The 72,089-nt window shown below is 46.0% G+C and overlaps 1 long non-coding RNA gene across 1 annotated transcript; it reads right to left on the bottom strand.

Annotated features, from left to right (window-relative positions):
• Positions 1–23,981: 23,981 nt before the first annotated feature.
• Positions 23,982–25,692, bottom strand: LOC147975559 (uncharacterized). Its single transcript, XR_015602053.1, has 3 exons — positions 24,983–25,692; positions 24,658–24,787; positions 23,982–24,565 (listed from the first exon to the last, which is right to left on the bottom strand). It is a non-coding gene; the product is annotated as an uncharacterized LOC147975559 (long non-coding RNA).
• Positions 25,693–72,089: the final 46,397 nt, after the last annotated feature.

Below are 72,089 nucleotides of genomic sequence, written 5' to 3'. Positions count from 1 at the left end.
CGATTTTCTTCCCTTTACTAGTCTTATCTTGATTCGGCAGCATCGTGGGATGAAGCGGCCCGGACCAACCTTACACGTACGCTTACGTGAGACCAGTTCCACCGACTGACATGCACTAGTTGCATAAGGTGGCTGGCGGGTGTCTGTCTCTCCCACTTTAGTCGGATCGGATTCGATGAACAGGGTCCTGATGAAGGGTAAATAGAAATTGGCAATTCACGTTGTGGTTTTGGCGTAGGTAAGAAACGTTCTTGCTAGAAACCTATAGCAGCCACGTAAAAACTTGCAACAACAATTAGAGGACGTCTAACTTGTTTTTGCAGCAAGTGTTTTGTGATGTGATATGGCCAAAGGTTGTGATGAATGATGAATGATATAGGTGATGTATGAGATTGATCATGTTCTTGTAATAGGAATCACGACTTGCATGTCAATGAGTATGACAACCGGCAGGAGCCATAGGAGTTGTCTTTATTTATTTATGACCTACGTGTCAACATAAACGTCATGTAATTACTTTACTTTATTGCTAAAGCATTAGCCATAGTAGTAGAAGTAATAGATGACGAGACAACTTCAAGAAGACACGATGATGGAGATCATGATGATGGAGATCATGGTGTCATGCCGGTGACAACGATGATCATGGAGCCCCAAAGATGGAGATCAAAGGAGCAAATGATATTGGCCATATCATGTCATTATTTGATTGCATGTGATGTTTATCATGTTTTACATCTTATTTGCTTAGAACGACGGTAGCTTAAATAAGATGATCCCTCGTAATAATTTCAAGAAAGTGTTCCCCCTAACTATGCACCGTTGCGAAGGTTCGTTGTTTCAAAGCACCACGTGATGATCGGGTGTGATAGATTCTAACGTTCGAATACAATGGGTGTAAGACAGATTTACACACGCAATACACTTAGGTTGACTTGACGAGCCTAGCACGTACAGACATGGCCTCGGAACACAGAAGACCGAAAGGTCGAGCATGAGTCGTATAGAAGATACGATCAACATGAAGATGTTCACCGATGTTGACTAGTCCATCTCACGTGATGACCGGACACGGCCTAGTTAACTCGGATCATGTTATACTTAGATGACTGGACGGATGTCTATCTGAGTGGGAGTTCATTTAATAATTTGATTAGATGAACTTAATTATCATGAACTTAGTCTAAAATCTTTACAATATGTCTTGTAGATCAAATGGCCCACGTTGTCCTCAACTTCAACGCGTTCCTAGAGAAAACCAAGCTGAAAGACGATGGCAGCAACTATACGGACTGGGTCCGGAACCTGAGGTCATCCTCATAACTGCCAACAAATATTATGTCCTAGAAGCACCGCTAGGTGACGCACCCGTCCCACAGAACCAAGACGTTATGAACGCTTGGCAGACACATGCTGATGATTACTCCCTCGTTCAATGCGGCATGCTTTACAGCTTAGAACCGGGGCTCCAAAAGCGTTTTGAGAGACACGGAGCATATGAAATGTTCGAAGAACTGAAAATGGTTTTTCAAGCTCATGCCCGGGTCGAGAGATATGAAGTCTCCGACAAGTTCTTCAGCTATAAGATGGAGGAAAATAGTCCTGTCAGCGAGCACATACTCAAAATGTCTGGGTTGCATAACCGCTTGACTCAGCTGGGAGTTAATCTCCCGGATGACGCGGTCATTGACAGAATCCTTCAGTCGCTTCCACCGAGCTACACGAGCTTTGTGATGAACTTCAATATGCAAGGGATGGAAAAGACCATTCCTGAAGTATTTGCAATGCTGAAATCAGCAGAGGTAGAAGTCAAAAAGGAACATCAAGTGTTGATCGTGAATAAAACCACTAAGTTCAAGAAAGGCAAGGGTAAGAAGAACTTCAAGAAGGACGGCAAGGGAGTTGCCGCGCCCGGTAAGAAAGCTGCCGGGAAGAAGCCAAAGAATGGACCCAAGCCTGAGACTGAGTGTTTTTATTGCAAGGAAAGTGGTCACTGGAAGCGGAACTTCCCCAAATACTTAGCGGACAAGAAGGCCGGCATCACAAAAGGTATATGTGATATACATGTAATTGATGTGTACCTTACTAGTACTTGTAGTAGCTCATGGGTATTTGATACCGGTGCAGTTGCTCACATTTGTAACTCAAAGCAGGAGCTGCGGAATAAGCGGAGATTGGCGAAGGACGAGGTGACGATGCGCATCGGGAATGGTTCCAAGGTTGATGTGATCTCCGTCGGCACGCTACCTCTACATTTACCTACGGGAGTAGTTTTAAACCTCAATACTTGTTATTTAGTGCCAGCTTTGAGCATGAACATTGTATCAGGATCTCGTTTAATTCGAGATGGCTACTCATTTAAATCCGAGAATAATGGTTGTTCTATTTATATGAGAGATATGTTTTATGGTCATGCTCCGATGGTGAATGGTTTATTCTTAATGAATCTCGAGCGTAATGCTACACATATTCATAGTGTGAATACCAAAAGATGTAAGGTTAATAATGATAGTCCCACATACTTGTGGCACTGCCGCCTTGGTCACATAGGTGTCAAACGCATGAAGAAGCTCCATGCAGATGGACTTTTAGAGTCTCTTGATTACGAATCATTTGACATGTGCGAACCATGCCTCATGGGTAAAATGACCAAGACTCCGTTCTCAGGAACAATGGAGCGAGCAACCAACTTATTGGAAATCATACATACTGATGTGTGCGGTCCAATGAGTGTTGAGGCTCGCGGTGGCTATCGTTATGTTCTCACCCTCACTGATGACTTGAGTAGATATGGGTATGTCTACTTAATGAAACACAAGTCTGAGACCTTTGAAAAGTTCAAGGAATTTCAGAGTGAGGTTGAGAATCAACGTGATAGGAAAATCAAGTTCTTGCGATTAGATCGTGGGGGAGAATACTTGACTCACGAATTTGGCACACACTTAAGAAAATGTGGAATAGTTTCACAACTCGCGCCTCCTGGAACACCTCAGCGTAATGGTGTGTCCGAACATCATAATCACACTCTATTAGATATGGTGCGATCTACGATGTCTCTTACCGATTTACCGCTATCTTTTTGGGGCTATGCTTTAGAGACTGCCGCATTCACTTTAAATAGGGCTCCGTCGAAATCCGTTGAGACGACACCGTATGAATTATGGTTTGGGAAGAAACCTAAGCTGTCGTTTCTAAAAGTTTGGGGATGCGATGTTTATGTCAAGAAACTTCAACCTGAAAAGCTCGAACCCAAGTCAGAAAAATGCGTCTTCATAGGATACCCTAAGGAAACCATTGGGTATACCTTCTACCTCAGATCCGAAGGCAAGATCTTTGTTGCCAAGAATGGATCCTTTCTAGAGAAGGAGTTTCTCTCGAAAGAAGTAAGTGGGAGGAAAGTAGAGCTTGATGAAGTTCTGCCTCTTGAAGCAGAGAGTAGCGCAGCTCAGGAAAATGTTCCTGTGGTGCCTGCACCGATTAGAGAGGAAGTTAATGATGATCAAGATACTTCGGATCAAGCTCCTACTGAACTTCGTAGGTCCACAAGGACACGTTCCGCACCAGAGTGGTACGGCAACCCTGTCTTGGAAATCATGTTGTTAGACAACGGTGAACCTTCGAACTATGAAGAAGCGATGGCGGGCCCAGATTCCGACAAATGGCTAGAAGCCATGAAATCAGAGATACAATCCATGTATGAAAACAAAGTATGGACTTTGACTGACTTGCCCGAAGATCGGCGAGCCATAGAAAATAAATGGATCTTTAAGAAGAAGACAGACGCGGATGGTAATGTGACCATCTATAAGGCTCGACTTGTCGCTAAGGGTTATCGACAAGTTCAAGGGGTTGACTACGATGAGACTTTCTCATCCGTAGCGAAGCTGAAGTCCGTCCGAATCATGTTAGCAATTGCCGCATTCTATGATTATGAGATATGGCAAATGGACGTCAAAACGGCATTCCTTAACGGCTTTCTTAAGGAAGAATTGTATATGATGCAGCCGGAAGGTTTTGTCGATCCTAAGAATGCTAGCAAGGTGTGCAAGCTCCAACGCTCAATCTATGGGCTGGTGCAAGCATCTCGGAGTTGGAACATTCGCTTTGATGAGATGATGAAAGCGTTTGGGTTTATGCAGACTTATGGAGAAGCCTGCGTTTACAAGAAAGTGAGTGGGAGCTCTGTAGCATTTCTCATATTATATGTGGATGACATACTGTTGATGGGAAATGATATAGAATTCTTGGAAAGCATAAAGGCCTATTTGAATAAGTGTTTTTCAATGAAGGACCTTGGAGAAGCTGCTTATATATTAGGCATCAAGATCTATAGAGATAGATCGAGATGCCTCATCGGTCTTTCACAAAGCACGTACCTTGACAAAATATTAAAGAAGTTCAATATGGATCAGTCCAAGAAGGGGTTCTTGCCTGTATTGCAAGGTGTGTGATTGAGCACGGCTCAATGCCCGACCATGGCAGAAGATATAGAAGAGATGAGTGTGATCCCCTATGCCTCGGCCATAGGGTCTATTATGTATGACATGCTGTGTACCAGACCTGATGTAAACCTTGCCTTAAGTTTGGTAGGTAGGTACCAAAGTAATCCCGGCAAGGAACACTGGACAGCGGTAAAAAAAATCCTGAAGTACCTGAAAAGGACCAAGGATATGTTTCTCGTTTATGGAGGTGGCGAAGAGCTCGTCGTAAAGGGTTACGTCGACGCTAGCTTCGACACAGATCTGGATGACTCTAAGTCACAAACCGGATACGTGTATATTTTGAATGGTGGGGCAGTAAGCTGGTGCAGTTGCAAGCAAAGCGTCGTGGCGGGATCTACATGTGAAGAGAATACATGGCAGCCTCGGAGGCAGCACAAGAAGCAATCTGGGTGAAGGAGTTCATCACCGACCTAGGAGTCATACCCAATGCGTCGGGGCCGATGACTCTCTTCTATGACAACACTGGAGCTATTACCCTTGCCAAGGAGCCCAGGTTTCATAGGAAGACCAGGCATATCAAGCGTCGCTTCAACTCCATTCGTGAAAGTGTTCAAAATGGAGACATAGAAATTTGTAAAGTACATACGAACCTGAATGTAGCAGATCCATTGACTAAACCTCTTCCTAGAGCAAAACATGATCAACACCAGAATTCCATGGGTGTTCGATTCATCACAATGTAACTAGATGATTGACTCTAGTGCAAGTGGGAGACTGTTGGAAATATGCCCTAGAGGCAATAATAAAATTATTGTTATATTTCCTTGTTCATGATAATTGTCTATTATTCATGCTATAATTGTATTATCCGGAAATCGTAATACATGTGTGAATACATAGACCACAACACGTCCCTAGTGAGCCTCTAGTTGACTAGCTCGTTGATCAAAGGATAGTCATGGTTTCCTGACTATGAACATTAGATGTCATTGATAATGGGATCACATCATTAGGAGAATGATGTGATGGACAAGACCCAATCCTAAGCTTAGCTCAAAGATCGTGTAGTTCGTTTGCTGTAGCTTTTCTGAATGTCAAGTATCATTTCCTTAGACCATGAGATTGTGCAACTCCCGGATACCGTAGGAGTGCCTTGGGTGTGCCAAACGTCACAACGTAATTGGGTGACTATAAAGGTACATTACAGGTATCTCCAAAAGTGTCTGTTGGGTTGGCACGAATCGAGACTCGGATTTGTCACTCCATATGACGGAGAGGTATCTCTGGGCCCACTCGGTAATGCATCATCATAATGAGCTCAATGTGACCAAGGGTTTGGTCACGGGATCATGCATTACGGTACGAGTAAAGTGACTTGCCGGTAACGAGATTGAACAAGGTATTGGGATACCGACGATCGAGTCTCGGGCAAGTAACGTACCGATTGACAAAGGGAATTGAATACGGGATTGATTAAGTCCTCGACATCGTGGTTCATCCGATGAGATCATCGAGGAGCATGTGGGAGCCAACATGGGTATCCAGATCCCGCTGTTGGTTATTGACCAGAGAGGCGTCTCGGTCATGTCTACGTGTCTCCCGAACCCGTAGGGTCTACACACTTAAGGTTCGGTGACGCTAGGGTTGTAGAGATATTAGTATGCAGTAACATTAAAGTTGTTCGGAGTCCCAGATGAGATCCCGGACGTCGCGAGGAGTTCCGGAATGGTCCAGAGGTAAAGATTTATATATAGGAAGTCCAGTTTCGGCCAGCGGGAAGGTTTCGGGGGTTACCGGTATTGTACCGGGACTACTGGAAGGGTCCCGGGGGTCCACCGGATGGGGCCACCTATCCCGGAGAGCCCCATGGGCTGAAGTGGCGTGGGAACCAGCCCCTGATGGGCTGGTGCGCCCCACCCAAGGGCCCAAGGCGCCTAGGGTTGGAAATCCTAGGGGGCCGTTGCCCCCCGAGGGGGCATGCGCCCCCCTGGTTTGAAACCCTAAGGGGGCCGTTGCCACCAGGCCCCCCCCTTTTAGATGGGATCTCCAAGGGGTCATGCGCCCCCCTAGCCCCTATATATAGTGGAAGGGAGGGAGGGCAGCCGCACCTTGCTCTTGCCGCCTCCCTCTCCCTCCGTAACACCTCTCCTCCCCGCTTGTGCTTGGCGAAGCCCTGCCGGGATCCTGCTGCATCCACCACCATGTAGTCGTGCTGCTGGATCTTCATCAACCTCTCCTTCCCCCTTACTGGATCAAGAAGGAGGAGACGTCTTCCCAACCGTACGTGTGTTGAACGCGGAGGTGTTGTACGTTCGGCACTTGGTCATCGGTGATTTGGATCACGGCGAGTACGACTCCATCATCCCCGTTCACTTGAACGCTTCCGCTTGCGATCTACAAGGGTATGTAGATGCACTCCTCTCTCCCTCGTTGCTAGATGACTCCACAGATTGATCTTGGTGATGCGTAGAAAATTTTAAAATTCTGCTACGTTCCCCAACACAAAAGTGTTTGGAAAAGTAGATAAGACGGACACATATCAAGCAACAAGCAATGAGCGAACGCATCGACAACCTCGCCACCGACTTGCGACTCTCCGAGCAATGTACAAGGGACTACTTCGACCACAAGCTCGATGATCACAAGCAAGAGAATGACGCAAGAATGGACGAGATTCGCGCTTTTTTGCTCAACCGCTCTTCTTCCACTTCGTCCTCATCAAGACGGACCCGCTCAAGTCGACACTCTGACTTCACCCTCTCCGTCTCAAGTACACCGACATCGAACACGCTTCGCCGTGCCGCGTGCAACGATCGTCAAGCAAGCCTCAATCCTCTATGTGACACCAACTCTCAAGAGCACCGACAACGTCAAAGCCATGAGGCTTTTGTGCTAGCATGAGAACGGCAACGACAACACCAACGTGAAGAGGAAGAGCGCGCGCGTCTACACCAAGATGCACAAGATGCCGAGGCACAACGCCAAGAACAACAACTCCATGAAGCTCAAGAACTTGAGGCGCAACATGCCCTTCAAGATTCAAATCATGCCGTCACCACACGTAATCGCCATCGGCGTGAACAAGAGGAAGCACTTCGCGAAGAAGCTCACGAACGAAGATTTCAAGCTCTCATGCATCGTCAAGTTCGTCCTCGAGCTCGACAAGCTCCTCCACAAGCTCGCCAAGAACATCAAGTTCATCAAGAGCATGAAGACAATGGAAATCCTCCATGACAAGAGCAACATGACGTTGACAACCCTCCTCACCAAGAGCAACACGAGCTTGACAATCATCAACAACACGGGCATCATCGTCCCCGACCCCAACACAATGAAGAGCAACGCTACGAAAAAATCAAGTTCACCATGCCCAAGTTCAATGGATGCAATGATCCCGAAGATTATCTTTCATGGGCATTGAAGGTGGACAAAATCTTCCATTTGCACAACTATGAAGAAGAGAAGAAGATCGTGATGGCATCCCTTGAGTTCCAAGACCATGTCCTCATTTGGTGGGAATAAGTTATCAAGCGCCGAGAGGCAAAAGGTGAACCACCGATCACTACTTGGGCGCAAATGAAGGATGTCATGAGAGCATGCTTTGTGCCTACCTACTACAACTGCGACCTCTTCAAGAAACTCTAACTACTCAAGCAAGGAACCAAGAGCGTTGAAGAGTACTACAAGGAGATGGATATTGCCATGGTAAGAGTCAATGTCATGGAAGATGATGAGCAAACTATGGCACGTTTCTTGAATGGACTAAATCACCCTATCAAGAAGATCGCTGAATTCCAACCATACTTGAACCTCATCGAGCTCGTGCATCAAGCTACAAAATTGGAACGTCAAGTGCAAGACGATTTGAAGTATGCCAAGTTCTCATCCAAGTCATACGGCTTCTCCAACACCCAAGCTTTAATGACTCCAACACTGTCTACCAATCCTTCTACAAGCAACGTCGACAAGTCGAGTCACAAGAAAGCTTCATCAACTCCAAGTCATCCTCCTACTACAAGAAACTTCAAGACGAGAGCTTCATCATCATCCACTCAACCGATGAGACTGTCAAGACGAGTTCCTTCAAATGCTTCACATGCGGAGGCCGAGGCCACAAGTCCTATGAGTGCACCAATAAGCGGACCATGATCCTCAACGACGACAGCACTTACGACTCAATGAGTGAAGGAGAAATGGACGCTATTGAGCAAGTCGCCATGCACCGACAAGTGAACGATGACGAGGAACAAGTCTTTTGCGATGAAGATTCAAGTCCCGCTCTTGTTGTCTCCAAGGTCTTGACTCTCCAACATCACCAAGATGAAGACCAAAGATGCCACATATTCCACACCAAGGCCGACATCAATGGAAGATCCGTCAAGGTCATCATCGATGGAGGGAGTTGTCATAATCTCGCAAGTGAAGAACTTTGCTCCAAGCTCCAATTGCCCAAGACGAAGCACCCACATCCATACAAAGTGCAATGGCGTAGCGACTCCGACACTATCCAAGTCAAGCATCGAGTACAAGGCTCCTTCAAAATTGGCGCATATGAAGACACTTTGGAGTGCGACGTCATTCCAATGACCGTTTGCCACCTTCTCCTTGGACGCCCATGGCAATTTGATAGAGGAGTCGTCCACAACAGCCGAACGAACCACTACATCTTCAAGATGAAGGGAAAGAAGTACATATTTCGTCCCATGTCTCCAATCCAAGTGATCACCGACAAGCAAGCCACCCATCATGGAGAGAATAGTGAGAGAGCGAGCCAGCAAAAAGAGAGTTAGCGCCACAAGACCAAATCGAGCGCCTCCACGATGAGCGAAGAGAAGAACTTAGTACTATTTTCCACCAAAAGTGAGATAAGAGGAGTGTGTGAGAACCCATCTAGTCTCTTACACTATGTCCTTTTGTGCAAGGACAATGAACCACAAGCTAACACCTCTCACACTCTACCTCTAGTGTTGTCTTCTCTTTTGCAGGAATTTCATGATGTTTTCCCCGACGAGCTACCTCCGGGACTACCTCCACTATGAGGCATCGAGCACCGCATCGACCTTATCCCTGGAGCACCTCTTCCGAACAAAGATCCCTACCGCGTCAACCCCGAAGAAACCAAAGAAATACAAGGCAAGTAAAGCATCTCATAGACCATGGACATGTGCGTGAAAGTTTGAGCCCTTATGACGTCCCAGTCATTCTTGTGCCAAAACAAGACGATAGCTTTCACATGTGCTCCGATTGTAGACATATCAATGCTATCACCATTCTTTATAGGTATCCCATTCCACGCCTTTACGATATGCTTGATGAACTTAGTGGTGCCAATACCTTTTAAAAAATTGATCTTAAGAGAGGTTACTATCAAATCTGCATACAAGAAGGTGATGAATGGAAAACCGCTTTCAAAACCAATTTGGCTTGTATGAGTGGTTAGTCATGGTTGTGGGTCTATCGGAAGCACCAGGTACTTTTATGCGTCTTATGAATCATGTCTTTCGCCCTTACATTGGTGTGTTTGTTGTGGTCTACTTTGATGATATCCTTGTTTTTAGGAAGTCTCTCAAAGAGCATGTCACCCATGTTCGAACCATTTTACAAACTCTTCGAAAAGAGCGTCTCTATGCTAATATGGAGAAATGCCTTTTTGGCATTGATAAGCTTGTTTTCTTGGGTTTTGTTGTATCTTCTATGGGTGTTCATGTAGACGAGTCCAAGATCAATGCTATTAAGACTTGGCCCAAACCAACCAACTTGCAACAAGTGCGTAGTTTTCTTGGCCTTGCGGATTTCTATCGTCGCTTTGTGAAAGATTTGAGCACCATTGCCTCGCCTTTGCATGCTTTGAGCAAAAAGAATGCGCCTTTTGTTTGGGGACCATCCCACGATACCGCTTTCAATGAGCTTAATAATTGTCTTACTCATGCTCCCGTGCTTGCTTTACCCAACTTTGACAAACCCTTTGAGATTCATTGCGATGCTAGTGGTAATGGCATAGGAGGTGTGTTAATGCAAGAGAAGCGCCCCATAGCTTACTTTAGTGAGAAACTTTCCAGAGCGCAACTCAATTACCCCATCTGTGACAAAGAGCTATATGCTTTAGTCCGTGTTTTACATGAATGGGAACACCATCTTTTCCCTCATGAATTTATCATTCATACCGATCATGAAACGCTCAAGTACCTTAAGGGCCAAACCAAGTTGAACAAGCGTCATGCTAAATGGAGTGAATTTATTGAGTCTTTTCCTTATGTCATCAAGTACATTAAGGGTCAGGAAAACATTGTGGCGGATGCCCTTTCCCTCATATGCATGCTTGTTACTCAACTTGAGTTGAATGTCATTGGCTTTGAGCACATAAAAGACTTGTATGAGCATGATCCTACTTTTGCTACTCCTTATGACAAATGTTTGACGCACACATCTTGGGAACGCTATTACATCAAAGATGGATATCTTATGAGATCTAACAAGCTCTGCATCCCCGAGTCTTCTCTTTGTTTGTTGATTTTGTAGGAATCTCATGGAGGAGGCTTAATGGGACATTTTGGACGCGGGAAGACTTTCGCCACGCTCTCCAAGAACTACTATTGGCCCAAGATGTATTGCGACGTCAACTGCTTCGCCAACCGATGCTCTACATGTCGCAAAGCTAAGTCTAAAGCTCAATCCCATGGCCTTTACATGCCTCTCCCAATTCCATATCAACCATGGGAAGACATAGCATGGATTTTGTACTTGGATTGCCTAGGACTAGAAATGGAAAGGATTCGGTATTTGTCATTGTGAACCGTTTCTCTAAGATGGCACGTTTCATTCCTTGCAACAAGATAGACGATGCTTCACATGTTGCTAATCTCTTTTGTAGGGAAATATTGCGTCTACATGGTGTGCCAAAGACGATCGTCTCGGATCGCGATGTCAAGTTCCTTAGCTACTTTTGGAACATCTTATGCACCAAGCTCGGAATCAGGATACTCTTCTCCACGGCGTACCATCCACAAACCGATTGGCAAACGGAGGTGACCAACCGCACACTCTTCGCTCTACTTCGCGTACTCATCAAGAAGAACATCAAGGAGTGGGAGGAGTGCCTACCTATCACCGAGTTTGCCTACAACCGAGCAAAACACTGAACAACCGGCAAGTCCCCCTTCGAGGTCGTCTACGGATTCAACCCATTATTACCATTGGACATCCTCCCTCTACCGCTATAAGAGTGCATCAATATGGACGCAAGTGCATGTGTGAACCATCTCAAGAAGGTGCATGAAGATACAAGGAAAACCATCAAGCACCAAGTACAACAACTTGCGACCAAGCGGAACATCAACAAGCACCCCGTGGTATGCAACATTGGAGATCTTGTGTGGCTACACCTTCGCAAGGACCACTTCCCCAACGAACGCAAGTCCAAACTTCGACCACGAGCGGATGGACCCTTCATGGTCCTTGAACGCTACAACAACAATGCCTACAAGATCGACCTCCTGCGCGACAAGTACTCCGTGAGCGACATCTTCAGCGTCAAGGATCTCTCGCCCTACCATGGTGATGCGGATTTCGATCCGAGGTCGGATCTTCCCCAAGGGAGGGGAGATGATGCAGAGCATCGTACGGTCATCCCCATGGACCTACCATCGCCTCAACAAGAGCCAAGAGGACCAATGAGACGAGCTAGAGCTAGAGCTCTCGAGAACGAGGTGACTTCCTTCCTTAGTGATATTACATATGATCCTCTCGAGACATGGCTACTACCTAAATCCGAGACGTTGTGCATGATTAGGTACCAAGAGGACCCTCCTGAAGATGCACGTGATGACAGACAAGTCCCCATGTCCATGGATGAAGAGACTCAACAGAAGGATACAAGAACACCTCCCAGGCCCCGGATATCCGGCCGTGACCCCGGACATCCGGCCCGTGGAGCACCGTCCACTACAGCTGCTCAACCTCCAAGCGCCTACAGGCCCGGACATCTGGCCCCGCCAGCCCGGACATCCGGCCCATCCCGAGCTCCCGGATATCCGGTCTCCTGCCCGGAAATTCGGACCCCTCCGAACCCGAGAGCAACAAGCCAGCCGCTCTAGCCCGGACATCTGGCCCGACGCCCGAACATCCAGCCTCCCCTGTCTGCGCACAGTGAAGGGCCTAGGCCCATGTACCCCTTCAACCCCCCTAGACTATATATGCTCCTCCTCGTTCCTCTTTCTAGGGTTAGCATTGGTTTAGCCCATTTTAGAGATAGAGCATTGCTCATCCACATCGGATCTACTCCACGAGAGAGACCGCGGCCCCTCTTCGGAGAAGATCCCTTTGGATTCAAGATCTCCTTGCGGAGAAGATCTTCAAGACCTCCTCACGGAGAAGATCAGCTACCTTTGTATCGTCCTTAGTTGTCCCTGGATCGTGTGTTCTCTTATGTACTCGAGGGTCTAGAACATGTGTGACTATTTCTTGTTGGTTTAGTGTTTCTCTCATGTTTCCCTCGTGTTTTCCCTCATTTCCCTCCTCGTGTTCTTCATGTTCTTTGCGGGATCCTCTCCTTTCATGAAAGGTCGACCGATTAGGGTTCTACCCGACATCAGACCCCGCTGCCACGGGAGGGTACTCATGCAAGTTCTTTTCCATAAGCACGTATGACTATATTCAGAATGCATGCCTACATTATATTGATGAACTGGAGCTAGTTCTGTGTCACCCTATGTTATAACCATTGCGTGATGAATGCCATCCAACATAATTATCCATCATTGATCCATTGCCTAAAAGATTTTCACATATTGATCTTTGCTCCGTTACTTTTCCATTGCCACTGTTACAATTGCTACAAAACTGATACTATTACTTTTGCCACTGTTACCATTACTTCCATACTACTTTGCTACTAAATACTTTGCGGCTGATATTAAGTCTTTCAGGTGTGGTTGAATTGACAACTCAGCTTCTAATACTTGAGAATATTCTTTGGCTCCCGATATGTCGAATCAATAAATTTGGGTTGAATACTCTACCCTCGAAAACTATTGCGATCCCCTATACTTGTGGGTTATCAAGACCTTTTTCTAGCATCCTTGCACGGGAGCATAGCTTTATTCTTTGAGTCACTTGGTATTTATATCCGTTGATCACTGTGTGGAATCTGAAAGATCAAAGAACTAGGATTTATCCCTCAACTACGATGGGAGGTAAGGAACTGCCATCTAGCTCTGCACTTGATTCTCCTTCTGTTTTGAGTAAACTTGCGACACCTACACCTGCTATTAATTCCAATATGTCGCATGTTATTGATGATGCCACTTCTACTATGCATGATGCTGATGATGATACTACTTCTGTACTTGATGATATTGTGCCACTAGGTGAATTTCTTGATGAACAACTTGCTAGGGTTAGAGAGAATGAAATTACTGAAATTGATGATATTATTGAAAATGATGATTATGATTCTCCTCCTAGATATGAATTGCCTGTTGTTCCTGAGGGTTATGTTATGGATGAAGAAACTGCTAGAGACTTCTTTGCTTCCAATGATAGAGAAGATCTTAAGAAATTGTTAGCTAAGCTGAAAGAAAAATCCTTGAACGCTAGAATGAAATATGATCCCGCTTTTCCTACATCACCTATATTTGTTACTGATAAGGATTATGAATTCTCTGTCGATCCTGATTTGATTACTTTGGTTGAATCTGATCGTTTCTATGGTTATGAATCTGAAACTGTTGTGGCACATCTTACTAAATTGAATGATATAACCACCCTATTTGCTCATGAGGAAAAAATTCGCTATTACTATATTCTCAAATTGTTTCCTTTCTCATTAAAGGGTGATGCTAAGTTATGGTTTAATTCTCTTGCTCCCGGTTGTGTACGTAGTCCCCGGGATATGATTTACTATTTATATGCAAAATATTTCCCTGCTCATAAGAAACAAGCTGCTTTAAAGGAAATATTTAATTTTGTGCAAATTGAAGAAGAGAGTCTCCCACAAGCTTGGAGGAGGCTTCTCCAATTACTTAATGCTTTGCCTGGTCATCCTCTCATGAAAAATGTAATACTTGATATCTTTTATAATGGAGTAACCGATGCTTCCAGAGACCACCTGGATAGTTGTGTTGGTTGTGTTTTCAGGAAAAGAACTGTTGAGCAAGCTGAATAGCTATTGAATAATATATTGAGTAATGAAAATGATTGGACAGTTCCTGAACCAATTCCGAAGAAAAGGGGTATTCTATTTCTCAGTCCTGAAGATATGCAAGAGCCAAAGAAATCTTTGAAAGAAAAAGGTATTAAAGCTGAAGATGTTAAAAATTTACCGCCTATTGAAGAAGTACATGGTCTTGATAACCCAACACAGGTAGTAGAGGTAAACTCTCTCAGTAGATTTGAAGAGGGTGATATTCCTTATAATAAGTTTGCTAGTCAATGCTTGGATGAGTTTGATGATTTTATTGCTAAACAAGATGTAACACCCCGTATGTAACCTGCCATATTTGTATTCCAACTGTTGCCATTTCTGGCACTAAGTTATGTTATTTCCTCGTTGTCGGGTTTTTGTCTTCGTATTGTTTTGTCTTTGTCATGCATCTCATATCATGTCATCATGTGCATTGCATTTGTATACGTGTTCGTCTCATGCATCCGAGCTTTTTCCCCGTTGTCCGTTTTGCATTCCAGCGCTCCTATGTCCTCCGGTGTCCCTTTCTACCTCTTTTCGTGTGCGGGTATTAAACGTTCTTGGGTTGGACCGAGACATGCCAAGCGGCCTTGGTTTACTACCGGTAGACCATCTGTCAAGTTTCGTGCCATTTGGACTTCGTTTGATACTCCAACAGTTAACCGAGGGACCGAGAAGGCCTTGTGTGTGTTGCAGCCCAACACCCCTCCAAAGTGGCCCAAAACCCACCTAAACCTCCTCCATCATCTAGGCTGTTCGATCACGATCGCGCGGCCGAAAACCGTGCTCAATTTGGAGCCTCCTAGCTCCTCCTACCTATAAAAAGGGCCACTCCCCGAAAATTCCGAATCAAATCCACCCCTAACCTAGCCCCCTTCCTCTCCGCGCGGCCGGACACGTCCGGTCCGGCCGGACACGCCGCCGCCGCCAATCTTACGCTGCCAAGTGGCACGCCAGCCTCCTCCCGCGCCGCTGCCCACCGAGCCCGCGGAGAGCCCGCGGAGCCCATCATGCCGCCCGCCTCCCTGCCCGCGCGCCGCCCGAGTGCCCTGCTGCCTTCGCCGCCCGTCCCCGCCGCTGGTGAGCTCCGCCGTGGCGAGCCCCCTCACTGCCCGAGCCGGCCCCGTCACCGCCCCCTAGCTCCGCCGTCGTCGTCCCCAACTCCGGCGCTGACTCCGGCCGCCGTCCCCCGCATCGGCCACCGCCTCCTCCCTTGCGCCGGCGAGCAGCTTCCGCAACTCCGGCCGGCGAACCTTGGGAAGCCTGTGCTACAGTGCCCCGGCCGATCTAGATCTGGATCCAACGGTATCGGTTGACCTAATTTTGCCCTAATCTCAGATATTTTTGCATAATTTCGACATGCCATAACTCTGCATCCGTAGCTCCGTTTTGGGCATGTAGCATATCGAAATGTTCGCCTCGACGAGTACTTAATTTCATCTCATTGCATCATCTTCATTTGAGCTCATCTTGATGCCCTAAATGCTGTTGGAAGAGTGCTAGTTTCAGATTCATATCAGTAAGTGCACTTTTGTCATTTTTGCCATGATTGATGTGTGCCTCCTATGAACTTGAGTCCTACATGAGTTTTGAAGTATGCCATGCCTTCTTTAAAGGGGTGTATGCCATGTATTTTTGTGATCTTTGTGGTGACTAGCACAAGCATGCAAAGTAGCCCTCTCAATGTTGCTGATTTCAGGGACTTAGGAATATTCTAAGTCTTTGTCCTGTCATTATTTTTATGCCATGTGTTCTTGTTGCTACAGTGTGATCCATGCCTCTTTTGAGCATGATCAGTAAGGATGTTTTGTAGATGTTGTGGTGCTCTATCCATCCTTGTCTTTGGTTGCATTTATGGAGCACCCTAGCTTGAGTCAATTGAGCTCTACTTTTGCTATAAAATGGTCCTGGCAGAATGTTTACGTGTTAAGCATTTTTGCCGAGCTTGTTGTTGTTGATCCATGCATGCTATGTTGTTGTTCTTGCCATGTCTACCTTCTACGCCATGTCTACTTGCTGGGTGTATGCTTAGTTTATCATGCAATGCCTTGTGGTGAGTGCATCGAGCTTGTAAACATGCCTACTTAATATCTGTTTTGCCATGTTCCAGTTTTCTGCTAAGTCTGAATCTGTTAACAATAACTAGATGACCCATCGCGCCGATGGCGCAAAGGCCGGCATCAAGCCAAGTATTATAAGAGTGGTGATAGGAAAACTCAGACACAGATTGAAATAATGAGTACTTTGCGCCGATGGCGCAAAGGGCGAGAGAAACCTAGCATTGAAAACCATGCACGTAAGAATATTTAGACACTGATTGGAAGATAAGTAAATAGATACTAAGGTATAATGTTGATACACAACGTTACAATTTATGGTATCTTATTTACATTGTTTTTAGTAAGCAAGCTACATAAGTAGAGATGCATCATATAGATAGGTCTGGTCATCTCTCTTTACGATGAGTGATATACGCAGTGATGAACATCAGGTAGAATCATCGTTGCAAGTGTCATCGGTATCGAAAATGACTTCATTGTCTAAGCAACTCTTCATGGTGGGTGTGTTCGGTGGGCTGCCAATGCCAAAAGCAAAAATGCCTTCCATATCATCATCCAGTCCCCAATAATACCCTTTTTTATAGAATGTCGTTTGATTGTGATTGTATCATTGAGGAGCTCTACAACATATCTTATTTGCGATAGAGTATGGTTAAAATCGATGTCTTCGGGTGTTGATCCTGTTATGAAGTTGGTATCTCCTATATGGTAAAGTTCTTTCACTGTCATGCGATCCCCACCCGGAATACTGCACCAACTGCTGCTTAGATAGTCCATTATTACTTATTTTCTTTAAGCTCCTGTTTTAGAGATTTATTTTTTTGTTGAACTAGCTGGAACTTATCATAGTTGAAGTCTTGCACCACTTTGTTGTAAGAGACTTCCATAAACCTAATAGCTTCATTTTCCAGCCGATCTTCAGCTTCTTCGAGATTTTCGTAGACATAGATGGATATTGATTTCCTTCAAAGTTCATTGCTTAGTTGGTGCTTAGATGGACATAACTGAATGGTTGCGTCGACACCAACATTCCTTTACTTTCTGTGTTGAGTACACTACGATTTGGAAGGCCAATCTGTTGCATCATAGCATCCAAAAGCATTTTTGTTGGTATCCTAACTTGTTCCAACACTTTTGACCCGTTGCACAGCTAATCCAAAAAGCAAGAGCGAACCAAGAATTCAAACCATGCAAATAAGAGTGGTTTAGAGATTGATAATAAAATCCTTAAAGCATAAAGAGATAGATACTTAGGTATAATTTTTATAGAGAACGTTATATATTACTCCCTCTGTTCCTAAATATAAGATGCTTTGACAGTTCAAATGACCACATCGACTAAGTAGCTCTTCATGGTAGGTGTGTCCAGTGGGCTGTCATTGGTGAACACACGAATCCATATGACCGAACTTGTTGTCTAAGCTCTCAAAATATCTTCGGATTGTAAAGTGTATCGTCAAGGTGCTCTACAATATATCTTACTTACGTTGTCTTCAGTTGATTCCAAAATGAAACTGGTATAGATTGTACTGAAACGCATTAAAAAGTGTTGAATATATTAGCATCAAAGTAAGTTAGTATGTAGCAAGCATAAAAGTCTTCTCACTGATTATCTTTAACCATCATGTAACACAATCACCTAAATCACTAAACTCCCTGGGGTTAAAACTCCTGGGAATGACTATTTCTGACATCAGTTTTGACACTTTCCTCACATGTTTTTTTAAAAGCACTCGTCCCTCCCAAGTGCGATGGCCCGTTTTTTTGAATAGTTCGAATTCCTTACCACATGTGTCATGCGGTTCAATGGCCCATTTTGTTGGAGTGTGAAGTTTCTATGCTTGGGCACCATGGTGCCCTTAAAAGAATGCAAAAACCATATTTAAAAGTAAAAAAATTGAAAATAATTATGTGGAAACTTCCATGTATTCACTATGGATCCATGGAATTTTGTTTCTAAAAGAAATGTAATTTGAAAGATATACAAAAAAACAAAATTCCATCCCATTTGAAAATTCATATTTGTCGTTTTTTACACTACGTGGGAAAGCAAAATGTTATAATTTTTTGCACATATATAGTATATATGTGTGTGTGCGTGTTTACAAAAGGTTTCAAATTTTTTTGAGCTGTAAAAAATGATTTTTTTAACAGGCACCATGGTGCCCGTGCACATCTGGCAATATTCGGTTTGTTGGAAGTGCGGAGGAGTGGCGCTCGAGCGCGTTTAGTGGTTGTGGTTAAATGGACAGTTGTAAATTCAGGTGCAATGATTGCTCTGCATGTTCATTTGTCTAACAGATTTAAGATTAATTAAGAAAGGATGATTTTAAATCCCAAGTTTCAAATTGTTTATGTTCATGTTAGCGATGCAAAACAAGGCCTATCCTAGTAGATTTGGGACGATAACATTTCATAATTTGCAAAATAAGAAATTTTCATGTTTGTTGTCCAAATGATGATTACATTTAAATATTTGCAAATTAGGATTTGTTCATGTTCACCATGCAAAAAAGTGCGACTACATTTTACAATTTGAAAATTGGGATTTGTTCATGTTGGCCATGCAAAAAATGCTCTAGCACATCGTAAGTTTTCTAGTAGGTTGGGATTAATTAGACCTAATACAAAAATCAAATACGGGATGCATAGGAGAGGCTGACGTGGGATGGACACTTTTGAGTGAGAGCAAGCGAGCTCGGGTACTCTTCGGAGTTTCCGATCTTGTTGGCCGTTTCTTTAAGCGGTGTAGTGCAAAGTGGCATGGGGATAGGAGGACGGCGCGCAGCACGTGTCGCTCCTCTGCTCTGTCGTCTCTTCGTTGCTTCTCCCCCTCCGATCTTGAAATCCCAGCGCATGGTGGCTGGCACCTCTCCCCTCTTTCTCTTTCCCGCCCCATGTTTTCCAGCCTCCGCTGATGCGCACCGTTGTTAGGGAGCAAGAGGGGCCCCACCTCCTGTGTTGTGGCGCTGCCCAACGGCAGGCCTGGACACTCGAGCCGACCGCCTGTTGCCAGCGTCGGCTTGAGAGGACGCCACCTCCTCTCCTCTCCTCTCCAATCGGGATCTCGGACCTCACCAGCAGAGCCCTCATTTTCAGGGAAGGCAGCCATCGCAAGCGATTGAGGATGCCTCCCGACAAGCATGCTCGTGGTTTCCCACATCCCAGCAGTGCGTGGGAGCCGGTGTCTTTGGGCAGAGGTGCCGGCGACCTCACGGTCTTGTCGGCGACTCCACCGTCACAAGTATATCTGCAGGTATGGTAGCTTCTGCACCCCCTGTCTTCTTTCATAGTGATTTTTTTGTTGCAAAAAACAGACAAAACATGCTTGAGATTTCAGTAAAACGGATTTTGTTTTACTATGTTTGCTCTAAAAAATTGTTCTGACCATTTCAGTGGGGATCTTCATTGCTTCTTCAGGCTGGGGAGGCTGCTCTACGCCGGGTCCTTTTCTGCTTCCTCTGTTGTGTCTTTTGGGGTAGCACGGTATGGCATTTCTTTTCTTCTATGAGGATTTATCTTGCTTCTTATCCAGTTTGTGTGGTGATGATGTGGCATTGGATTGTCGGTGGTGATGTTTCTGTCAGTAGGCTGTGGTGGTGTCTTTCGATTCCATCAAAAGGTTTTAGTGGTGATATTGTTTTTGTTGTTAGTTATTTTGGTGAGTATGGTCTGGTTATGAGTTGCAGGCCTTCGTCTCGGTCAGAGGAAGGGCGCGTTCTTGATCTGGTCGAACCTGGTGTGCACGGCAAGGCAGCTCTGTATGGAGGGAGAGGCAATTTGGGGACGACTTGTTGATGAGTAGAATTTACTAAGAAATTAGATGAAATACATATATATTTGATGCAATGCTCTGTTCGGTATCTAAATGCTCAAGTTGGAAAGTTGTGTCAGCTTGACAATTGTCAAATCCCTGCTGGAAAAGTACCACATTGATTTGAAGCTAATTGGCCACCTTGTGGTTGGTAGCGAGACAGTGATAGACAAAAGAAAATCCATCAAAACGTGGCTGATGCAATTTTGTTAGGTAAATCATGGAATAGCATCCCACATATATTCACCCTCTAAACCTTGATCTTGATGAATTCACGTTTTCCAGTTCTTTTAGTTGTTTGTTAGTTCAGTCTCAGTCGCACTCACTCAGTCACTACCGTTGACACTTGTCACAAATACAGGAATGTACTAATACTGACATTGAGGAAGTTTGACTCTAGTAATGCATGTTATGGTGGAACAACCTCCCTCTTTGTGTAACTTCGATGGAAAGTCGATGTTGGGATGAACGTTACGGCCTTGTAGTTTGCACAGATAGCACGGTTAGTCACCCAATATGGCCATCCAACTGTTGCACTAAGTGGATCCAGTTTCTCTTCTTTTTGTCTCCGTGCAACACTCATTTGCTGTCCCATATTATGTTCAGGTTTATGCAGAGGGGTCAACTCGGCCTATGGGTGGACCTGCTACAGTTTCTATGCTTATTGGTCCAAATGCATCTATTTCTTTCGAAAGCAAATATAGAGCTTCTCACATGACTCATGTTTATGATCTCTACAAGCCTCATCTTGCAAGTGAATATCCGATTAGGGTTCTATCACTTGTTTTTGTTTGTTTGTTTTAGGCATCTAAATAAACAATTTTCTCAACCAGATACCATTTTTGCCTATTTCATAGTATTATATCATCTGTACACATTATAGCTAGGTTGTTAATGGGAAACTTTCTCAAACATGCGATTGAAGACCATATAGTTCCTAATAAAAAAGAAGCCTCATATAGTTTGTCTATATATAATTCCTAATAAAAAAACCCTCATATGCAGGTTGGGGACAGAGGTGTGTGGTTGCTGAGTTAACTGGGTTGTTTTGAACTTTTGATAAGAAAAATCCACAGTCGCCATGCTACTATGTCCTTTTTAAGTGGCCTGAATTCGCTCGTGCTTGGTGCAGCGAGATGCATGGCGCTGTGGGAGTTGTGGCAGACATGGACAGATGAATTCACATGATCTTGAGATTGCATGGAACCCTATGTTGTTGACACATAAGGTGTATGATCTCGACCTCACTGAACCCTGTCTTGGTAAATTTATCAGTTCCTTACATCTGTCTGTGTAACTTCGAACCCAGTTTAGACATACCCAGTTTCATAGGGCACACGAGTAAGGAAAAGCAATTGATGCTGTTAAGAAGCATTGGGGAAAGTATGTATATTGCCTGGAATCTCACATGTCTCTTATTTCAATTGCTTGTATGATAAAATTACTGCGTGGAGATTTTGCTTTTGCAGTTTGCCTAGTTTAATGCTCTATTCATTTACTTTGTAGCTCATAACACTTCTGTTGAAACTACTTGTGAGCGGATGTTTACGCCATTAATGTCGACCATTATATTGGAGGATTTAAAGTAGGAAATATACTATCATGTTTAAATAAATTCTCATCTTGTTTGTTTCAAGAACCTAAGTGTTGTTACAGAATAACATATTAGCTAATCTCAATTTCTTAGGGTGACACCTGTTGCACTAATTGACATTGTTGATAGCATAACAAAAGAAGCTTGAACTAATATTAAGTTTTGCAAATGAGAAGAGGAGCATGAGGGAATATTATGTGACATGTGAGTATCTTCTCTCTATGTAACTACATCATTGGTAATTTGTATTCTTTCACTATTTGTCATACAGTTCCACCAAATGTCACAAGTACCTAATACAAACCAAGGGCTTCCTTTAATAGCTATAAGTTTTACATCACCGAGAAACAAATTCTACAATAATGTTGGTAAGCATCATATTCACATGCCACAGCCAAAAAGAGCAAGCACATAGTATTCTAAGAATGGCCCATAAAACTAAGCGATGTAGCAGAGGAAGGTGGCAAACCTTAATCACAACACGACATCCGCTAGCTACTGATGGATTGAACAATACCTGGAAGAAGAACATAGCAATACACACATCAAAAGGAGGCCAATACATGGACTGGATCAAATGCATATCCTACCGGAAAAGAAACAATAGTTGGAGGTTCGCCATCATGCAAGGAGGTTGATAACAACTTCTTGTCAGATTTTATTGGCCACCGCAGAAATAAATAGAAATCGTAACATCCCCACGATTGATAACAGGAAATAATAACTTACCTTCAAATCTCAGAGAGAGTGGCACACACAGAGAGTGAGAGAGAGAGGGAGACTTAGACACCATTCATCGCAGCAAAAATGAATACCCTTTGAAATTATATCCCAAAATCTCGGCGCAGCCAATATAAATATACAACTGTCAGATATTAGAAAATGGTAATATAGGTGTGCTAATGCCTAAAGTGCCAGAACAAATCATGCTCATATTAACATGAGCACATCACAACACAGACATGCATAAACACATCGCAAATTTCTGAAGAAAAGGGTCGGGGTGTCACAAGACCACTTGATTTTCATTGGAAAGACTTCTGGTCATGTGTCACCTAAAAGTATATACATGCAAGAACGTTTTCTCTCTTGATCTTAGAAACATCTACCTGCCTAGAAAGATGCTAGAAGCATGATCCAAGCGAGAGGAAAAGTATTTTTTTCTAAGAAGCTACAGAGAGAGAGAAGTAAGCCAGTGATCCTCGCCTAGCTAGTGCACACACACACACACACACACACATCAAGCCAACACACCATAAACGCAGCAGCAGCACGCAAGCCACAAATAGGCGTGTGGCGCAGCGCACGGGGAAGATAGAGACACAACCAATAGAGTGAGGAGCAGATAGCCACGCTTGCCGTCGAGCCATTCACACTAAAAGGGATAAAAGAGTAGGACGCTTCTATTCTCAAACCTTCCCATCATAGGGAGTAATTATCAAATAGAGAAACAAAAGGAAAGGAAAAGCAAGAAGTTCCCTTCCTCCATCCATTTTTTATTTTCTTTCACTTATATACATCAGACTAACACACAAGCACTTCAACTATTATAAACATAATTCCCAATTCAAGAACATGGTTGAATATTAGAGCACCACATACTACTCTTCGTAAAGTAAAACCGGGCATGCCAAGTCATGGCTGACAGACGAAGCTCAGGAAGGATTCGATTGTGCTATTAGTCAGTAGGTACATTATAGAGCTTGTTCATGCTAAGAACATCTGTTATTAGATTCTTATAACCACACTTCATTTTTCTATTTTCTAAATTAAAATAAGCGATCTCACTACAGTAGAAAATAAACACATATATAGCTGACATAATTACCTCGCGAAGCTATTAGCAAGGTAGTTGCAAAATATTGTGCTATCCTAATCATATTGCCAAATTACAATTGACCGATTCTAGTCTAGGTTTTAAATTTCAAAAGGGGGAACAACTCACCATGCTCTTTGATTTCTTCTTGGACCCATGTTTCCTATCACCAGTCCCCTCCCTACCGCACGAATCCTCATTGATCTATGCAAATCTTTAAACGAAAGCATCCAAATAGCCAATATGTATCTTCAAAATAGAAAAATCAAATTCATAAAAGCTATCTAATTGATGGAAGGAGCTTTATTTTATAATGGATTCACTCTATCAGGCAAACTATGATGTTTTGGCATCCACGGTCGAAACATCAATATAAGATTCAAATATTTAGACATGACAGTGAGTCATGAGGTCATAAAAAGAAGAGTTTTTCTCAATCATTTATGTGGGACAAAGTACATAGTAGATATGCTTAATAATAAGTTAACAAAGATGACACCCAATGACTCAAACACTAAAGCTTTGGCTTCACCATAACAAATTAATCTTTGCCATGTACAGTCTAGCCCTCAATACCTAGCATCTCATTTTACAATGGAACTCTCTTTTCCCTTGGCAAGCAGCAGTAATGTAGTAGTAGCACTTCTTTCTCGTGTACTCTGTTGGACAGAACAAATATTAGATGCTGAAAAATCATGTTACACATGAAGCCAAATAAGCATTTTTGCATAAACCAAAAGGATAAACTCACCCTGGGGTAGACTGCAATCATCTGATAATCACATCAATCTTGTATAATCTATTCAAACAGATTTGTCGGTCAAAATATGACAATTAGCGTGCACCATGTAGCTTTATTAAGGGTATTGTTCAATGCCGGGCTGCAAAGTATAAACACGCGTTACTGCATTTAAATCTATGCTGCTAAAAAATAAGTGGTAAGAATTATGAAAATATATAACACACTTTGCCATGGATTGCAAAAACTAAAAAAGAAAAGGATGCCCAGTATGGACTCTTCTATATGTGCACCTTATATTTCCTACATGAAGAAGAATAAGAGATGAACCACTAACCTGTCAAGCAGTCAAGCGAACCTGATGGTACTGATCTCTTGCCATCGAGGCCAATGCGCTTGACTTGGCGCTGCGTGCTACTGCCTTCACGCCGCAAGACTTTCTTACTCTTGGTGTCCTCTCCCTCGAATGCAATGAATAGCAGGTACATACACCATAGAGAATATGTAAGTAACTGAACATATGACATATCCTTCATCAATTCTTAAATAAAAACTAAATTTCAGGTTTTCTCACTGTCTCATAGCCTTCTCTTCAATCCTTGCGTCTCACAATGAGTTTTCCTCTCCCTCCAATGCAATGAACAACAAGTGCATACACCATAGAGAGAATGTTAGCAACTGAACATATGACACGTCCTTCATCAATTCTTAAAAAAACTGAAAATGAAGCTCTTCTCATTGGCTCATAGCCTTCTCTTCAATCCGTGCTTCTCACAAAGTGTTTTCAGATTCACAAATAACCAAGGAGGCAACCAACAACATATAGTAGCACATAGCAGCAACACAAGTAGAGTTAGGCGAAGCAGCAGCCAAGCCTGGCAGCAGCAGAACCCACAGCAAACACATCTACCACCATAAATTCAAAAGAGAGAGGGGGAGGAGGAAAGAGCTCACCTGCCTGTAGAGACAAGAATGGCTTGAGGAGTAGGGTTGTGGATGACAGGTGGCTGGGCGGGCTCATCTTTAAGCAGTTTCCATTGCTGGCCACAAAAGCTTCATCTGGAGACTGAAATCATAAAAGTTGTGTGCATAAAGATGAAGATAAAATCACTCTAAGCAAGATGAGAACGAAAAATTGAAAAGCTCATTGTACCTATTAAACTAAGGAAAGGAATGGCCTTTATTGAACTAACATACTGTACCTAAGAGACTGAGAATCAGGGACAACCATTATTAAACTAAAAAATTGATCAAATTGGGCATTTAGAATTCCTCCTAGATATGGTGAGCAGCAGAGGTCCGATATGTTTCGAGCCCAGTAAAATATGCATGCTTTCACATGTTTCAGACATATTTAATATCTTCTATGTGTATGCATACATAGAAACAAGAATGTCTAAATATACAGGCGTGCATGGAAAGACAAGGACCAGATTCTTTCCTGAATGTCTAAATGAACACACAAGAATGTTGCGCTGGTCAAATCGCCCACCTCGTGTCGTTGCTGCCCGCACTATCGGCATTGATGTACATGTACTCCACGACTGTGTTGTTGCCTCTGGTAATCAGCACATGAGCTATTGGCATCAAATTAGGAATCATTGTATATGGTTTTTCAAACTATAAGCCTATAAAAAAGCAAATACATCAAGACCTAACATAACAGCCAACAGTTGCAACCATAGCCTAAGTTAGAGAAAGAACAACCTAGCCAGACCATACCTGCAAGCCAATGGCGGCCATGATGAACAAGGGCTGACCACCCCTTCTCCCCTGCAGCTCCACCCCAGTGCGATGGGAGCGCTATCCCGCTGCTTCTTGCCCCGGTCACCGGCCACGCTACTCCTTCACCCCACCACCGGCCTCCCCTGCTCCTCAACCTCCACCGTCAAGACCTAGCTGCGACGCTACTCCTCAATTTTGCCGCGCCGCCCCTCTTCTCCTGCGGGATGTGACCCTTCTCTTTGAGGAGAAGTCGGCACGCGGGAGGATCCAGTGGTAGGAGAGGAGGAGAGGCAGCGCTGGGCAGAGGAGGAGGAGAAGGGGCGCGGCGACGGCGGTGGTTGTGAGGAGGAGAGGAGAAACGAGGCATGGGGTCTGGGGGATCGAGGATGTGAGGGGATTGCAGCTAGGTTTTCGCCCGATTCCACAACGCGTAGAACGGACGGGGCCCTGAGGTTTCTTCTCAATGTAACTTCAAAACGGCCCCGCGAGGAAAGGAGCCCCACACGTCATCCGCTGCAGCATGAAAGATCAATGTTCAAAGAAACTAACCGTGGGATTTTTGACAGCAATGTAAAATCGGGCCAGCGAGGCAGATCGTGCGGCCAGAATGCATGCACGCCGCGAATGCCCCTAGAATGGCGGGTACTCTAGCGGGCTTTATATGTTCAATTGCTATGTTCACATGGTTGCCATTGTATTTTCTGATCCCTTTTGGCTCATGGTTAGTAAGAGACTTTTGTTGTATGCTTTGAGTAGCTTCCTACCATGCCTTTCTTTGCCATGATATCTTCCTGTAGCATGTTGTTACCTTGCTCTAAACATTGCTTCCTGATGTTAAATTCCTGACTTGATGTTATTTTCACTAAGTCTGTAACCTGATATCTTTTGCACTTTTCCATGCTTGTTTGAACCAACTATTGAGTGAATTCGCCATAGCTCAGTGTTCATCTTTTGTTAAGAATCTTGAGTGGATCCCTTCCATGTATTTTGTTGCTATGTTAGTGCAGTAGCATGTTGTTCTTGATGCATTTAGATGGCCTCGTGCTGTTAATCATAGACCGGTGCCATATTTGTTTTGCTTGTTATTTCCAAACCGTGCATCCGATTCCGGTGATCTTTATATCGATTACGACTGAAATCAACTCCTCTTTCCAGTGGCACTCTTGGTTTTCCAATTTGAGGCCAGGTTCAATCTTTCCTTTCCAAAACATGCATATGCATCGCATACCACATCCCGCATATCATGCCATGTTTTGCATCATGTTGTTTGTGCATTGCACATGGTTGATTGTGTTTCCCTTTGCTTGTGTTCTTGCTTGGGTAGAGCCGGGAGACGAGTACGTGATCGAGGAGCTCATTCAGTACGCTTATGAGGATCAAGCTAACGTTAACTCAGAGAACTTTGCAGGCAAGATGACCATACCCTCGAAATCACTTCTATCTTCGCTTGCTAGATGCTTGCTCTTTTGCTATGCCTATGCTATGATACCTACCACTTTCTTATCATGCCTCTCATATTGCCATGTCAGACCTCTAACCCACCTCGTCCTAGCAAACTGTTGTTTGGCTATGTTACCGCTTTGCTCAGCCCCTCTTATAGCGTTGCTAGTTGCAGGTGAAGATTGGAGTTTGTTCCTTGTTGGAACATGTTTATTGTTGGGATATCATTATTATATCTTGTCTATCTTAATGCATCTATACACATGGTAAAGGGTGGAAGGCTCGGCCTTATGCCTGGTGTTTTGTTCCACTCTTGCCACCCTAGTTTCCGTCATACCGGTGTTATGTTCCTTGATTTTGCATTTCTTACATGGTTGGGTTATAATGGGAACCCCTTAACAGTTCGCCTTGAGTAAAACTCCTCCAGCAATGCCCAACCTTGGTTTTACCATTTGCCACCTAGACTTTTTCTCTTGGGTTTCCTGGACTCAAGGGTCATCTTTATTTTAACCCCCCCTGGGCCAATGCTTCTCTAAGTGTTGGTCCAAACTGAGCGATGTCCAGGGCTACCAGGGGCAATTCTGGGCTGGCCTACCCGACGTCTGGCTCATCTGAGTGTGCCATAAGAACGAGATATGTGCAGCTCCTATCGAGATTTGTCGGCACATTCGGGCGGCTTTGCCGGTTTAGTTTTACCATTGTCGAGATGTCTTGTAACCGGGATTCCGAGTCTGATCGGATTGTTGGGAGAAGGAATATCCTTCGTTGACCGTGAGAGCTTGTGATGGGATAAGTTGGGACACCCTGCAGGGATTTGAACTTTTGAAAGCCGTGCCCGCGGTTATGGGCAGATGGGAATTTGTTAATGTCCGGTTGTAGAAAACCTTAAACTTAACTTAATTAAAATGAATCAACAGAGTGTGTGGCCGTGATGGTCTCTTTTCGGCGGAGTCCGGGAAGAGAACACGGTCTCGAGTTATGCTTGATCGTAGGTTGTTCTAGGATCACTTCTTGATCATAGTTGTTCGACCGTGCCTTTTCCTTCTCTTCCCGCTCTCTTTTGCGTTATGTTAGCCACCATATATGCTAGTCGCTTGCTGCAGCTCTACCTCATCCTTTTACCCTTCCTATAAGCTTAAATAGTCTTGATCGCGAGGGTGTGAGATTGCTGAGTCCCCGTGACTCACAGATTACTTCCAAAACCAGATGCAGGGACAGATGATACCGCTCCAAGAGATTTGACTGAGCTCAAGTGGGAGTTCGATGAGGACTCAGGACGATACTACGTTTCCTTTCCAGACGATCAGTAGTGGTGCCCAGTTGGGGCGATCGGGGACTTTGTCGCATTTGGGGTTGTTCTTTATTTTGGTTCTGTAGTCGGACCTTGATTGTATCTATATGAATGTAATGATATTTATGCTATTGTGTGACATGGCGAGTGTAAGCCAACTATGTATCTTTTTCCCTTATTATTACATGGGTTGTTGTGAAGATTACCTCACTTGTGACATTGCTTACAATGCGGTCATGCCTCTAAGTCGTGCTTCGACATGTGGGAGATATAGCCGCATCGTGGGTGTTACACAAGAAAACTTCAATGCTTATGTTAGTAGACAATTGAAATGTAATGCTTACATGCTTGACCACTTGGGTGATTATATGAGTAGAACTTTTAATGATCTTAAGCTTAGTAGTAAACATCCTTCCATGGTTACAACTAATACTGACGATGATTTTCTCAATGGTTTGAATAGTAAGAATGATGATAATGCTGTTAGGGTTATGACATGAGGTGTTAAGATGACCCAGGAACCTTTGTATCCCGAGGTCCATCATAAGAGAATTGAGCAGGATTCTCAAAGAACTAATACTGACGCACCTAGTCCTCATACTAAAAAGAAATAGAAAACTGATAGGACTTTGCATGCTAGTGAACCTGCTATAGAAACACTTGAGAATCCCAATGATATTTCTATTTTTGATGCTGAGACACAGTCTGGTAATGAACATGAACCTAGTGCTAATTAATGTTAATGATGATGTTCATGTTGATGCTCAACCTAGTAATGATAATGATGTAGAGATTGAACCTGTTGTTGATCTTGATAACACATAATCAAAGAATCAATGTTATGATAAGACAGACTTTGTTGCTAGGAAACATGGTAAAGAAAGAGAACCATGGGTTCAAAAACCCATGTCCTTTCATCCAAAGCCATCCAAGAAAAAGGATGATGAGGATTTCGAGCGCTTTGCTGAAATAATTAGACCTATCTTTTTGCGTATGCGTTGGACTAATATGCTTAAAATGCCTCCTTATGCTAAGTACATGAAAGAAATTGTTACTAATAAAGGAAAGATACCAGAAGCTGAGATTTCCATCATGCTTGCTAATTTTACTTTTAAGGGTGGAATACCAAAGAAACTTGCAGATCCCGGAGTACCAACTATACCATGCTCCATTAAAAGAAACTATGTTAAAACTGATTTATGTGATCTTGGAGCCAGTGTTAGTGTTATACCTTTTTCTTTGTATCGTAGACTTGAATTGAATAAGTTGACACCTGCTGAAATCTCTTTGCAAATGGCTGATAAATCAACTGCTATACCCATCGGTATTTGTTAGGATGTGCCTCTTGTGGTTCCAAAGTTACTATCTTAATAAACTTTGTTATTCTTGATATTCCCAAGAATGACAGTATGACGATCATCCTTGGTAGAACCTTTTTGAATAGTGCAGGGGCTGTTATTGATTGCAACAAAGGCAATGCCAGCTTTCATGTTAATGGCAATGAGCATACGGTACATTTTCCAAAGAAATAACCTCAAGTTCAAGTATCAATGCTATTGGAACAATTTCAACTATTACTATCAGAGGTTTTGAATTCCCTCTTCCTACTATCAAAAAGAAATATGATATTCTTATTATTGGGAAAATTCATGTCCCCATTAAGGTAGTTTCATGTCATTCAGACGAAGCTTGTTAATAAGACTTGATCAACCTTGTTAATGGATTCCTTTTTATGAGCATGAGATGGATGAATTTATAAGGCACAACTCTCTATACCCATCTTTTACCTTCTGTTATTTAGATTAAAGAAAGCAAAAATAGTATTTTCTGTCTATTTTCTGAATTATCCATGCAATAAAAAATGTCCCGGAAATAAAAGTTCTACAAATGCCCTGAAATTTCAGTATGATTTTTATATATTATTTTAGAATTTCTTGTGAAAAGAATACACCAGGGGGCCTCACCAGCTGGCCATAAGGGTGGAGGGCTCGCCCCCTGACCTTGTGGGCCCCACGTGGCCCCCCTCCACTTATTCCAACACCCATCCACTCCTCCACGCCACTGCCTCCTCCTCCGCCTTCAAAAGGGGAGGACGCCGCCCCCTCTCCTCCTTGCGAGAACGCCACCGCCGCCCTCTGCCTCATCGACCGCCGCATCCGTCGCTGCCGTCGCTGCTCGTCTCGCCGCACCGACCCGCGCTGCACATCGCCACCGCCGCCGCTGCACCGCCGCCACAGCCGGCTTCACGCCGCCCTGCGCAGCCGCCAACGCCGGAGCCCCGAGCCGTCACCGGACTCGACGACGCCCGAGCCCGATCCGACCCGCTGGTCAAACTCAGTAAACCGCCTTTTTTGGTTTAGTTCGGTTTTTTTAAAACCCTAGATCGGTTTTTTTAGAAAACCTAGATCTGCTTTTTAGGTTTAGTCATTTAGTGAACATCCGCTGTTTAGTTTCAGAAAAACGAACATTCATTATTTAGTCTTTTTTCTGTTAGTTTTAGTCAGGGACCTATCTGCAATTATTTATTTTGTAGTTTAGCCCCTAGACTTCGGTGTAGCACTACTTTTTGCTCGTTGGTCCAAATCCAACGAAACTAGTGCCCACTTCTTCGGTATGATCCCCTCTATCCAGATAATCAACTTAAACATGTTTTCGAAAGTTTAATATTTGGTTTCAAAAAGATCTAAATTTGAATTTCGTTTGATCAAAACTTGAGTTTTATAACTCCGATTTAGTTGGTTCTTTTCGCAAATCGTAACTCTTGACCTAAACTTTCTGATAAGACCAAATCCACCCAATTTTGGTACTGTTCGAATTTGTTTTCTATTGCAGGAGTTAATTGCTTGTTTTCGAAGTTTTCCGAGATCTTTTCTTCGATTCTTTTGCATGAGTGCTTATGTATGCAATTGCTTCCTCATGATAGATTGACCGGAGTGTGACGAGTAGAACTATTAGGAGTTATGAGTGCAAATCATCTTCATCAACAGTACAATGCAAGTTCACACTTTGATCATATCCCTTTATTACCCAGTTTTTATGCATTAGTCTCAACCCTCAAACATTACATGAGTAGGACTATGAACATGTGGTTATGGGAAGTAGTTGTTGAGGTAGGAACCTATTATGTTTTTATCAACCCCGGGAATATACGTTATGCTCATACTACTTCGCTATGCTCGTAGACGTGGATTGGTATGTGAGATTCATGAAAGTTGCCACAGTGATATTAACTAAGGGAAATTTAAGGTGGCTACCTTAATACACATCTGGGTGGATTGGTTGTGGGAACCTGGGGATATACCAGTGTTGTCCTAGGAGATCCCGAGAAACCCGTGTGATCATCCTATAGTTCGCCACCCAAGCTCAAAGGTATCATAAGATTATTCATGCTAGAAACTTCCGTGTGCAGCCACAAGGAATTATGGGCTCTGGCATAGTTTAGTAAGTTGTGGGAATCCTTTCCATGATGGGCTAGCAGATGTAGGGGGAATTGTAGGCTTACCGGCCTATCTATCGGTTAAGGGGGGCTCTTCGGAAAGACTATGTCTTGGTCATCCATTTCTCAAACATCATGCAGTGTGAGAAATACAACGGAGGAGATCGAGTCTTGTGGGGAAAAGTTTGCAAACCTCTACAGAGTGTACAAACTAATCATGGTTAGCCGTGTCCCCGGTTATGGACATTTTGAGTATCTGTTACTTGAATAATTGATTTGATCTCATCACTTTGCTTAACGAATTTGTTGGGTTATTAATGTTAATTTGGGATTGAGTTTGGGGTACCTTCTCAATAATGACATAAACTTTGTAGTTAAGTAAAATCTATTCCTTTGTTATAGGAAAAAAATAGCTTTATGCAAATTATAACCGTAGAGCCTCCACCAGCCAAATATGCGTATAGAGATAGACATTTCTCCTTATTATTCTATGGTGTGAAATTGCCAGTACATTCAATTTACTGACCTGCATGGCTCCAACATCTTGCAGGAAATCTTATGACAAGTAAGTGATACGTTAGGGTTACGATGTCTACACTCAACTTTTCCTTTGGTGTTATTGGGACTCCACAACTTTATTGTTTCTTCCGCTATCTGGATTGAGGTAATAGTATTTACGTTCCTTTATACATGTGATTTACCTCTGTTATAAATCCTTGAGTACTGTGCGTGTCAGCATACCGATCCAGGGATGACACTTAAGCACAGAGACTTCGATCCATTGCGATCGGGTCGCTACATTCTTCCTCCAGAAAAATCTCTCCATAGCTCAAACTCGTGTTCTTGCTCATCTTGCTGCCATTTTCGATCTCCTTGCTCAAAGCTCCATTCACAAAACAGTTTCAGGGGATTGTTCTTCGGTATGTGACTCCTCCAATGGTCCAATTAGTTTTTATTTTAGTGCTTTATTTATTGTAAATTTTTGTTGCCTTGGTGACCCTGTTCTTGAGCTTGCATGTCAAATTTATATGGTCCAAATTAGTTCTGATGCATGATATAGCCCCTGGGAACTTGTAGGAGTAGTTTCTATCAATCTTGTTGAGTTTGGTTCACTTCTATTTGGAGTCACTAAAAATTGTAGAAATTTTTTAGAGGAATAAAAAGTTGAGGAGATTGTTTATAGGTTTCTCGAGTCGGGGTTCAAAAGAAAAAGGGAATGAAGGGAAGGAGAAGCCCAAGTATAATCTTCCTTGTGTCGCGGAAATTTGGCCGTGTGAATGGCCATGTGATGCATTCTTACAAGCAGCCAAGATTTATGATGATTTCTATTATTTAGCTGAGAATGCAGGTATCACCGAGTTCCTCCACTACCAGTGTAATCAGTATCTCCTGCTCACTAATACTTTCGTGCAAAATTTTCACTTTCATGCTAGGAGATCACCACCCACGGTAGACTTTCACTTATATGATGAGTACAAAGAAATAACGCTTTATGACTTTTACGAGGTTTGTAAATTACCATATGACGGTAGCGTCGAGGAGCCACGTCCTAGTGATGTGGAAGGCCTTATTAATGAAATTACCATATGAGAAAATAGAGGACTGTCGGGAGCGAGAGTAGCTAGTATACATTTCCCTGTTTTACGCTATTACTCATTATTTGCCGGGAGATGCTTAATTGGTAGTGGAGAGAGTGGATGCCTTAGTGCCCCTGACCTGGCTATTTTGCACCATGCTTTACATATAGATATAACTTACAGTTTGGGCGCTATGGTCGCTAAACGGTTGAGTTTAAACCGTACAAAGGGTCCTATTTTCGGAGGTATCTTTGCCTCCCGCCTTCCTAAACATTTTGAGATACCCATTAGGTGACGATGACATGTACCTAGGTAGGGTCATAGGCCTGACCTAGATGCCTTACCCAAGGACACTGCCCTAGAGTCAAAGACATTCAAAGTACAACAGAAGAAACTGACTGGGTTCACCAAGGAGTGCAATCCACTCGACCTCCAACCTCACTCGGAAACCCCAATTCCATTTGACCAAGATGAAGTCACTCAAACATACAAGAAACCATTCAGAATACAGAAGGCATAAAGTCACTCAGGATGGCAACTGTCGTTTCAAGTGACCAACTACGTCGTGTCGTCGGCGCGCGAGGCATCGACGGTGGCCTCAACGGCGAGGTGCTCCTCCAAGATCCGAGGGTCGGCACGAATGGCATCCATCGCGACCTCATCCGGCTGCGATTTGCTTCTCCACTGCCAAATGCTTATTGAGATCCTGGCTATACTGCATGCGCCTTGGCTTAGGGCAGTGCTTATTTGGTGGAGGCGTTGGTGATTTGGGTTGAAGGTGTCGCACAGGCGGTCGGGGCATGTGGGATGTGGAAGGAGGAGGAGGATGGGGGTCGGGTCTAGATTACCGACCTGGATAGATGAGGCCGAGCAGCGTGAATGCGGGTCACCGGCGAGGAGGCGGCGGTGCAAGCAAGGAATGAAGGTTTCAACTTGGAAAGGAAGGCGGAAACATGGGAAATGTGGCTTTTGGTAAGGAGGAGGGGGCGGGGATGTAGATATTTCCACGGAAGCCGAAAACTTGGAATCGGTTCAGCGAAAAAACTGGCGCGCAAAGTGTCATCAGACACGGTCCCATACTCAGAACTGTGTACGATATGTCAACATCAGAAACAATTCAGATAGCTTAACCCATGTGTGATGAGTTTGAACGTCAAAAATTTTGGTTCAAATTTTCCTGGTTACAGTGGTCATCCACGTCATTGCACAATTTGGGTACACAAAGGAGACTACAGCACACCCACACCTCTACTTTAACCATAGAACAACATGAGTGTTGTGTTAAGTTTAGGAATTTTTCGGGGTTCGTTTGGACATTTTTATACATTAACTGGGTTTTCTAGGCATTTTATGTGCATAATTTAAATTTGAACTACATGCACATGCTCCAACGCATATAAATTGGTTGAAAAATCAAATCTGTGTCCTTGGTTGCATGTTTAGGTCCCATGCAAGAAATGAGAATGAATGTCAAACACCCTGCCACCGTCACTCGGCCACAAACATTGCCAAGGCCAAGGAGAGGTGAGGGTGAACAAAGCGGCCGCTGATAAAGCGGCCGAGGACCTGAAGTTCGAGGAGGTCGTCCGCTGCCAATAGGAGGAGCGGCTGACCGAAGTGGACTAGGCGCTCAAGGACGCCGCCAATAAGTGTGAGTCCCTAGAGGAGAAGAATAAATCCTAGGCGACCGACCTTGCCAAGGCCCATAAAGAGGCCGAGGAGGCACGGGCCTAATCGCGAGCGGCGCGCGAAGAGATCAAGCATGCCAGACAAATAGCGGCTGGTAAGCCTTTTTATTTTACAGAGTAAATTGGGCAATCAGAAGTAGATGTCTTGCTCACTCGACTGTGGATTGCTCCAGATGCCTTTGCGGATCTTCCAAAGAGTGTCGCCGACGTTGCGCAGTTCTTCCAGGTCCAGGAGGGGCACACAATGGAGAAGCTATTCTGGTCATAGTTCGCGGTGCAGGAGCGCCCAACGCTATTGAATGACCAGATGGCGAAGTGGTCCGAGCTGCATAGGATGTCCGGATTGGGCATGGGGAAGTCATAGTCCGGCTGTGGCCAGCCGAACCCGTCCCCAGCAGTTTTTTTGGCCTGGTGCAGCAACTTGTGGACGCGCTGCCTCGTATTGATGCGACCAAGCGGTCTTCGTGTATAGAAGGTGCGCGGCTGGCCTTTGCCCGTGTCAAGATGCACTGGGCGAAAATGAAGGCCGCCATCATGGCGGTTGAGGGTCTGCTTGGAGGCAAGCATCATCGCACACCAGAGCGCTATTTTGAAGACGTCTAGGAGGGTGCCCTCTTGATAGAGGGACAATGCTCGAAGGACATCATATTCGAGGGAATGTATCTAGACTGCCCAGGTTGTATGAGCCAAAGCTTTGTAATATACTTATGCTATTTATTTTAATGTGTTTTTCCTCCTGTGCGGCCGTTTTTATCCCTGATAGTTTGCTAGTCGTCAGCTTCAGCCCTGACATAGATACTACGGGGGTGTCCGGGCTAGCACATAACCACACTTGACCCAACGTCTTGGTCTGTGAAGGAGGTGTTGGTGCGGCGAACTAGGCAATCAGACTATGCGGCTTTACTACTCTCACTTAGCCATAGGAGTTTGACAATGGGGCTGTGACATAGCCCCTGGTGCGCGTGCGGCTATCCAAACTTCGATGCCTTAAGAACGTGACTAGAAAGGGCCAGTCATTCGTGTAATACGGAAGAAATCACTAGAGATTTAGTAGGTCGCCCAATTGCTGACCAGCTCTCACCGCATCATGAGAGTCAGTTTTTGGCTTTCTCTACTGAGGTGTTTGACCGAACGAACCAGAAACGCAATTGCAGTAGTTCTCCCTTTGCTACCTTAGCCGAACAAGCGGAACGTAAGGTGGTAATCACAGGAGTCGGGCAACCCAACTATTGACCAAAGACATGATTCGGAGCCGATGCATATAGTGCCATATTCGGGACGCTGAAGCATACTATAAAAGTCTTCAGACTTATTTTGTTTGAAAAATATACGTGGGCGGATAAATCCCCTGGCGATTTGAATCATGCCGAGGTATATACAACAATATTATGTGAATAGGGAATACATATTAGGAAATAAGCCAATACTGAACAGATTTGGGCGAAACTGTTTCCATTATAGTCTGATTGATATGTCAAAACATATTTTTACAGAGGATGCGATAAGCATCTAGGCTATTTTACATGCCAGGCGCAAGGGAAAGCAGTATACAGTTCCTGGAAAGGGAAAGATGATCTTGACGATCCTTTGGATACACTGCCGCATGTCTGCGCTACTTGTCGCCTTGGTGTGTGATCCTTTGAGAGGATAAACAATTGAGCATACATAAGGGGTTTGGAAGAAGGGCTCTTGGTACCGTCGAAAAGTGATGTGGGTTGTAAAGAACCTGAAAAATGAAAATAAGAAGAAGAAACGGAAGAATATGAGGGTCCGGATAGGGTCGAACTGTATTGTGGACCATATTTTTAGTAGTCCTCCGCCCTAGCCCATGGTATCTTTAGTGCGTAGTTATGTACGCACGGTACATATGCCGCTATCAGGTTGGGGTTTTGACGGAGGCTAAATTGCTAGTCTCGCTCTGGACGAGCGAGACTTCCATTCTGCAGGGTAGACCGTACTCATTTGACAGTGTTTGGGGGCTTGACTGCTAATATAGTATTTGTCTTAATGAGGCCACCCTGTACTTCGGCTGTGAGGGCCACGGTATGCTCCTCCGTACGGAGGGAGCGCTCCATGTTTCCATTGATTGTTATAAAGCCACGTGGTCCAGACATTTTGAGGTTTAGATAAGCGTAGTGCGGGACTGCATTGAAACGGGCAAAAGCTGTTCATTCGAGCATTGCATGACAGCCACTGCGGAAGGGGACAATGTCGAAGATCAAGTCTTCACTTCAGAAGTTATCTAAGGAGCCAAAGACGACTTCCAGCGTTATGGATCCTGTGAAACAGGCCTCTACGTCGGGTGTTACTCCTTTAAATGTGGTTTTAGTGGGCTTGATTCTTGATGGATCAATACCCATTTTACGAACAGTGTCCTGATAGAGCAGGTTGAGACTGCTGCCGCCGTCCATAAGGACTCGCGTGAGGTGGAATCCGTCGATATTTGGATCAAGGACCAATGCGGCCGAACCTCCATGATGGATACTGGTCGGATGGTCTCTGCCATCGGGCAGGCTGACCATGGGTTAAATTTTGGGGCGACTGGCTCTATGGCATAGACGTCCCTTAGTGCGCGCTTGCCCTCCCTCTTAGGGATATGAGTAACGTAGATCATATTCACCATTTTGACCTCGGGGGGGGGGGGATTTCTTCTGTCCCCCTGTGTTCGGCGGGCGAGGCTCTTCATCGCCATCCTTGCTAGGCGGCACTTTTCGCTTATGTTCGGTGTTCAGATTACCGGCCTACTTAAAGAGCCAACAAATTCTGTTGGTATGATTTGCAGGCTTGTCAGGGGTGCCATGAATCTAGCAAGGCCTATAGAGTATTCTGTCCAAACTAGATGGACAAACTTTGTTTCCTTTGAATGGATTCTTCCGCTGACCGGGTTTAGAGCCACTGAATCCGGCGTTGACCGATGTATCTTCGGTATCTTTGTTGTTGCATCGATGCTTTTGTTTGTTGCGTCGTGGCTTGCCGTTGCTGTCTTTGGCTTCGGAGGTGCCAAGGTCGCTGGTGCTGTTGCTTCTACGAGCAAGCTAGCTATCTTCTCCCATGCAAAAGCGGGTCATGAGTGCGGTAAGGGCTTCCATGGACTTCGGTTTTTCTTGGTTGAGGTGTCGGGCGAGCCACTCGTCCCAGACGTTGTGTTTAAAGGTCGTGAGGGCTTCAGCATCCGGGCAGTCCACAATTTGGTTGTTTTTAATTAAGAGCCTAGTCCATAGCTTCTAGGCTCATTCTCAGGGTTGCTGGACTATGTGACTGAGGTCATCATCGGCGTCTGGAGGCCGAACATAGGTATCTTGGAAGTTATCTCTAAAGGCATCTTCCAAGTCTTCCCAGCTACCAATAGAGTTTTCTGGGAGGCTGTTTAACTAGTGTCGAGCTGGTCCCTTTAAGTTTAGCGGGAGGTACTCGATGGCGTCGAGATCATCACCCCGGGCCATGTGGATATGGGGACGAAAATCTTCGATCCATACCGCGGGATCTGTCGTTCCATCGTATGATTCAATGTTCACGGGATTAAATCCTTCTGGGAACTGGTGCTCCATTACCTCGTCGGTGAAGCATAGGGGGTGTGCCATGCCTTTGTATCAGGCGACGTCACGATGCAGTTCAGATGAAGTTTGTATGCGGTTTTCGGCCCGAGAGAGGTTGTGCATGCCGCGCCTAGCCTAATGGCCGTCTTCGCGTGTTGAAGCTCGCACGCTCGATCCATAGATAGATCTGCCTTAGCCTGCTCTATTGTCCAGGTCCTGCCATAGGTCGTAGGAGGTGTATATTGGAGCTGCTGCCTCTTTGCCTTTACAACGAGGTGGTGCAGGTTGGTGTTCGGTGTAGGTGGCCGCTTTATCTCATCCACATGGCGGCCAGTCTGGTTCATTAGCACGGTTGTATCTTGACGGTATGGGCTCGACGGCCTCGTCGTTGAATTGTGGAAGTAGCCGACGCTTCAGATAACTCTTAGTTGGGCGTTGAAGGCCGTACTCTTCGGCAGCCAGGACTTGGGTCCATCTGTTGTTGAGTGTATCCTGCTCGGCTTGGAGTTGTTGCTGCTTCTTTTTTAGGCTTCTCGCAGTGGCGATTAGCTGGTGCTCAAAGAGCTCTTGCTCGAGTGGTTCCTCTAGTATGATGAAGTCTTCGTCACCGAGGCTCACATCATCCTCGGAGATTGGTAGATAGTTACTATCCTCCGAGTCCTCATTCCCGACTAGATCGCTAGGGTTAACTTGCCCATCCTCCTAATCATCCTATTCGGACGTTGGCTCGATTGGGGCTTCGGGATCATCGGTGTTCTCCGGGGTGTTATTATCTTTGGTGCCGGTATTGCTATCTTTTTCGCGACGCAATTTTGAGCGACGCCACTGACGACGACGCTTTAGAGGTGCTTCAGCAGGCTTGTCCTCAACCGGATCCTTCCTGTCGTCGTTGTCATCCTCTTTGGGTGTGTTCACCATATACATGTCATATGTGGAGGTGGCCGTCCAACGTCCGATAAACAGAGGGTCTTGGCCTTGTTCGTCTCCGCCATCGTCGTCCATGTCGTTGATGTCTTCGGAGGCGTAATCCAGCATGTCGGTTAAGTCTTCGATAGTTTCTATGAAGTGGGTGGTGGGTGGGACGTAAAATTCCACGCTCTCAGCCCCTAGTCCAGGCAGGGTGTAGTTCGGAAGCGATTCCACTGTAATAGCGAGGGATCGCATTAAGTCCAGGTCCTCGTTCAAGAGTGAGGTTCGGACGTGGAAGCGAGAGTCCGCGGGGCTGGCCGGGGTGAAAAGCCTCTTGGCCCTGCCTACTTGGCGCGGACTTCGAGAGTTCGGACCTGGAGTCTGGGTCGAGTCCGGCCTTCCAGTGATAGGGGGAAACCGGAATGATTCCGAGTTTGCCGTGGACACGATCGCCTCCGGATCCTCGATAATGCGGTTTGCAACGGAGAGTCCGGTGGGCTCCACAATCCCATCTTCGGACCTGATGGTTTGCTCCGGATCTAAGGCCAGAGCGATGGTCGGGGCCGCGAACCCTTTGAAGATCAAGTCTCCTCGGATATCAGTGACATAGTTTAGGTTCTCGAAAGTGATCTGATGACTAGGGGCGTAGCTGTCGATCTGTTCAAGGTGGCCTATCGAGTTGGCACGGAGTGCGAAGCCGCCGAATATGAAAATTTGGCTGGGGAGGAAAGTCTCCCTCGAAACAGCATCATTGTAGATGATCGATTGAGCCATCGAACCTTCTGTCGACGGCAGAGTGGAACTCTCAATGAAAGCACCAATATCGGTGTCAAAACTGGCCGATCTCGGGTAGGCGGTCCCGAACTGTGCGTCTGAGGATCGAAGGTAACATGAGACAAGGCACACGATGCTTACCCAGGTTCGGGCCCTCTTAATGGAGGTAATACCCTACTTCCTGCTTGATTGACGTTGATGAGTATAGGGGTTACAAGAGTTGATCTACCTCGAGATCGTAATGGCTAAACCCTAGATGTCTAGCCTATATATTTATGATTCCCTCTACGGACTAAACCCTCCGGTTTATATAGACACCGGAGGGGCCTAGGGTCGTACAGAGTCGGTTGCTACCTCTTGAGCTTGCGTTGGTTTTCCCTTGAAGAGGAAAGGGCGATGCAGCACAGTAGCGTAAGTATTTCCCTCAGTTTTGAGAACTAAGGTATCAATCCATTAGGAGACTATACACAAGTCCCGCATACCTGCACAAACAAACAAGAACCTCGCAACAAACGCGATAAAGGGGTTGTCAATCCCTTCACGGTCACTTACGAAAGTGAGATCTGATAAAAATAATAAGGTAAATATTTTTTGGTATTTTTGTTGTATAGATTGGAAACTAAAGATTGCAAAATAGAAATAGTAAGTTGATAGGAAAATAATATGATGGAAGATAGACCCGGGGGGCATAGGCTTCACTAGTGGCTTGTCTCAAGATAGCAAATTCTACGGTGGGTGAACAAATTATTGTCGAGCAATTGATTGAAAACCGCATAGTTATGAGAATATCTAGGCATGATCATGTATATAGGCATCATGTCCGCGACAAGTAGACAGAAATGATTCTGCATCTACTACTATTACTCCACACATCGACCGCTATCCAGCATGCATCTAGAGTATTAAGTTCATAAGAACAGAGTAACGCATTAGGCAAGATGACATAATGTAGAGGGATAAACTCAAGCAATATGATATAAACCCCATCTTTTTCTCCTCGATGGCAACAATACAATACGTGCCTTGCTGCCCCTGCTGTCACTAGGAAAGGACACCGCAAGATTGAACCCAAAGCTAAGCACTTCTCCCATTGCAAAAAAGATCAATCTAGTAGGACAAACCAAACAGATAATTCTAAGAGACTTGCAAAGATATTTAAATCATGCATAAAAGATTTCAGAGAAGAATCAAATATTGTTCATTGATAATCTTGATCATAAACCCACAATTCATCGGATCTCGGCAAACACACCGCAAAAAGAATTACATTGAATAGATCTCCAAGAGAATCAGGGATAACTTTGTATTGAGATCCAAAGAGAGAGAAGAAGCCATCTAGCTAATAACTATGGACCCGAAGGTCTGTGGTAAACTACTCACGCATCATCGGAGAGGCTATGGTCTTGCTGTAGAAGCCCTCCGTGATCGATTCCCCCTCCGGCGGAGCGCCAGAAAAGGCCCCAAGATGGGATCTCACGGGTACAGAAGGTTGCGGCGATGGAAATAGGGTTCGTGGTGCTCCTGGATGTTTTCGGGGTATATGGGTATATATAGGAGGACGAAGTACGTTGGTGGAGCTACGAGGGGCCCACGAGGGTGGGGGCGCGCCCTCCTGCCTCGTGGCCTCCTCGCTTCTTTCTTGATGTCCACTCCAAGTCTCCTGGATCACATTTGTTCCAAAAATAACTCTCCTAAAGGTTTCATTCTGTTTGATATTCCTTTTCTGTGAAACACTAAAATAGGCAAAAAACAGCAATTTGCACTGGGCATTTGGTTAGTAGGTTAGTCCCAAAAATAATATAAAAAGGTATATTAAAGCCCATTAATCATCCAAAACAGATAATATAATAACATGGAACATCAAAAATTATAGATACGTTGGAGACGTATCAAGCATCCCAAAGCTTAATTCCTGCTCATCCTCGAGTAGGCAAATGATAAAAACAGAATTTTTGATGTGGAATGCTACCTAACATAATTCTTAATGTAATTTTCTTTATTGTGGCATGAATGTTCAGATCCGAAAGATTCAAGACAAAAGTTAAATATTGACATAAAAATAATAATAATTCAAGCATACTAGCAAAGCAATCATGTCTTCTAAAAATAACATGGCCAAAGAAAGTTATCCCTACAAAATCATATAGTTTGGCTATGCTCCATCTTCACCACACAAAATATTTAAATCATGCACAACCCCGATGAAAAGCCAAGCAATTGTTTCATACTTTTGATGTTCTCAAACTTTTTCAATCTTCACGCAATACATGAGTGTGAGCCATGGACATAGCACTATAGGTGGAGTAGAATGGTGGTTGTGGAGAAGATAGAAAGGAGAAGATAGTCTCACATCAACTAGGCGTATCAACAGGCTATGGAGATGCCCATCAACAGATATCAATGTGAGTGAGTAGGAATTGCCATGCAACGGATGCACTAGAGCTATAAGTGTATGAAAGCTCAACAAGAGAACTAAGTGGGTGTGCATCCAACTCGCTTGCTCACGAAGACCTGGGGCATTTTGAGGAAGCCCTCAGGGAGTCTTGGACTAAGGGGTCCTCGGGCGTCCGACCTGTTATCTATGGGTCGGACTGATGGGCTGTGAAGATATGAAGACCGAAGACTGTACCCGTGTCCAGATGGGACTCTCCTTAGCATGGAAGGCAAGCTTGGCGAACAACTATGAAGATTCCATCTTATGTAACCGACTCTATGTAACCCTAGATCCCCCCGGTGTCTATATAAACCGGAGGGTGTAGTCCGGAAAGGATATACTCAATACCGTAGTCATACAGGCTAGACTTCTAGGGTTTAGCCATTACGATCTCGTGGTAGATCAACTCTTGTAATACTCATATTCATCAAGATCAATCAAGAAGGAAGTAGGGTATTACCTCCATAGAGAGGGCCCGAACTTGGGTAAACATCGTGTCCCTGTCTCCTGTTACCATCAACCTTAGACGCACAGTTCGTGACCGCCTACCTGAGATCCGCCGGTTTTGACACCGACATTGGTGATTTCATTGAGAGTTCCTCTGTGCTGTCGCTGAAAGGTTGATGACCCCTTCAATCGTCAATAATGACGCTGTTTGTGGAGAAACTTTCCTCCCCGGACAGATCTTCATGTTCGGCAGCTTCCCACTGCGGGCCAACTCATTTGGCCATCTAGAGAAGATCAAAAGCTATGCCCCTGGCCATCAGGTCAGACTCGGGAGCTTGAACTACATCGGGACATCCGTGGAGACTTGATCTTCGTCGGGTTCCATACCGCGGCGGCCGCTCCCGATGATCATAACCTAAATCTGTCATCGGGCTGCATCCAGGAGATCGCTCCTGTAACCTCTCTAGCCCTAGAGCCGGAGCAGGCCGCGCCATCCAAAGACGGGAGGATTAACCCCGCCTCGGAGGCCGCAGATTCCATGGCATTGGAGCCGCACATGGACCTGGTCTCACACGATGCCTATTCCACCAGAACGCCGGACTCGTCTCCGGCCGTAGGTTCCGAACCGCGCGAGCCCGTGGACGCCGAGCTTGATCATTTATCAATCTTCAAATTCAGTGCCACAGACATCTTCCAGCACTCGCCTTTGGGCGATGTGCTAAACTCATTAAAAAACTTGTCCTTGGCGGAGGACTCACAGCCGAACTATATCCGGCTCGAACTAGGGGCTGATGATGGAGAATTTTACTTCCCACCCGCCACCCACTTTATAGCCACGATCGAGGATTTGACCGAAGAACTTGATTATGACTTCGAGGCCATTGATGGTATGAACGACGATGCCAGAGAAGAAGAGGCCCAGAACCCGCCGTTCACCGGACGCTGGACGGCCACTTCCTCGTATGACGTATACATGGCGGATGCACCAATGGAGCACAGCGGTGACGATAAGGAAGACCCAGTTGAGGATAAACCTTCCAAAATACAGTCCAAGCACCGGCGTTAGCGCCACCGCTCTAAGTCACACCGCAGTAAAGACAACAACACCCGCACAGGAGAAGATGACACTCTGGAAGGTGCCGAAGACAATAAAGACCCCGTCGATAAAGCAAACAAACAAGATGAACGGGAAGATGAGCAGGTTAACCCTGTTAAACAGGCCACACACGAAGATTCGGAGGACGATTATTACCTTCCGCTCTCCGAAGATGAGGTGAGCGTCGGCACCGAAGACTTCATCGTGCCCGAGGAACCTCTTGAGTAGGAGCGCTTCAACCGCCAGCTAATAGCCACAGCAAGGAGCCTGAAAAAGAAGCAGCAGCAGCTTCAAGCTGACGAAGATCTGCTCAATGATAAATGGACTGATGTCCTAGCAGCCAAAGAATACATCCTCAAGCGCCCAACCAAAAGCTACCCAAAGCGCAAATTTCTACCTCAGTACGACGTGGAGGCGCCGGAGTACATACCACCATTGCACAATACGACCGACTGACCACCACGTGGTCGGGACAAAATGACAACTCATGCCGAACACCAGCCGGCTCCGCCTCCTCACTCAGGTAGAGGTAAATTAGCCCACGACCATACATATGACCTCCGGCAAAACCTGAACAATAAAGCAGGACATACCAGATCAATATACGGATCGCGAGGGCGCGCCTCGACACGCGACAATAGCCACCTATTCGGACGTGACAAACCCAGTAATGCGCGGGCTGAACACCGCAGACGGACTCAATCAGAGCTGCGTCACGATATGGCCTGATATAGAGGCCCCGCACACCCTCATTGCTTCACTGATGAGGTCGTGGATCACGAATTCCCAGAAGGATTCAAGCCCGTGAACATAGAATCATATGATGGAACCATGGACCCAGCGGTGTGGATCGAGGACTTCATTCTCCACATCCATATGGCCCGCGGAGATGACCTCCACGCCATAAAATACCTCCCTCTAAAACTCAAACGGCCAGCTCGGCATTGGCTAAACAGTCTGCCTGCAAATTCCATTTGCAGCTGGGAGGACTTGGAATAGGCTTTCCTCGACAACTTCTAGGGTACATATGTTCGACCTCCGGACGCTGATGACTTAAGCCATATAGTTCAACAGCCCGGAGAGTCCGCCAGGAAATTCTGGACAAGGTTCTTAACTAAAAAGAACCAAATTGTCGACTGTCCGGACGCCAAAGCTCTAGCAGCTTTCAAGCATAGCATCCGCGATGAATGGCTCGCTCGCCACCTCGGCCAAGAAAAGCCAAAATCCATGGCGGCCCTCATGGCACTCATGACCCGCTTTTGTGTGGGCGAGGAAAGTTGCTTGGCCTGTAGCAAAAACAATGCAAGCGACACCGGCAGCCCTGAAGTTAAAAGCAACAAAGACAAGTCCCAACGCAATAGATACAAGCGCCGAAACAACAGTGACAACACCGAGGATACGGCGGTCAATGCCAGATTCAGTGGCTCTAAGTCCGGTCAGCAGAAGAAGCCGTTCCAAAAGAACAATTCGGGCCCATCCAGCTTGGACCACATACTTGATTGTCCATGCCAGATTCACGGCACCCCCGACAAGCCTCTTAATCATACAAATAGAGAGTGATGGGTTTTCAAACAGGCTGGCAAATTAAACGCCAAGAATAGGGAAAAGGGATCACAAAGCGAGGACAATGATGAAGAGCCATGACAACCGAACACAGGGGGGCAGAAGAAATTTCCCCCTCAGGTCAAAACGGTGAACATGATATATGCTACCCGTATCCCCAAGAGGGAGCGCAAGCGTGCGCTCAGGGACGTCTACACAATAGAGCTAGTCGCCCCAAAATTCAATCTGTGGTTGTCATGCCCGATCACTTTTGATCGCCGGGATCACCCGACCAGTATTCGTCACGGAGGCTCAGCCGCACTGGTCTTAGACCCAATAATTGATGGGTTCCACCTGACTCGTGTCCTTATGGATGGCGGTAGCAGCCTCAATCTGCTCTATCAGGATACAGTGCGAAAAATGGGCATTAACCCATCAAGGATCAAGCCTACAAAGACCACCTTTAAAGGAGTCATTCCAGGCATAGAGGCCCGTTGTACAGGCTCAATCACATTAGAGGTTGTATTCGGATCTCTGGACAACTTCCGAAGCGAGGACTTAGTCTTCGATATCATCCCATTCCATAGCATCTATCATGCACTGCTCGGACGAACTGCATTTGCTCGATTCAACACAGTGCCACACTATGCTTATCTCAAGCTCAAGATGACCAGCCCACGTGGTGTCATAACAGTCAATGGCAATACGGAACACTCTCTCCGTACAGAAGAGCACACAACTGTCCTAGAAGCAGAAGTACAAAGCGGCCTTCTCAAGCAAAACCTTCATTCGGCTGCCGAGCCCTCGGACACCCTTAACAGGGTCCGAACTACTCTACAGTAGGAGAGCTCAACTCGTTAGGAGCTCGACTAGCAATCCAGCCTTCGTCTTAGTCCCGATCAAGCGGTGGCATGTGCGCCATGCGTACATAACTACGCACTCAAAATTCCATGGGCATCAATGGAGGCATAGCTAGCTTTTGATCCACGGCACGGCTCAACCGACATCGGAACAAACATACTTTCACTTCTGCTTGTTTTCTTGTAGGTTCTAATCCTACAGGCCCCATCGGGTGGTCTAGTAATCAGTCCTCTTGAAGGATAAATACACCAAGATGGCGAGGAGCGCAGACATATGGGGACTTTTTAGGTGATTCCGATAACGATAACTCTACCTGTCTTCCAGGACCCACATGCAGCTCTCCCTGGTTTCGGCATGTTAAATAGCATGTTGCTTATTGCACTACTTGTATCAATGCGCCTTGACATACTAATTACATTACATTGAAAAAAGTTTGTAGCTGGAGTTGTAGGACCCCAGCTTTTTACCTTTACATCTTTTCTGTTTTCTTTCTCTCTTTTATTTTTTTCAGTTTCCCTGTGGATAACCCCATCAGGTAGCACCCGTACACTTTGGTACATTTTGATGTTTGCCAGGGGCTTTATAGCACCCCACATTACGGCAACAAAAGTCCAAACACTTCTTATAAGTATAGTTCGGCACCCTGAATTTAACATTATATGCATTGGCTCCGAATCATGTCTTTGGTAAATAGTTGGGTTGCCCGGCTCCTGTGCTTGCTACCCTACGTTCCGCTACATCGGCTAGGATAGTAAAGAGAGAACTACTATGATTGTGCCCTGGTCTAAACCGGATGAGCCCCTTATTAGAGAAAGCCGAAAACTGACTGTCATGATGCGGCGAGAGCCGGTCAGCTGTTCGGAGCTCTCAAATCGTTGGAGGTTTTTCCGCATTTCGCGAAGGATCGTACTTCCCGATCAGACGCTGAAAGCACTCTGGTTCATATACCAGGGGTTGCGCCTATATTATATTATAAAACTCCTATGTCTAAGTGAGGGCGTTCAAGCCGTATAGTCTGGTTGCCTGGTTCATTGCGCTAAACAACTCCTTCAAGGACCATAAAATTGGATGAAGATTGTTTAGATACCATCTTGAACACCTCCGTACTACCTAAACGAGGGCAGAAGCCGATGACTAGCCAACCCTCAGATTTCACACAACACGGCCGCACGGGAGGACACAATCAAAACATAAATTATATTACAAAATGGATTTGTTGTCATCATACAAGACAAGATACGAGTGTATTCACTCAAATATAATGTCCTGCCCGCACTGCGTGGCTACAATAAGAGACCCCTCTAGGACAGCCGCAAAATAGCGCTCGGGTGTACGGTGTTCCTTGCCCTTCGGCGGCCCCTTGGTCAGCTCGACGGCGTCCATCTTCGCCCACCACATCTTGCAGCGAGCAAAGGCCATCCGGGCACCTTCAATACAGACCGACCGCTTTACGACCTCGAGCCGTGAGCAGGCACTAACAAGCCGCTTCAAAAGCCCGAAGTAGCTTCTGGGTACCGGCGCGGCAGGCCATAGCCGGACTATCAGGTCCCTCATGGCCAGCTCGGCTGCCTTGTGCAGCTCAACCAACTGTTTCAGTTGGTCCCTGAAGGATACCGGATGTTCTGGTCCAAGATATTGAGACCAGAATAGCTTCTCCATCAAACTCCCTTCCTTGGCTCAATAGAATTCAGCAGCATCGGATACGCTATGCGGCAAATTCGTAAACCCCCCTGTAGAGCACCAAATTCGGGTAAGTAAAAGGAGCGTCTCCTTCATAGACTTGCTTGCATAATGAAATCCTTACCCGCCGCAATCTTCTTAGCCGCCTGGAGTTCTTGAAGGGCGCTTTGGGCCTCGGCTCGAGCCTCTTGTGCGCTTTAGCGGGCCTTCGCAAGTTCGGACGCCTGCGTCTTAGAATCACGCTCCAGGGACTCGTACTTCTTGACGACATCCTGAAGCTCTTGCTGAACCTCGCTGACCCGGGCCTCGTGCTTTTCGCGTACAACGTGTTCCTTGGCCGCTTTGCCCTCGGCCTCGACTAATTCCTTCTTGAGGGCCGCCACCTCGGTCGTGGCCCCTAGCATAGTCCATGATACTTTAGTCAGCATGAAGTATTCATCCTTCCTAACATACACGCACAGGTTACTGCATACCTTGGCTGTCCTCCAGCTGCTTCTTCACAAGGCCGAGCTCTTCCTCGGTCCGCTCCAGGCTCCGCTTCTGTTCGGAGACCTCCGTAGTATGAGCAGCAGCAGCCAGCAGCGATGCCTGCTTATTTACATAGACATCATATGTTAGACTCCTGCAAAAATTGTTTTGATCCTCTGTTCGGCTTTTCTTTCCGAACAGCAAACAGAGCATCAGGGGCTACTATCTACGCTGTGATATTCCTTCTACAATTATTATTAACTCAAAGCCTGTTAAAAGGCTAGTGCAGGCTTTGGTCAGCTCGCTTTTGGCAGACTGAACCTTTTTGATCACCATACCCATAGGACACGGTGTTCATCTATAATGGAAGCGCCTCGTAGTGCTTCCAGTAGATCATCCGGCGCCTCTGGTCGGACAGAGGTCACCAGTGGAACAGGCACAGCCCCTCCTTTCGGAGAAGGCCGTTCGCCGGACTCCGGAGCCGTGCAGGTCTCCGGAATGATATCCGGCTGTGGGCCGAATGGAACTCGGCCCCCACCATCAGTCCCCATGGGGGCTTCTTCCCCCATGTGTCCGGCGGCCGTAGAGTCATCCTTGGACACAGCCCTGACGATCTCCGGAGCCTCCCCTTGTTCGGGAAAGGCCCTTTGGCACACCACCTCGTCATCGCCTTTGGGCGAGGTAGAGTGAGCAGGTGGCGACGACATGCTAGCCATCTCCTTTGAGTCTAGCGAGCCCTGTGTCGAGGATTGCAGAGAACTGTCGTGGGCTGGACTGCAATAGCATAAATTAAACATATTAATATGGCAAATGGGAAGGGCCATATATTTGGACGAGCATAAGGTCTTTGGTACTTACGAAGCGACCCGAGGCTTGGTCCGGGGCATTCATTCCGGACTGCTATCGACATCCCACGCGGAGTTATCCGAGATGGAGCCCTTCCCCCCTTTGAGTGCCTTTACCTTCAGGTTCGTGGAGGCCACCCTTTTCTTCCTCCCCCTCAGGGGGGAGTTCTCTTCTTCCTCCTTCTTGTCGTCGTCTTCGGCAACCGAAGGGTCAGTCTCGTCTTCGGACGACAGGTCCGAAGTATCCTTCCGACGAAGGCCACTCCTGGTCCCCTTGGCCACCTTCTTGGTCTTCTTCTCTGGCACGTCATAAGGCGCCGGGAACAACATCTTCGTCAGGGGTGGGGTCTCTTTGTCTTCGGGTAGCGGGGATGGACAGTTAATCCGCCTCGCTATGTCGGTCCAGGCCTAAGGAAAAAAATTGATAGGAGAGCTTAGACTTCTTTCTCACAATACGCTAGTAAAGATTATGCCTTGAGAGCGTGAAAGAACTTACCGAATTGGCTTGGCGCTTTGAGCTAAGCCCACGATCCTCGGATGTAGGCAGTGGTGTCTTGCCGGCCTTGAAGAGCACTTTCCCGATATCCTCGTGCGTGGTGCCGAAGAGCTCTAGCAGCGTCTGGTGCTTGGCTAGATAGAATTCCCACAAATAGCAAGTCCGGCGTTGGCACGGGAGGATCCAGCGGCTGAGCATAACCTGGATCACATTGACAAGCTTGATCTTGTTAGATATCATGTTCTGGACACACGTCTGGAGCCCTGTCAGCTCGCCCGGAGAACCCCAGGTTAAGCCCTTCTCTTGCCAGGAGATGAGCCACATCGGAACTCCGGATCGGAATTCGGGGGCCGCTGTCCAGTTGGTGTCGCATGGCTCAATGATGTAGAACCACCCTGATTGCCACCCCTTCACCGTTTCCACGAAAGAACCTTCTAGCTAGGTGACGTTGGACATCCTACCCAACATAGCTCCTCCGCACTCTGCCTGTTGACCGCTCACCACCTTTGGCTTCACATTGAAGGTCTTCGGCCATAGGCCGAAATGAGGTGGGATGCGGAGAAAGGCCTCACACGCAACTATAATTGCTGAGATGTAGAGGATAAAGTTGGGGGCTAGATCATGGAAGTCTAGCCCATAATAAAACATCAATCCGCGGACAAACGGGTGGAGAGGGAATCCCAGCCCGCGGAAAAAATGCATGAGGAACACCACTCTCTCATGAGGCTCGGGGGTGGGGACGATCTGTCCCTTGGCCGGAAGTCAGTGAACAATCTCCTTGGCTAGGAATCTGGCCTTTCGGAGCTCCTCTATATCTTTCCTCTTAACGGAGGAGGCCATCCACTTGCCACCGGCTCCGGATCTGGACATGGTTGGGTGTTTGTTTGAATGGGAACGAATGAGGACTTGGGTGTTGGAGCTCAAGAACGGAGAGGCGGGAAGAAAGCATGGGAGAAGAAACGGGAATCTTATCTCCTTATAAGGGCGGTGAATATCGAACGCCCCCCCCCATTCGCCTTAAAATTCGCCTGTTCCCAAAGGGCTATGTAAACGGCACGGTCGGGTAACCCACGCCCGTGTTGATGAGAATCCTGTAATAAGGGGGCGCGATCTCTGCTTTCACAATACATGCCAATGACAACCGCATCTCGAAACATGGGGCGAAAAAACGGTTCCAAATTATGACCGGACAGGCGTGACATCACATTACTAAAGTTGTCAGCAGATTGGACTCGTGTGTTATTATATTCTCTCTGCGGTTGTGTGCGGTGTGTGTTACAGGTCCGGACACGATCAATTCGTCTGGAGACTATTCGGGAGTTCAGAAGGAGGAACCCGCCTTGCAATGCTGAAGACAGCACCACGTGCTGGATACCTTGTCATTGAAGCTAGGTTCGGGGGCTACTGAGGGAGTCCTGGACTAAGGGGTCCTCGGGCGTCCACCTATTATCTATGGGCCGGACTGATGGGCTGTGAAGATATGAAGACCGAAGACTGTACCCGTGTCCGGATGGGACTCTCCTTGGCGTGGAAGGAAAGCTTGGCGAATAACTATGAAGATTCCATCTTATGTAACCGACTCTATGTAACCCTAGATCCCCCATGTGTCTATATAAACCGGAGGGTGTAGTCCGGAAAGGATATACTCAATACTGTAGTTATACAGGCTAGACTTCTAGGGTTTAGCCATTATGATCTCGTGGTAGATCAACTCTTTTAATACTCGTATTCCTCAAGATCAATCAAGCAGGAAGTTGGGTATTACCTCCATAGAGAGGGCCCGAACCTGGGTAAACATCGTGTCCCCTGTCTCCTTTTACCATCAACCTTAGACGCACAGTTCGGAACCCCCTACCCGAGATCCGCCGGTTTTGACACCGACAAGCCCATCATTGGAATATACAAGCCAAGTTCTATTATGTAAAATTCCCACTAGTATATGAAAGTGACAACATAGGAGACTCTCTATCATGAAGATCATGGTGCTACTTTGAAGCACAAGTGTGGTAAAAGGATAGTAGCATTGTCCCTTCTTTTTTCTCTCTCATTTTTTTTCTTTTTTATAGAATTTGTCCGGAGTCTCATCCCGACTTGTGGGGGAATTATAGTCTCCATGATCCTTTCCTCACTTGGGACAATGCTCTAATAATGATGACCATCACACTTTTATTTACTTACAACTCAAAAAATTACAACTCGATACTAGAACAAAATATGACTCTATGTGAATGCCTCTGGCGGTGTACCGGGATGTGCAGTGACTCATGAGTGACATGTACGAAAGAATAATAAAGGTGGCTTTGCCACAAATACGATGTCAACAACATGATCATGCAAAGCAATATGACAATGATGGAGCGTGTCATAACAAACGAAACGGTGGTAAGTTGCATGGCAATATATCTCGGAATGGCTATGGAAATGCCATAATAGGTAGGCATAGTGGCTGTTTTGTGGAAGGTATATGGTGGGTTTATGGAACCAGCGAAAGTTGCGCGGTACTAGAGAGGCTAGCGATGGTGGAAGGGGGAGAGCGCATATAATCCACAGACTCAACATTAGTCATAAAGAACTCACATACTTATTGCAAAAAATCTATTAGTTATCAAAACAAAGTACTACGCGCATGCTCCTAGGGGGATAGATTGGTAGGAAAAGACCATCGCTCGTCCCCGACCACCACTCATAAGGAAGACAATCAATAAATAAATCATGCTCCGACTTCTTCACATAACGGTTCACCATACGTGCAAGCTACGCGAATCACAAACTTTAGAACAAGTATTTCTCAAATTCACAACTACTCAACTAGCATGACTCTGATATCACCATCTTCATATCTCAAAACAATCATCAAGTATCAAACTTCTCATAGTATTCAATGCACTTTTTATGATAGTTTTTATTATACCCATCTTGGATGCCTATCATACTAGGACTAATTTTATAGACAAAGAAAATTACCATGCTGTTCTGAAGGACTCTCAAAATGATATAAGTGAAGCATGAGAGATCAATAATTTCTATAAAATAAAACCACCACCGTGCTATTAAAGATATAAGTGAAGCACTAGATCAAAATTTTCTAGCTCAAAAGATTAAGTGAAGCACATAGAGTATTCTAATAAATTCCGATTCATGTGTGTCTCTCCAAAAGGTGTGTACAACAAGGATGATTGTGGTAAACTAAAAAGCAAAGACTCAAATCATACAAGATGCTCCAAGCAAAACGCATATCATGTGGTGAATAAAAAGATAGCCTCAAGTAAAGTTACCGATAGACGAAGACGAAAGAGGGGATGCCTTCCAGGGAATCCCCAAGCTTAGGGTTTTGGTTTGTCCTTGAATTTTACCTTGGGGTGCCTTGGGCATCCCCAATCTTAGGCTCTTGACACTCCTTATTCCAAAATCCATCAAATCTTTACCCAAAACTTGAAAACTTCACAACACAAAACTCAACAGAAAATCTCATGAGCTCCGTTAGTATAAGAAAACAAACCACCACTTCAAGGTACTGTAATGAACTCATTATTTATTTATATTGGTGTTAATCCTACTATATTCCAACTTCTCTATGGTTCATACCCCCCGATACTAGCCATAGATTCATCAAAATAAGCAAACAACACACGAAAAACAGAAATCTATCAAAAACAGAACAGTCTGTAGTAATATGTAGGCTTCAAATACTTCTGTAACCCCAAAAATTCTGAAATAACTTGGTGGACGTGAGGAATTTTTCTATTAATCATCTTCAAAAGGAATCAACCTAATCGAACTCTCCAGTAAACAATGGTAGCAAATCTCATGAGCGCTAAAGTGTCTGTTTTTTACAGCAAGATCGCAAAGACTTCCCCCAAGTCTTCCCAAAGGTTCTACTTGGCACAAACACTAATTAAAAACATAAAACCACATCTAAATACAAGCTAGATGAATTATTTATTACTAAACAGAACCAAAAAGCAAGAAACAAAAATAAAATTGGGTTTCCTCCCAACAAGCGGTGTCGTTTAACGCCCCTAGCTAGGCATTGATAATTTCAATGCTGCTCACATGAAAGACAAAAACTGAAGCACAAAGAGAGCATCATAAATCATGTGGCAAACACATCTAAGTCTAACATACTTCCTATGTATAGGCATCTTATAGGCAAACAAATTATCAGAGAAAGCAAAAACTAGCATATGCAAGGAAGCGGAAAGAAACAATAACAATCTCAACATAACGAGAGGTAATTTAGTAACATGAAAATTTCTACAATCATATTTACCTCTCTCATAATAATTACATGTGGGATCATAAGAAAATTCAACATAATAGCTATCAAAAAATATATTTTCAACATGATCCACATGCATGAAAAGTTCTCACTCTTCCAAAATAGTGGGATTAACATTAACTAAAGTCATGACCTCTCCAAACCCTCTTTTATCAAAAATTTCATAAGATTGAACATTCTCCAAATATGTGGGATATAAAGTTGACACTCTTCCAAACCCACTTTCAATATTATTGCAAACACCATTATCAATCTCATATTCATCATGGGGCTTAAATAAATTTTCAAGATCATAAGAAGAATCACCCTAATCATGATCATTGCAACAAATAGTAGTCATAGCAAAACTAGAATCCCCAAGCTTAAGGTTTTGCATATAATTAACACAATTGACATTAGGAGAATTTATGATAACATCATTGCAATCACGCTTTTCATTGAAGGAACTATCAAGTATGGGTGCAATAGCAACGATCTCATGTTTAACATAAGGAAGTATAACAAACTCATCTTCATAAATATTAGCATCATGGCCACAAGAATAGCAAGCATCATGTTCATCAAGGGATATTTCAATCAAATCATCGGAATCATAATTATCAATAGATTCATGCATATCATTATTTTCTTCCCAAGCAACGGTCATTCTTTCAATAAATTCGTTGACATAGACATTATGAGCATAGTTTTCATAGCAACATTTAAGTATGTCAGAATTTTCAGATTCATAGAGAGTAATATCATACTTTTCAATCAAAGAAGCAACTTCATAAGCACCCTTAAGAGCAACAAATTCTTCAATTTGTTCGATATCGTAGTAACTATAAACACCCTTTGCATAAGAAGATAAGATTTCATTATCATTAAACTCACATAGATAGGGGAGGTGTTTTTTAGGGTTCTTACAGCAAAAAGTAAAATCATAAATTTCATAAAAATTCCAAGCATAAGATAGCAAACTGTTTATTTGATCCCATAAGAGTCTCCCTTTTTCGGACAAACGACGACGCACAAAATGAGCATGCTCATCTAAAGATTTCCCATCAACTAGGCTAGTTGGGGTTTCAGCATGAGCGCATAAGGATCGAAGATGATCCAAGTAGAACACTTTATGTGAATCCATATCAATAGATTTTTAGCAAGCAAAGATGCAAGAAAATAGAAGGCACATGGAGACACAATGTACCACCCCGGATGTAAGTTACCATATTTCTATTCCAACCCTTGCCATTTTCAGCTCTAAGTTATGAGATTCGTGGTTGGGTTCTTGTCTTTGTTTTCGCATATTGTTCATGTCATGCATTGCATATCATGTCATCATGTGCATCTCATTTGCATACGTGTTCGTCTCATGCATCCGAGCATTTTCCCCGTTGTCCATTTCATGATCCGACACTCCTACGTCCTCCGGCGCCCCCTTTTGCCTTTTTTCGTGAGTGGGTGTTAAACATTCTCGGAATGGACTGAGATTTGCCAAGCGGCCTTGGTACACCACCGGTAGACCGCCTGTCAAGTTTTGTGCCATTTGGAGTTTGTTTGATACTCCAACGGTTAACCGAGGAACCGTAAAGGCCTCGTGTGTGTTGCAGCCCAACACCCCTTCAAAGTGCCCAATAACCCATCCAAACCCCCTCCATCCTCTCGGCCGTTTGATCACGATTGCATGGCCGAAAACCGCACCTCATTTGGACTATCCTAACTCCCTCTACCTATATATATGTGCCCCTTCCCAAATTTTCGGGCGAAACCCTAGAATCCCCCTCCGCGCCGCCGCAAACGTCCGTGCGACGCCGGAAAAAACACGCCGCCACCCTGAGCCACTCAGAGAGCGCCACATGGCCCGAGCCGCCCCAGCACCGCCGGCCCGCGCAGGCCGCCGAGGCCCGATCGTCCCCGCCGCCGCCTCTCCTCCCACCGAGCGCCGCCCCGCGCCTTTCGCCGCCCGCGCCGCCGCCGCATTTCCTCGCCGGCCGCCGCTCCACGCCCTCACGGGAACCCCGCCACCTCGGCTTCCACGCGGGAGCCCCCGCCTCGACACCGCAATCGCCGGTCGCCGCCCCGCTACTCCGGTCGACCACCTCGCCGGCGATACCCCTCCTTACACTCCAGCGGGATCCGCTGCTCCGCCGTCTCCGGCCACCAACTCCGGCGACTTTCCCAATGAACCTCGGCTTCAGCGTGCCAGATCTGGATCGGGAGAACCCTAGGGTTGACTTCGATTTTCCTCTAAGTCATTTTATTTTGCATTTTTAACTCATGTTCATTGCATCATAACTCTGTGCCCGTAGCTCCGTTTTGTGCGTACAATATATCAAAATGTTCATCAGGATGTGCTCTTTATTTTGTTTCATTGTGCCATGCTTGTTTGGGTCCATCTTGATGCCCAAATTGTTGATGCAAGAGTGCTATAAAATGTTAGTTCTTGTTACTTAGCAGATTATGAGCATTTGTCATTTTTGCCATGATTATTGCGTGCTGCATATGGCTTTGAGCTCTAAATGTGTTTTGGGCTATGCCATGCCATATTTATAGGGGTGTATGCCATGTATTTTTTTGATCATTGTGGTGAAAAGCACAAGCATGAAAAGTAGCTCTCATAATATTGCTGATTTCAGAGACTTAGAATTTCACTAAGCCATTTCCCTGCTGTTATTTTTATGCCATGTATTCATGTTGATACGGAGAGATCCTTGCTTCTTTTGAGTATGTTTAGTAAGGATGATTTGGACATATGGTCATGCTCTATCCATCCATGCCCCTGTTTTCATATATGGAGTGCCCTAGCATGACTCAATCTTGCTCTACTTTTGCTATAAAATGTTCCTGGCAGATTGTTTACATGTTAATCAATCTTGCCACGGTTGTTGTAGTTGATCCATGCATGCTATGAACTTGTTCTGGCTTTGTTTAGCTTCATTATCATGTCTTCTTGCTCATGCTATGCTTATCTTGTCATGCAATGCCTTGTGGTGAGTGAATCAAGCTCGCAAAGAGGCCTTCATAATTTTGTTTTTGCCATGTCCAGTTTTCTGCTAAGTCTGAATCTGTTCACGAAACTTGCTATGTTTACATGGGTGCCATCATATCTTCTGATCCTGATATATGCTTTGAGTAGATTCATGTCATTCCATGCCTTGTATTGCTATGTTATGTTCCTGTAGCATGTTGTTATCTAGCTCTAAACATTGCCTCCTGATGTTAATTTCTGGCATGTTAGTATTTTCACTAAGTCTGTGAAGTTGATATCTTTTGCACTTTGCCATGCTTGGTTGAACCTGTTCTTGTGTGATTTAGCCATAGCTCAGTGTTCATCTTTTGTCAAGCATCTTGAGTAGATCCCTGTCGTGTGCTTTGTTGCTATGTTAGAGAGCAGTATCTTAGTTTCTTGTTGCATTTTATATCGCATCGTGCTGTGAATCGCAGAATTGTGCCATTTTTGTTTTGCTTGCCATTTGCAAACCGTGTCTCCGATTCGGGCGATCTTTATATCAATTACGACCGGAATCATCCCATCTTTCCAGAGGCACTCTTGGTTTGCCCAGTTGAGGCCTGATTCAATCTTTCCCTTCCGAAGCACGCATATGCATTGCATATCACATCGCGCATGTCATGTCATGTTTTGCATCATGTTGCTTGCGCATTGCACCGTGGTTGATTGTGTTTTCCTTTGCTTGTGTTCTTGCCTTGGGTAGAGCTTGGAGACGAGTTGGTGATCGAGGAACCCGTTGAGTACGCTTACGAGGATCAAGCTTACGTCAACTCGGATAACTTTGCAGGCAAGAGGACCATACCCTTGAAATCACTTCTATCTTTGCTGGCTAGTTGCTCGCTCTATTGCTATGCCGCGATACCTACCACTTGCTATATCATGCCTCCCATATTGCCATGTCAAGCATCTAAACCACCTTTCCTAGCAAACCGTTGTTCGGCTATGTTACCGCTTTGCTCAGCCCCTCTTATAGCATTGCTAGTTGCAGGTGAAGATGGAGTTTGTTCCTTGTCAGAACATGTTTATTGTTGGGATATCATTATTATATCTTGTTTACTTTAATGCATTTATATACTTGGTAAAGGGTGGAAGGCTCTGCCTTATGCCTGGTGTTTTGTTCCACTCTTGCCGCCCTAGTTTCCGTCATACCGGTGTGATGTTCATTGATTTTGCGTTCCTTACGCAGTTGGGTTATAATGGGAACCCCTTGATAGTTCGCCTTGAAGAAAACTCCTCCAGCAAGGCCCAACCTTGGTTTTACCATTTGCCACCTAAGCCTTTTTCCCTTGGGTTTCGCGGACTCAAGGGTCATCTTTATTTTAAACCCCCGGGCCAGTGCTCCTCTGATTGTTGGTCCAACTTGTCAGCCACCGGTGGCCACCAGGGGAAACTCTAGGTTGGCCTACCAGAAGTTTGGACAATCCGGTGTGTCCTGAGAACGAGATATGTGCAGCTCCTATCGGGATTTGTCAGCACATCGGGCGGCTTTGCTGGTCTTGTTTTACCATTGTCGAAATGTCTTGTAACCGGGATTCCGAGTCTGATCGGGTCTTCCTGGGAGAAGGAATATCCTTCATTGACCATGAGAGCTTGTCATGGGCTAAGTTGGGACACCCCTGCAGGGTTTTGAACTTTTGAAAGTCGTGCCCGCGGTTATGGGCAGATGGGAATTTGTTAATATCCGGTTGTAGAAAATCTATCACTTAACTTAATTAAAATTAATCAACCGTGTGTGTAACCGTGATGGTCTCTTTTCGGCGGAGTCCGGGAAGAGAACATGGTCACGTGTTATGCTCGACCGTGCTTTGCTTCTCTTCTCGCTCTCATTTGCGTAAGTTAGCCTCCATATATGCTATTGCTTGATGCAGTTCACCTCACTGCCTTTTCCGACCCATAAGCTTAAATAGTCTTGATCGCAAGGGTGTGAGATTGCTGAGTCCCCATGACTCACAAATTACTTACAAAAACCAGATGCAAGTACCAATGATGCCAGTGCAGGGGACGCGACCGAACTCAAGTGGGAGTTCTACGAGGATTCAGGACATTACTATGTTTCCTTTCCGGATGATCAATAGTGGAGCCCAGTTGGGGCGATCGGGGATCTATGCATTTGGGGTTGTCCTTATTTTGGTTCCGAAGTCGGACCTTGATTCTATCTGGATGATGTAATGTTATATTTATGTATTGTGTGAAGTGGCGATTGTAAGCCAAGTATTTATCTCTTTCTTATTCAGTACATGGGATGTGTAAAGATTACCCCTCTTGCGACATGCCTACTATGAGGTTATGCCTCTAAGTCGTGCTCCGACACGTGGGAGATATAGCCGCATCATGGGTGTTACAAGTTGGTAATCAGAGCCTTCCCCGACGTAGGAGCCCCCTGCTTGATCAAATCGCTAGCGTTGTTGAGTCTAGAAAAAAAAGTTTTGAGTCTTATAGGATTATATATATCGGAGAGTAGGATTCTTTTTACTCCTCAGTCCCTTCGTCGCTCTGGTGAGCCTCCTAACGTAGAGTTTTGACTCATCTCTCCTCAAATTTCATGAAATTTTTTTTAGGATCACGCGGGTATCTTGGAATCGTTTCGATGGTTTTGTGACGAGAACATTGTTCTTGGTGCCTCCTGACATTTAGTGGTTGTGGCAATGTCCCGGGGAGTTGAGCTCCGAGGTGTTGTCGTCACAATTTTATCGTTGCAGTTATGGAATACCTGAGTTCACCGACATCGAAAATCTCCTTTATGCAGTTGTTGGTGAGATAACCTCGACGCCACCCAGTACTTGGGCAGGACTTCGGGAGTATTGCCTTAACTCGTATAATGTATGCTTTTCGAAGGTTGAGGTAAATGATTTCCGAAGGTTTCTTGGTTATGTGTTGAAGGATGGATACAGCTGGATGTAGGATTTGCTAGTTTTGGGTGAGATATTATGCTTCCCCTGTATCCCCAACACCCGATTGCATAACCAGAAAGTTTCGGGAGTTTCATAGGTGGGAATTCATGTAGCTCTAGTATTTCTTCCCGCAGATATTTGGTTTGTGATTGGGTAATCCTTACCAATTATTTGTTCATGTCCGTACCTTGTTGTTTTATTCATCTATCTCCATCTAAGTGGCTTCTCAATTTATGGAAGTGTGATCATTTACTTTTGGAATTCATTCGTTCATTCTTGTTCGGATGTTAAGGCTATATGTTGCAATTTCGATCCATTGATTCAGCTTGAATATATGTCTTTCACGATGCTAACGGATGTCAACCTCTTCAGGATGGCTCCTCCAACGCGTCAGAATTCGGAACCTCCGCTACCACCTCTACCTCCGGAGGCATGGCAAGCTGCCATGGCCGCCACCAACGCCAACACGCCGATGCTTATGCAACTCTTGCAAGAGCATAACCGAGGAAATCAAGGCCAAGGCAACAATCAAGCTTAGTTTGCTACCCTCAATCGGTTCCTCGCAAACCAGCTGAAGTCCTTCAGTAACTGTGTCGAGGCTACAGACGCTGATGATTGGCTCGTGGATATCTCCAAACATTTTGAGTGTAGCAATGTCAGGCCTGAGGACTTTGTCAAGTTTGCTTCGTTCCAACTCAAAGACCAAGCTGCTGAGTTGTATCAATAATACAAAGATTCTAGAGTAGGTCGTGTGATTACTTGGTATGATTTCCGCCGAGACTTCAAAGCTCACCACATTCGTCAAAGTGTTGCTGAGAGTAAGCGTGAGGAGTTCCGCAATCAGCAGCAAGGCAACATGTCTGTTTACCAATACAACATCCTGTTTCAGAGGCTCGCTCGCTTCGCTAAACAAGACGTCCCTGACGAGAAGAGCATGATTTATCAATTCAGAGGTGGCCTCAGAGAAGATCTGCAACTAGCTCTCGTGCTTTTTGAGCCGACCAAGTATGATGATTTCTACAACATGGCACTAACGCAAGAGGCTGCTCAGCTCAAGTGCGATGCATCTAAGAAGAGAGTTAGGGATGCAACTCCTTCTTCTTCTTCAACTCAAGTGGCAGCTAAGCAGCTAAAGTTCTGGTTGCCTCCTCCTCCTCCGTTCCGTCAGCCTTATCAGCAGAAGGGTAAAGGTGGCAACGGATCTTGCCACCCACCCAACCCAGGCTATTAGAACAAAGCTCCGCCTCCTGCTCCAAGGTCAAGTGCTCCGTATCACCGTCCGCTCTCAGAGGTTACTTGCAACAAGTGTCAGCAGAAAGGGCACTATGCGAACAAATGCTTCAACCAAAGGCGCCTTCTGCCTCCTCCTGTGAGATCTGCTAGCAATGCAGTGATCAAGCATAATCCCATGTTTGCAAAGGTCAACATGATGAACGCAGCTCAGGCAGAGGACTCTTCAGAAGTGATCATGGGTAACCTTCCTGTTAATGATATTGCTGCAAAAGTTCTTTTTGACACTGGTGCATCACTTAGTTTAATCTCAAGACCATTTGCATCTAAGCATGAGTGGGTTTTCCAAGATTCGCCTGGTCCGTTAGCAGTTGTCTCACTAGGTAAATGCTTGCACGCAACCTACATGGTTCCGGATGTTTCTATCAAGATGGGCGACTATAAGTTTCTGTCTTCTCCTATTGTTCTTGGTAACTCGGATTTTGATCTAATTCTCGGCATGGATTGGCTTTCTAAGCACAAGGCTCAGCTTGATTGTGCTGCCAGGGAGATTCAATTGACACACTCGTCTGAGGATGTGATCATCTATGCCACTCGTGATGATACCATTCGATTGTTTTCTCTCAATGAGAAGGGCGAGTTGAATGCCATCTCTCAGATTGCAGTCATTTGTGAACATCAAGACGTCTTTACAGAAGAGCTTCCAGGAATGCCTCCTCACCGGCCAGTTGAATTCTTCATCGATCTTGAGCCTGGCACGGAACCTGTTTGCAAACGTCCTTACAAGCATGGACCAGAAGAGTTGAAGGAGCTGAAGAAACAACTCGATGTACAAGAGCGTATGGGTCTGATCTGACCGAGTTCTTCTCCATGGGGTTGTGGTGTTCTTTTTGTCAAGAAGAAGGATGGCACGGACTGACTTTGCGTCGACTACTGTCCATTGAACAAGAAGACAATAAAGAACAAGTACCCACTTCCCAACATCAATGAGCTATTCGAACAACTCAAGGGTGCTCAAGTATTCTCCAAGCTTGACCTCCGTGTGGGCTATCATTAGATTCACATTCGTGAAAAAGATATCCCCAACATAGCATTCAGAACAAGCTATGGTTCTTATGAATACACGGTCATGTCTTTTGGCCTTGTTAATGCTCCTCCAACGTTCTCTCACATGATGAACTTCATCTTCAACCCTTACACAAATGATTTCGTCTTGGTGTATATCAATGATATTTTGGCCTTTTCCAAGAACAAGGAGGATCATGCCAAGCATTTGAGATTGGTGCTGGACAAATTCAGAGAACATCAATTCTATGCGAAGTTTTCAAAGTGCGAGTTTTGGCTCGATGAGGTTCTCTACCTTGGGCATATCATCTCCTCCAAGGGCATAGCTATTAATCCTGAGAAGGTGTCTGCAATTGTGAATTGGGAACCACCTCAGAATGTGAAGCAGCTCCGCCTCTTTCCAGAGGCACTCTTGGTTTGCCCAGTTGAGGCCTGCTTCAATCTTTCCCTTCCGAAGCACGCATATGCATTGCATATTACATCCCACATGTCATGTCATGTTTCGCATCATGTTGCTTGCGCATTGCACCGTGGTTGATTGTGTTTTCCTTTGCTTGTGTTCTTGCCTTGGGTAGATCCCGGAGACGAGTTCGTGATCGAGGAACCCGTTGAGTACGCTTACGAGGATCAAGCTTACATCAACTCGGAGAACTTTGCAGGCAAGATGACCATACCCTTGAAATCACTTCTATCTTTGCTTGCTAGTTGCTCGCTCTATTGCTATGCTGCGATACCTACCACTTTCTATATCATGTCTCCCATATTGCCATGTCAAGCCTCTAACCCACCTTTCCTAGCAAACCATTGTTTGGCTATGTTACCGCTTTGCTCAGCCCCTCTTATAGCATTGCTAGTTGCAGGTGAAGATGGTGTTTGTTCCTTCATGGAACATGTTTATTGTTGGGATATCATTATTATATCTTGATTACTTTAATGCATCTATATACTTGGTAAAGGGTGGAAGGCTCGGCCTTATGCCTGGTGTTTTGTTCCACTCTTACCGCCCTATTTTCCGTCATACCGGTGTTATGTTCCTTGATTTTGCGTTCTTTATGCGGTTGGGTTATAATGGGGACCCCTTGATAGTTCGCCTTGAATAAAACTCCTCCAACAAGGCCCAACATTGGTTTTACCATTTGCCACCTAAGCCTTTTTCCCATGGGTTTCGCGGACAATAGGGTCATCTTTATTTTAAACCCCCGGGCCAGTGCTCCTCTGAGCGTTGGTCCAACTTGTCAGCCGTCGGTGGCCACCAGGGGCAACTCTGGGTTGGCCTACTGGAAGTTTGGACAATCTGGTGTGCCCTGAGAACGAGATATGTGCAGCTCCTATCGCGATTTGTCAGCACATCGGGCGGCTTTGCTGGTCTTGTTTTACCATTGTCGAAATGTCTTGTAACCGAGATTTCGAGTCTAATCGGGTCTTCCTGGGAGAAGGAATATCCTTCTTGACCGTGAGAGCTTGTGATGGGCTAAGTTGGGACACACCTGCAGGGTTTTGAACTTTCGAAAGCCGTGCCTGTCGTGGTTCTAAGTCTGACAGTAATGTAGGGGGGTAGGTATGGAGAGGCAAGATCTTAGCTATGGAGTAGTTGTAAGCACACGAGGTTTACGAGTTCAGGCCCTTCTCGGAGGAAGTAATAGCCCTACGTCTCGGAGCCCGGAGGCGGTCGACTGGATTATGCGTGTATGAAATTACAGGGGTGCGAACCCTTTACACTGAGGAGGGGGTGGCTTATATAGAGTTCGCCGGACCCCTCCGGCCCTCAGTTGTGCAGGGTTTTAAATACATTAAGGTCGGGCGTTACTGGTAACGCCCCTAATAAAGTGCTATGCTGACCATAAAAGCTACTTAATAACCGACCGTTAGCGTGCGGAGTGCCTTTAGGTCTCTTGGTCGTCGAGTGGTTGGGTCTTGGTCGAGTGACTGCTTCTTGGTCGACTGTCTTCGAGTCTGTCGAGTGGAACACCTCCAAGTCAATTGAAAGGTGATTTTTTCTAGAGATGTCCTTGGGTAGGGCAGTTGGGACAGGTCCATGACCCTACCCTAGGTACATAGCTTCATCATTAGCCCCCGAATGGATCGAGGTCTGAGTGGGGAAGGAGTTGAGAATTTCTCCGACTCATTTTTCATGCCATGAACATATCTTGTTTCGGATCAATGAACCTGAGTGATGACAGCAACTTCCTTTTCAGTCGCCTTGATCCATTCTTAGTTTTTTGTCGAGTGAGTTTCTTTACTTGAAAGGCTCCGAGTGACGGCATGGAGGAGATCTTCCGTCTGACAAGTTGTTCTGCTGCCCACAGATTTCGTGGGATTCGGTTTTTGGGAAGCGCGTGGGACGGGGGAGGCCGCAGTAATCGGATGGGATAGGGCGGAGCCGCCTTGATCTCCGCGCCACCTTTTTCGCCACGTATCGTGTGCGCGGTTGCTACGGGATTTGACAGGACCGCCCGAGCCTACCAGTCAGCCACTCGGAAGCGACCTCGTATAAGGCGTCGGACGGGGGTTTCTTGAACAGTGCGTTCCCATTCCCTCTTTCCTCTTCAAGCTTCTTCCTCGTGCTCGCTCTCGCCCCAGCACCGCCGCTCCGTACGTGTCTCGCCGGAGACAATGGGGAAGGAGAAGACGGTGCCTCTGGAGTGGGTGAAGAAGGCGACGGCAAAGGCGGAGGGGAAGGCGACCAGTCGGGGTGGATCTTCCTCGCGAGCTGGCCTGCCGAAGGGCTGGATCCAGGGTGACTAGATCTGCTCGGAGATCCGCCAAGAAGACCTCCACGACCTATCCGAAGGAGGGCTGATCCCCCATGGATCGGCGTGGCTTCCGGGGAAGGAGTCCGAGCCGCAACCTCGGGAGGGTGAGCGCGTTCTCCTTGCCACCCACGTCGACCGTGGATTTTCCTTGCCTCCTCACCCTTTCTTTCGGGGGTTTCTGAATTTCTTTGGGGCACAACTCCACCACTTCACTCCCAACACAATCGTGTATCTCGCTGCTTTCGTGTCTTTGTGCGAGAATTTCTTGGGTTGTCGGCCTCATTGGGGTCTTTTCAAGCACATTTTCACCTGTCGTTCTCAAGCGGTGAAAAAGGCCAATCCGAGTGATGAGAGAACACAAGTGATTCAGATGTGTGGGGGTCTTGGTGTTCAGATGAGAGGGAAAAGTTCCTTTCCAGCCATGATTCTTCCCGACTCGGTTCGCGGATGGCAGTTGACCTGGTTTTACTGCAAAGACCAGTCGATGTCAGGCCAGTCAACTGGCCTCCCTCCTTTTACCATGGACCGAGTGAGCAAACCCTCCTCTTTGAAGGTGCTCCCAGAGGAGAAGGCGCAGGTTAGGGTGCTGGTCGAACGAGTGGTCCAGCTTATCCGTGACGAGGTCACCGGTATGGATCTCTTGGAGGTTTTCCTTCAGCGGCGCATCCAGCCTCTTCAAGCCCGAGACCATCCGATGTGGATGTATTAGGGTCTTGACGACTCCACTCGGATTCACTCGGAGGAGGTCGATGACGACACGCTGGAGAAGTGGCTGTCAGGCATGACCGGAAACAAGGAAAACCCCAGGGGAGCCAGGAGAGTTCCTCCATTCGACCAGTCCCATGTACCAGAGAAGGTCCGACTCTGAGCTTTTGATTGTAATCTGAACTCACTCGCGCAGCTGCCTATACTGCGTCGACTGACTTTGTTCTCCCTGCTTTCTTTCAGGCCCTTATCGAAATGTATTCAATGCCCAACGGAGAGCAAGAGCAGGACCCGAAAGGAGAGGCGAGCGGCGACGACAGTGGCGAATGGGACTCGGACGGTGAAGGGCGCGAAGAAAGCGACGACCCAAGTGACGAAGAAGAAGTCGAGTCGCCTCCTCGCAGGGAGAGGCGGTCCAAGCTTGACCAAGAACGTCCAAGCGCCCGTGAAAAGGCGATTGCTCAGGCTGGTCGGTCTTCAAAGCGTCCTCGGACCTCTTCGCCAACTCCAATTGAAAAAGCGTCAAAGCATCCCAAAGTTGCAGAGCCGAAGCTTGGGAAGGCGTTGCCGAAGATTAAGATTGACATCCCCGTCGCTTCTGCGTGAGTGTCTCCCTTTGTATTCACTCGACGCCACGTGCTGTTTGTTTTTCTTGTTTTAACCGGACGAACTTTGGAACTGGCAGCGCTGCTACTTCCGGGACCTCAGCTTACAGGGACGATGATGAGGTAATGGAGGATGCGGTCACTTCCAATCTAGGAATGATTTCTGCCATTCTGTCTTTATTTGGTTGACTCAACTGCAATGTGTACCATTGGGTGATGTGATTTTGGCGATTGAACTTTGTACAGCTCCAAACATTATTGACCTCCCTGATGATGATGATGAAGAGCCCGAGAGGCCTTTGACGAGGAAAAATAGGCAAGCTCCTGCAAGCAAGGTGCCACAGTCGACGCCGAGGGCGGAACCAGTCGTTCAGGACGCTGGTGATGCCCATCGGTGTTCTGTTACCTTCGCCCTGCCATTGTCGAGTGCCTTGCCTTCTTCGTCAAACTGCTCAGGCCCCTGTCGAGCCACCTTCGGTTTTTGCGACCCATCATGTCCCAGAGGATGAAGTGAATGCTGCCAAGGAAGCCATACACTAGCCGGGCATTATGACGGAGAAGATGAAGACGGTGCGGGACGCCAGTCAGGCCGCCTATGATGCCAGCTCGGCTCTCCAAAGCAACGTTCAGGTTAGTTGGTCACTGCTTGTTCTGTTAGGATATGCTATCTGAAGACTCTCTTTCCGAAAATCTTTGCATCTGTACACCCACTGGGTGTGTCGATTGAATTTTTGAACTAGTGGGGGAACACTGAGTGCACCCACTGGGTGTAGTCCCCGAGACTACGGTGGACTGCTGGCAGTCGACTGTAGTCTTTGTATTTTAATTCTTTCGCTCGATGTGGTCTGGCCACGTCGAGTGTAAACCGAACCGGTAGTTTGTCTCTTCTACTCGGTCTGGGCGAGTGGGATCAGAACCGGTGGGGGCACGCCTAGTGCACCCACTAGGTATAGTCCCCGAGACCGCGGTCGACTGCTGGCAGTCAACTGTGGTCTGAGTTCTATGGTCTGAGTTCTTCTTTCTCTCTTTTTTTACTCCCTGCACTTGACCCCGGCGGGCCGGTCGAGTGGGATCATAACCGGTGGGGGCACGCAAAGTGAACCCACTGGATGTAGTCCCCGAGACTATGGTGGACTGCGGGCAGTCGACCGTAGTCTTAGTATTTATTGTCTTTGTCATTTTTCACTTTAAAATAACTTCTCCTCCCTGATTGCAGAAATCTTGTGATCTTGGAGCTCGCTTTGCTGACTTGGAGAAACAGCAGATCCAACTGAACCTTGACTTGGAATTGGTCAAGACAGAGCTGCAAAAGGCCAAGGATGACGCCAATGGTAAGACGAGCTTGTCGACTGGTTTGTCTTAGGCTTGAGTACCCTTCTGCTCTTTCTGAATCAAGCACCATTTCTTTGTAGAAAAACTGAGAGAAGCTCTGGCAAAGAAGGATCAGGATTTGGCTGCTGCTCAAAAGGAAGCTGACGACAGAACCGCTTTGGCTGAACAGAAACTGGCTTCGGTCGGCCAGTTGGAAGAAGAGAACACCAAGATGAAGTCTACTCTGAACGAAGCCAACAAGGAGTGCACGCGCTTGAAGAAGGACAATCTCAACCTGTACGAGAAGATGGAAGGCATCACTCGCAGGAGGGACGATCTGGAGAGCTATCTGAGGAGCCTTGCCAAGAAGTTGTTCATCAAGCTTGAAGGTACACATTTTGTTCCGACTGATGTTTTTTGTCAACTCAGCGTACGAAAATTGACTTATCCTTGGATCGTGAATGCAGAGTTTTGCCAGAACTTCGAGGAGGAGACTGGGCGGATTGAGCCAGGTTTGGACCCAATCAATTCTCCCGTGAAAGATGAAACGGCCATGAATCTGCTCCGACTGGAATCCCGCATCGACGGTGTTGTGGACTACTTGGCTCGACTGAAAGTCGCCATGTCACAGATCGACACGGCACTTTGGCCAGAGGCCACGCTCCAGAATGATCTTGAGTCCCTGATGACTCGACTTAACGAGATCCCTGATCGAGTGTAGGAGTGGAAGAAATCTTCTGCCCGGTGTGGTGCTGATGTGGCTCTGTCTTTGGTTCGTGTCCACTGCAAGGAGGTGCGAAAAGATAAGCTGGCAGCAATCAAGGTCGCCAACACCCAGAAGCATGACTTCCGAACTTTTATGGAGACTTTCATCGCTGCAGCCACTCGGATCGCCGACGGCGTCGACCTGGACGAGTTCGTCGAGCCTGCCAGTCCTCCTCTTGCAGAGTGAACAATCTTTTATGCCCCACCTTAAATTTGCCTCGGAATGCCGAGTGGTTTTTGTAACCGTTAAACTCTTTCAGGCTGAATGCCCGAGCACTTCGATCTATGGTCCGGAACCTTTAGGATTTATCTGAACTTGGTTTATCGTTGAATATCTTCATGAATCCTCCGTCGAGTGGAACTCGTTCTTCACTCGAGACAATTTTTGTATTTGTGGCGCAGCTCCGAAGGAGAAGGTAGAAGTCGACCTGCACCTCGTCGTCCTTGCGGGTCGGTGATGGAGCGCACATTGTATTTGTGGCGAAGCTCCCAAGAAGAAGGTGGCAGTCGACCTGCACCTCGTCGTCCTTGCGGAGTGGGATGGAGCGCATGTTGTATTTGTGGCGAAGCTCCCAAGGAGAAGGTGGCAGTCGACCTGCACCTCGTCATCCTTGCGGAGTGGGATGGAGCGCACATTGTATGTGTGGCGAAGCTCCCAAGGAGAAGGTGGCAGTCGATCTGCACCTCTTCATCCTTGCGGAGTGGGATGGAGCGCACATTGTATTTGTGGCGAAGCTCCCAAGGAGAAGGTGGCAGTCGACCTGCACCTCGTCGTCCTTGCAGAGTGAGATGTGTTTCGTACTTAGGCGAGTACTGGACTGCAGCTAAGCCCCTGAGTGGGAGGCTGGCTCCCCACTCGGTAGGATTTTCAAATACTTAGGCGAGTACTGGACTGCAGCTAAGCCCCCGAGTGGGAGAGTTGCTCACCACTCGGTAGGATTTTTCAAATACTTAGGCGAGTACTGGACTGCAGCTAAGCCCCCGAGTGGGAGGGTTGCTCACCACTTGGTAGGATTTTCAAATACTTAGGCGAGTACTGGACTGCAGCTAAGCCCCCGAGTGGGAGGGTTGCTCACCACTTGGTAGGATTTTTCAAACTTAGGCGAGTACTGGTCTACAGCTAAGCCCCCGAGTGGGAGGCTGGCTCACCACTCGGTAGGATTTTCAAATACTTAGGCGAGTACTGGACTGCAGCTAAGCCCCCGAGTGGGAGGCTAGCTCACCACTCGATAGGATTTTCAAATACTTAGGCGAGTACTGGACTGCAGCTAAGCCCCTGAGTGGGAGGCTGGCTCCCCACTCGGTAGGATTTTCAAATACTTAGGCGAGTACTGGACTGCAGCTAAGCCCCCGAGTGGGAGAGTTGCTCACCACTCGGTAGGATTTTTCAAATACTTAGGCGAGTACTGGACTGCAGCTAAGCCCCCGAGTGGGAGGGTTGCTCACCACTCGGTAGGATTTTCAAATACTTAGGCGAGTACTGGACTGCAGCTAAGCCCCCGAGTGGGAGGGTTGCTCACCACTTGGTAGGATTTTTCAAACTTAGGCGAGTACTGGTCTACAGCTAAGCCCCCGAGTGGGAGGCTGGCTCACCACTCGGTAGGATTTTCAAATACTTAGGCGAGTACTGGACTGCAGCTAAGCCCCCGAGTGGGAGGCTAGCTCACCACTCGATAGGATTTTCAAATACTTAGGCGAGTACTGGACTGCAGCTAAGCCCCTGAGTGGGAGGGTTGCTCACCACTTGGTAGTATTTTCAAATACTTAGGTGAGTACTGGACTGCAGCTAAGCCCCCGAGTGGGAGGGTCGCTCTCCACTCGGTAGGATTTTTCGAACTTAGGCGAGTACTGGACTGCAGCTAAGCCTCCGAGTGGGAGGGTCGCTCTCCACTCGGTAGGATTTTTCAAACTTAGGCGAGTACTGGACTGCAGCTAAGCCTCCGAGTGGGAGGCTAGCTCGCCACTTGGTAGGATTTTCAAATACTTAGGCGAGTACTAGACTGCAGCTAAGCCCTCGAGTTGGAGGCTCGCTCTCCACTCGGTAGGATTTTCAAATACTTAGGCGAGTACCGGACTGCAGCTAAGCCCCCGAGTGGGAGGCTGGCTCACCACTCGGTAGGATTTTCAAACACTTAGGCGAAACGGGTTCGCAGCTAAGCCTCCGAGTGGGAGGATGGCTCACCACTCGGTAGGATTTTCAAATACTTAGGCGAGTACTGGACTACAGCTAAGCCCCCGAGTGGGAGGCTGGCTCACCACTCGGTAGGATTTTCAAATACTTAGGCGAGTACTGGACTGTAGCTAAGCCCCCGAGTGGGAGGCTGGCTCACCACTCGGTAGGATTTTCAAATACTTAGGCGAGTACTGGACTACAGCTATGCCCCCGAGTGGGAGGCTGGCTCACCACTCCGTAGGATTTTCAAACACTTAGGCGAAACGGGTTCGCAGCTAAGCCTCCGAGTGAGAGGCTGGCTCTCCACTCGGTAGGAAATTATTTTTACAAACTTAGGCGAAACGGATTTGCAGCTAAGCCACCCACTGGGGGATTTCTCACGCAAACAAAAACAATAACAATCACTGGGAAAATTATAGCGCTGTTGTCTTTG

This window comes from Triticum urartu, chromosome 4A (assembly GCF_056163025.1).
Source record: "Triticum urartu cultivar PI428250 chromosome 4A, HENAU_Tu73, whole genome shotgun sequence".
Lineage (NCBI taxonomy): Eukaryota > Viridiplantae > Streptophyta > Magnoliopsida > Poales > Poaceae > Triticum > Triticum urartu.
This window is presented reverse-complemented; position numbering and strand designations above follow the sequence as displayed.